Source organism: Pieris brassicae, chromosome 2 (genome assembly GCF_905147105.1).
Source record: "Pieris brassicae chromosome 2, ilPieBrab1.1, whole genome shotgun sequence".
Lineage (NCBI taxonomy): Eukaryota > Metazoa > Arthropoda > Insecta > Lepidoptera > Pieridae > Pieris > Pieris brassicae.
In genome coordinates, this window is record NC_059666.1 from 21,637,719 (window position 1) to 21,709,807 (window position 72,089).

At 33.2% G+C, this 72,089-nt stretch overlaps 1 protein-coding gene across 1 annotated transcript; it reads left to right on the top strand.

The window, feature by feature from the left end:
* The first annotated feature begins 531 nt into the window (after positions 1-531).
* LOC123720225 (transcription factor collier) lies at positions 532-52,349 on the top strand. The gene is made up of 16 exons (XM_045676765.1): positions 532-887; positions 2,050-2,185; positions 7,083-7,239; positions 9,324-9,387; positions 11,281-11,336; positions 17,570-17,643; positions 19,064-19,132; positions 41,581-41,662; positions 44,547-44,691; positions 47,136-47,293; positions 47,948-48,074; positions 48,852-48,943; positions 49,462-49,636; positions 50,474-50,602; positions 51,118-51,360; positions 51,847-52,349. Coding segments are annotated over exons 2-16 (1,701 nt in total). The 5' UTR covers positions 532-887; positions 2,050-2,057; the 3' UTR covers positions 51,849-52,349.
* The last annotated feature ends 19,740 nt before the right edge of the window (positions 52,350-72,089 follow it).

The following is a 72,089-nucleotide window of genomic DNA, read 5'->3' on the forward strand; positions in this document are numbered from 1 at the left end:
TTCATCATCGTCAATGTAACATTTAATAAGTAATACTTACTGGTCCGTCCCAGTTGAGGGCCCGAAGAGACTCTATTTGTCTCATCGCCTCATCCCTTACCTCGGTCTCCGAGGAGAACCTCCACAGCGAGCCGCCATTACTATACACATCCATGTTAAAACCGCACGTGTGCTGGCTGAAAAATTCCAGAAAAAATATTCGAAACTTAAATTTAAAACTTGGGTTTTCTGTTCGATATTTGAATTTAATAACAGCGATGGAATTGTTGGAAAGTGGCGCCACCTGCGCTAGTGCGGTCGTCCCGCTCTTGAGGCGAGGGCGTGTCCCAAGGGCGCCTCCCACAGTCCGCGGGGACGGACGGGGACGCAGCGCAACTCGAGCACTCGGCGGCGCGCTCCCGCGACGCTTGTTAGTGTTCCGCAAATTCACAACGGGATCGCCCGTACAACCGGGACTCTATCCCTCAGCGATAACAACTGCGGTGCATAGAACTTTTAGAATTTATTTTAAATATTACCTTACATTTAAATCTTTGAATTCTTCTATTTTGCTAAACATATTATTTCCTACTGAAATTCCAGTGATTAAATTTGTGTTTTAAAATGCAGCGGACACTGCGATAGATACAATATTTGTGTGCGAATAAAAAAAGTTGTAAAAGTAGAAAATAACAAACCGGCGTTTTCGTGTTAAAGTTCGTTATTTTCCGCGAGTGTTCGTGCGCTCTCGGGCGCCCGGTCGGGTGTCCGGTCGTGATTCGCGATTCGGTCGGACGAGTTAAACGCGGCGGCGGGCGGGTATACTGGCTCGCCGTGGCCGCCGCTGGAACTAGATCCCGTGGGATGGGGACGAAAACTGTACCCTTCAGGCGCGCCGAGGTCCTCCGGTATGTAATTTATCATTTTACGCTTAAAAACTCAAAATTCCAAATATATATTTGGTGCTGAAATCTGTTATGTAGACAAATAATTAATTTAAAGATTTATTTTAAATATTTGAGAATTTTGAGTATTTTTTTTTGGTCAAGAGTTAAGCTACATGTCGAGAAAATTTTATATGTAAAATAATAAGGAATAAAAGCCAAAATGGCGTATTTAATTCTGATCTGTGTAGATTGTTTGACTATGCTATTGTATTACGAGTGCTACGGATAGCTACGATGTGCTACGCACAAACTTTATTTGCGTCACAATAAAAAGTTATTAGACATTATCATGTGACAGGATTTTTCGTAAAAGTATTTTAAAAAATTATTTGGCTCAAAAATTTTATAAAAATTATTTGAAATTGTCAAATTAAATTTTTATTGTCAAATTAAACAAATTAAAAATAGTAATGACCGTAAATTTAATAAGTAATTTCAATACCTATAAGCAATGTTTGAAATAGTAATTTTTTATATATAACACAATCGGCCGCAATTTGTTTTGTTCGCGTGGCTTTCTAGATACTCTTTGATCTTCTTCACAATAAGTTTTATGTCTAAATACGCCTTTAGCTATTAATAATCTTTTCTGTATCTAACTGGTACCCATGGCTTATAATTGAGCACAGAAATAGGAATAAGTTACTATAATTTTTGTTGTAACGTTTAGGAACCTATACTAAAAAATAACTTGTATCGACAAATTGAAATTAGCTATATCTCACGTACTTCCCTACTTCAAACAACACTGTAAAATATATGTAGTACTTATAAATATACTATACATATTTTTGTAATTGTTGACATGGAATTTTCCATTTAAAAAAGGCTAAAGATGAGATTAAAATATTCACAATTGTCATTTATTGATAAAAAATGCACTCGTAAATTTATTGCATTTTTTAAATCTGTCCGAGTTTGCTGAAAAATATAAAAACTTCAATAATGTAATATAATGTGCTTTAACATAAATGTTTTATAATTTCATTAAAAAGTGCAAAAAATAAAATATGTTTATTATGGATTATAAGATACAAGTATCACTTATTCCTCGTCATTAAATTTGTATCGGTAGACAGCCCTTAACCTTTCCTGAAACTAAATATGGATATTCTTTCATCAGGTGGACTTATGTTCGGCCTACATCACCAAGAGGCTGCGGGGGTACATACACAGCCTCGAGGACCGGTTACATCACTCAAAGAGGAGCCGCTTACACGAGCGTGGATGACACCCAGCTCCTTAGTTGACAATACCAAGTAAGTTCCTTGACTTGAATGAAATAGTAATTATAATAACACTGTTGGTTATTAACATACGGTATATGTTCCTAGTTCGATACGTGTTCTAATAGTAGTCTAGAACCAGGGTTTATTACTAACAAAAATTTGTACATTTGACTTTACAAATAGGTAGCATTTACATGCAAGGAATAGATATTTGTGTAAACACTTAATTTATTATAATATCTTTATTAAAATGATGAAAATTATTATGTACTAATGTATAATGTAATGTCTAATGTATCAATACACGATTGTCACAATAATCAAATAAGAAAGGGAATTGTAAAAGGCTCGCTCCACAAATAATGAAGAATCTAATTCATTTGAATTTAGAATGTGAAAACAAGATGTATCCTGAATTTGGGGGATAATAAGCCAATTAGTGGACGAAAAGAGCATCCAAATTCGATAAATTGTATTAACAAAGTGGCTAACAAAATCCGCTGAATGAGATTATGGGTTGGATTCGATAGGGGCTACTGTGTTGTAAATATAGAAAATATTTAAAAGGGAAAAGACGTTTATTAAAAGACCGACCACAACTCTTTTTATCACTCGTAATAAAAACTAAAAGTCGTCAAACAAACATAGTATATTAAAGTTAAACCTCAGTAAATATGACTGAAACTATTTTTTAAATGTTGAATAATTTAAAATATATTAATTCTTAAATAAAATTGCTATTAATGATTCAAAAATTCAGTTAAATGTTTGTAATAAAAATTTTCTTAAACTGCCGTGCATAAATCTAGTTTATTTGTATTCAACAAATGTTGTTGCCTACAGTTATTTGTTTGTGATATTGTTATTCTAATTAATTTCTTATATTTGTTTCGTGTGTACACTCTTTTCATTGGGTATACATTCCTGTCGATTTCGCCACCTTTTAATCGATTAAGTCACCTCTTAATAATAATAATCCTAATCCAAAAGCAATCCTGCTCTAAAACTTTGTTCTCAAAGTCTACATACCAAAACACAATGATTTATTCTCATACAATAACTAGTGCCGTGTCCAATCAGGGGAGCGCAAATTCGTTCCGATAATGAACTAGCGGTAACAAGTGGGCATTCATGAAAAGGGCGTTATAAATCATAACGGGTACCTACAGATAATGAACAGACAATTTTACATTTCAATAGATAATCAAATAAATGAACTGAGAAGTTCGTCAATAAAATTACAGATTTTTATGGTTGAAATTTTCAAGTTTAACATCTGTTTTGTTGGTTTCTGATTGTATTAATTTTTATTATTGGACTGTTGGGTATATTATACGATACCTTAAACGATTAATATATATTTTTTTATTGTTTATAACAAAAAAAAATTAACTTATTATAAATTGGGTGAAATAAATAATTTAATAATAGGCAAGTATTAAAAAATAAAATATATGTAATTATATAATACAGATATAATAAAAACACTGCTCAGTCCGTGAACTATAACATCAAGACAAATGTCTACTCACCTAAGTAGAACAGGCAGAAATAATAATTATGTATAACCAATAAATAATTTAACCATACCCATCCAACAAGTGTTTGCCAATGAAATTAAAAAAATAAACAATTACAGTAAATTGTTGACATAGAGTTACGTATGGCTAGAATAAACATTCAAGAGCTAAAACACGACAGATGTCAGAACCCTTCGCAAACAATGCCTACTAATTCGAGAGTGCATCAATACATCATAAACCAAATGCTTCATTACTTGCGTGTTAAGTATGGGTTTTTTCAATAATTCTGTTATTGCATTACATATTTAATAAAACCTTTTCTATATATTATATTTTATATAAAACAACTACTATTTGAAGGGAACGGATTGAAAGAACGAAGTTTTATGAATTTTTGGGTTTTTCTTCGTTGCGAATAAAATAAAAAATAAATCAGATAAAATAGTTTTCATAGATTATCTTTCAAATAAAACAACTACTATTTACACTCGTGAACGGATTGAAAGAACGAAGTTTTATGAATTTTTGGGTTTTTCTTCGTTGCGAATAAAATAAAAAATAAATCAGATAAAATAGTTTTCATAGATTATCTTTCAAATAAAACAACTACTATTTACACTCGTGAACGGATTGAAAGAACGAAGTTTTATGAATTTTTGGGTTTTTCTTCGTTGCGAATAAAATAAAAAATAAATCAGATAAAATAGTTTTCATAGATTATCTTTTATACTAACTATTTACCATCGGGAACGGATTGAAAGAACGAAGTTTTATGAATTTTTGGGTTTTTCTTCGTTGCGAATAAAATAAAAAATAAATCAGATAAAATAGTTTTCATAGATTATCTTTCAAATAAAACAACTACTTACACTCGTGAATGGTTGGAACAACCGAAACTTAATTTTTTGGGTCCTTCATCGTTGTTGATGTGAATAATGAACTTTTGATAAAACTATCAGCTGTATTGCTTACATGCTTTATAGATAGAATTAATATGCATATAAGACTGAGATGCATATATGAGTACAGCACAGACATCAATAAATAATGGAGTTTGATCTATGAAAATTAATTCTTCTATAATTTTTTTAGTAAAGCTAGTACACAACCAAACAATACTTTCTTATACTAATTTTATCATCATTAATTCAGCTATTAAAACACTTCCATGATTAAATGATTAATCAAATTTTAATCCCGAATATAATGACAAATACGAATAGATAGCCGAGCGGCAGTGATGACAGGCTCATTTATTAAGTTCAAGTCATTAAGACCCACCCTTCAACGATTACATGGTTTTTGTCAAATTACTCTTATATAATGATGCACATTAATCTAATATGCAATTTGGTAATTAAAATATGTATAACTTGCGTGGCATGACACACAGTTAAAATAAAAAATAATCTGTAGCAACACAAGCTTTTTAGGTCGGAGGCAAGCTGGCCTCTCAATTTTTTCCTTTACCGTTCGGCCTAAATGCGCACATAGATAGTCCATTGGTACACAGCCGTGATCGATCTTAGGACCTCAGGTACACACAGTGCTAATACAAAAAAGACATCATAAGCAATTACCTCCAAAAATTTACACGTGTCGTTTTATTTAAAAAAAATATTTCAAAGTTAACAGTTATTTAGCGAAGGATTTCAATTGGCTTATATATTGTATGACCGATTCATTTAATATCTATTAAACATTTTCTTCTATCTTATTTTGTATATGTGAGGCACAGCGTTTACCAGCTGAAATAAAAAAAAATATATCTTAATACAAATATATCTTTTAAACAAACACCAAAAAAAAACTCCGCCAATAGCTGAATCCAAAATTCCCCGTAAAAATGTTGCCATTACCGAAAAACAAAATCGCATCGAAGATTGACAAATCTACCGTGATCTGTAAGCGAAAAAAGCGCTACAACCTAATCGCGAGTGCGCTGCCGAAACTGGTGGCGATAAATAAAACAATGGAGCATCGCGTGCGAGGGTATAAAATGGCAATCGCGAAACCAATTTGTTTACGCAAATTCTGCAGCGGAGAGATGAATGGGCTACCGTAGCGTAATACAGGCCGGGTAATGCCATATTGATAGTGTTGTCACGTATACTGTGCTATATCGATGATAAATTGGTCAATTTTATAACTTCCATCGCCGTTGATCACTTTAATAAAGGTTTAGTATGGGAACAATTCCCTGAATTATTTCTCAGTACACAAACAGTGAACGTTTTGAAATAGCTCTTGCCAGTTCAGCGACTCTTTCGTATACACTAGTATAGAAATTACACCCTCAGTCGATCAAATCTTTTGATAATTTCTTCGAGTTTAATATAAGTAAGCAATAAATACATGTCACAAACTGCTGGCTTATTAATTTAGATAATCATTTTTCATTAGTTAAAAAGGTCTTCCGTGCCTGATTGGGAATTGGAACCACGTTTTTAATGTCGAAAAACACATGCCGAAACACAAGACGAGGTAAAAAAAAATACAAGCCCTTTTTGTAATAGATTCTGACGATAAAATACTTACGTAGATTTTATATGTCGATGGACAAATATAGCCGGCGTTTAAGGGTTGAATTGATAAAAAAAGTGGACGTTGGCAATTTGCAAATAGTCATATCTTTCCGACCGCAGTATCGTAAATCATTTTGAAAGGATTTTTAATCTGTTCTATTGTTTTCGTTTATTTGAATAAGACCGTAAAATGTTTAGTCACCGTGGTTTTAAAGTTATAGATGACGTTCTGTAGTTTATGGCTCTCTTTATTCGAGTAATTTATGGGTATAATCTGGTTAATGTTTCGTCTCTCAAAGTTAAGTAAATTTGTGATTTTATACCATAATCATTTTTTTCCGAGATTATAATTACAATGGAATTAAGCAATGAATCATCGATTTTTAAGACTCTTATTTTCTATTTCGCTTTTACGAAAGCATAAAATCAAAGATTACAATACAATTGAAATATCTTAACAAAAACTTTAATTGTATACAAGCAAAATATATTGTCTATTGCTATGTGAACGATATGTATTCTAATAAAAATGCGTTTTATCTTGGTCTTAATAGTCTATCATACGTTACCTATTTTAACATATCAATGACAGTAACAACTGTCAGTTTGCAACAAGTAAGCTGAATTGTCATTCTGGTTGACACTGACGCAACAAGGAGTATGGCGCCAAGGGTTAGCATTGCCGCCAAATATCTATTGTTTTGCTGCATTCCTGTTTGGATATTAAACTAATATTTACTTAACAGATCATAATAAATATGTAAATATTATGATTAGTGGAGCAACTGTCACATTTTTGTAAAGTATAATTGAATAATTCATTTTAGGGAGAAATAACTCATGTAAATGTACGTAAAATATTCTTATTTCTCCTTTTAGTAGCGTGGGTGTGGGTCGAGCGCACTTCGAGAAGCAGCCGCCGAGCAACCTGCGCAAGAGCAACTTCTTCCATTTCGTGGTCGCGTTGTACGATCGGGCGGGACAACCAATCGAGATTGAGCGCACTGCATTCATAGGGTTTATAGAAAAGGACCAAGTAAGATACTTTTAATGCGATATACTGGATTAAAATAGCTCAATCATCACAATTATTTAGTTTATAACGGTCTATAGATTTTGCTTCCCTATGGCAATATACGTAGTAAGGACGTAAGCAATTTTAATGTGGCATATTTATAATTTTGCTGGAAAATTGCCGCTATAGAATTGTCAAAAACGTCAGTAACTTGAATAGTATAAGCCAGCTCCGACTCGCCCATTAATATAACACCAAGCCCACCAAACCGAAGTATAAGCAAATAAAGCCCTTATTCAGTAAAAGGGAGATTTGACATGCCCCTGTGGCCTTGCTTCTCTGCCACAGATCTGCCTGATGGCATGTCTGATAGGCATGCTATGTAGGGGTTTTTTTATAGGAGCAGCAAACGGGCAGGAGGCTCACCTTATGCTAAGTAATACCGCCACCCATGGACAATCTGAATGCAAGAAAGGTCGCAAGGGCGTTGCCGGACTTTTAAGAATGGGTACGCTCTTTCCTTAAATGACCCTTAGTCGAATTGGTTCGGATATACTTCAGTGGGCAGCTGGTTCCACATAGTGGCAAACTACCTTAAAAACTCAGTTGACGGACGTCAAGGTGATACGGGTGGAATTTCGTATACTACGTCGACGTGCGATGATCTGCTGATACAGCTGCTGTATTAATCCAGACAAGGGGTTCTATGTATCAACTCTTTTAATAAAGAACTAATTATTAAAGAAAGAATTATTATTCTTTAAATATTACGATAAATTAAGTACAATGTATAAATGGTGCGTTTATCAATAAATCCATTTGATAAATATCGTGAATCAGCCGGTTCGTCCATCAATCAGGATCGTACAGGGCTCTCTATTGTGTGCAATTGTATTTACATAATTTGACTGCGTTGGTGGTATTATATTATATTTAAATACTTTAATATAGCGTTGGAGTTGTTTAAAGATTTGACTGGCGAAGGTTTTTCTTATACTTTCAATTGTATTATCTTTAGAATTTAATATTGGGGCTAGTTACATAAATATGATATTTTTTACGGTACGGCCCTAAAGTCGAAAGTTTTTCGTTTGTTGACATATGAGTTAGGTACATGGTTTTATTATATCGATTAATATAACTAGAATATTAAAATATTTTTAAGAACACTAGCGGCAGACAACACACATATTTAATCATGTAAATCAGCATCCACTTAACTTAAACACACAAAAAAATTAATCAAAATGTATCCTGCCGTTTAACAGTTTAACTACGAACACATACACATAATTTATATGGAAAATATACCAACTGTTAATTTGCTGTATAGATAAATAACCTACTGACTGCAGCGCCATCTGCTGCATGGATTTGTGAATCTAATCCATCCAGGGCTCCACCCAAACGCATACAAATAAATTCATTCAAAACGGTCCAAGAAGAGTTCAGTGACACACGTAGTTACAGTAGAATTATATAAAGATATAAATGTATTGGGTCTCTTTTAATGTATGAACAATGAGGTTTATCTTCATACCTAACAAGCGGTATAAAAAATAATTTAAATACAGTCAATTTAAAACAAAAGTAAAAAACGCGGGAAGAAATTGTGGAAATAAAACATAAGTAGGCCACGCGGGTCGTGCATTCACACATCTTGTTTGTTCACCAAGCATTTATTATTTAGTAGCAAACATGCTATCATAGCTTGTTTACTTGGTACTATGCTACCGTTTTCTTTTAATTCCGATATAAAAACTTTTTAAAACTAATTTATAAACAAAGGAGTATGCATATGTTTTTTCATTTACCAAATAATTTCCAATTTGTCGCTGGCCAGCAATAAATAGATGGAATGTATGTCTATGGTTTTGTGAAAGTGTTTCAAAATAATATAGTCTAGAATGTTTTTTTTTATTTATCATTAATTTACTCCGGAAAAGCAAACAGTCTTTTAATGTCACCATAACAAAGTATTCCATATGATGGTATGTAGCTACTAAAAAGTTTGAAAAATAATATTAAAGGCGAAACGATGTTTGCGATCAGCTAGTTTTAAATATTAGTAAACTGTTCACGGATATAAATGTTTATTTTTACAGGAAGCTGAAGGACAAAAAACAAACAACGGGATTCAATATAGGCTTCAATTGCTTTATGCAAATGGTGAGTTGAACTAAAATATTTCCAAACTATTAATTTATATAAAAAATATTATTTAGTTTGAAATCTGGTAGATATCTGGAGTGGACTATCTGTTTCCACCAGTTTTTGTCCAGCGCTTCTCTTATGATAGTGTACAGTTTTATAATAGGACTTAGAAGAGTCGCTTAGTCCTATTAAAAATCTACCATACAGAGTAGACAGTGCATTGGTCTATTCGCACATAACTACTCTAGACAATGCATAGGCGGACAGCAAATATTGGTCGTTTTGATTCGGTCAGAATAATAGAAAATTGGTACCAAATAATAGTATGTTTATGTTCAAATAAATATTCAGATTGGAGAAACACTAACAGTTAATATCTATTTGACGATGTTGTAAGACAAAATAAATCATGTGGTTAAAAAATTAGAAAGAAATGTTGTACATAGTATTGTCTTTTGTTAAAATTGCTTTTACACATTACGAAGACACTTTTTCAACGGATTGAAGCGTTGCGTGGTCACGGTGACCACAAAACACAAAATTATGTAAATTATTGTAAGTTTTTTTTATTAATAATACATAGCTTCAATCCGTTTCAAAAGTGTTTTCTTAAGAAATGTTGTGTTTTTTTTACATATAACTGTATCTACATATAAAATTGAAATATAAGGCGCTTAAAAACAAAATTTTTCACAGATATCTATGTTCATATTATTATTATTTTCCGTACCATCAAAAGTGTATTTAAAAAATAATTACAAATCTTTAATTAAATCAATTAAAATTTGCTATTATTAATGTGTCGAATTCGTGCCTAAATAATTTCCCTATCGCCCTATAAATGCGCGACAATCGCACAAAATTAAATATGGCACGGAAATTACATAGAAATTAACGCTTAGGGTGCTTCTTAATTCTGCTATAATGTAATCCCTGTAAGGAAAAAGGAAAATGTAATTTGAAGGAGTTAACAAATTGTGCAATGTCTTTGGCGTAGGAAGCTCGCTTGCGCTTTATTGCTGCTATGTGTAATACTGTTAAAGCTGAGCTTAGATTATTTTGAACATTAAATAATTTATTTTCCGCTTCCACACTTATTTTTATTATTTAATTATTCATGTCTTTATGTCACTAAACACACACCGTGGAAAATTACGATCTAATCTAAGTTAAGACTAATCCTAATTAAGGATATTTAACATGAGAAAGTGTCCACTACTTACAATCTCTAATAAATTGAAGGCACTCTGTTCTTGTGTTTATTTTTTTTACCTACCACTATTTAGCACTTAAGACTAGGGTCCACTAACACTTATTCACTGGTTCAAATGGTTTCGTCGTTTTCAGTCTCCACACCTATTTATAAAGAGTTTCATAACATTTGATTGCTCTATCTGAATATTACGAAAATGTGTGTAATTTTCTTTTTTTACATTAACTTCACGTTCAAGCCTAATTCTAATAAGTATTTTAAAACTAACCTAATTTACTAAAAAGGATATTTAACATAAGACAGTTTCAAATAACACACCTTACAGTCTCTATTAATAACTACTAGAAGAGGGAAGACACTGTTCTTGCGTAGTAATTTATTATGAATTGCTACTAAGTTCAAATGTTTTTACATAAAAACTAGTGATTAAAATAGTATGTTTTTTTTAAGACTGTATGGTGTATATCACTTGACCTTTTGACAAGTAGAAAAATATTGAAAAAAAAAAGCGTCTGAAAATATTCTCAATATATATTTTGTTTTGTATTATAATACATACCTAAATTAAATATATGGGTATATATCCTATGTTTTAAAGGGTGTGTACCAAGTCTAACGTTAGGGAGTACAGATGAGTTGTGAAAACATTTCTGCCTCAAATGATGATTTATGTAACTTTAGTGCGTTTGTTTCAGGCATCAGACAGGAGCAGGATATATTCGTTCGGCTTATAGACTCCGTTACCAAACAGGTGAGTTTTGTTTATAGATATTATATTGAATTAGTTTTATTTAATAAGTTTTATGTTCATATTTTAATAATCATATTGAATTCATACGAACAAAATCTAACATAAAACCTTTTTGTTAAAAAGCTCGGTCTTACTAAATAGTTTGTTCTTGAGTTTCTTATGAGCGAAGTAATAATTACTTACACTAAAATTATGATCAATACACATAAATGTATTGGCCAAATTCAAAGTTCAAACATTTAGGGACACAGACAAGCAAGCCGGAGTCGAGACTAATCACTATGACGTTTAAACTATTTGGCATACTTGTAATGCTACACTTAGTTGCTGTCAGGTCTTACTCTTCATCTCTTATACTCTTAGATATAAGGAATAGCTTAGCAAAATAAAAAAAACGTTCTTATTACTAATAAAACACGTCAACCGGTAGCTACGTCGTAGCAATCGTAGCGTTAACAATCCCTTGAACACAGATCAGCTTACAAAAAAGATTAATGTATGCACAATACTAATAAGTAATAACATAAAGTAATAGGAAATATGCACAAGTCGACTCTGTAAGGGTACCACAGACACGTGACGGGCACGTGGCACCCGCGCGCCCAATTCTCATCGCCCACAGATTAGGTACAATCTGCACGCCCACCCAACCTCTGGTCAACTTAAATTGACATAAATTCACCCTAAGGTTATGGGAATCATATTTTCCTGTTCCTGTTAGTATTTTAAAATCTTCTACCAGCTAGGCATAAGGGCTTGGATATGCCACTATCGACCATGAAATCGAGGACTTTTTTCCCTGATTGCGCAATTGACAGTTCCTCGTAAGATGGAGCAAAACATTGTGAGAAAATCAACATGCTTTAGACACAAATATAGATGGCGTATTATGCACAGTTTATCAGATACTTGCCTATAAAGTGTTTACGAAATAGATACTAAGAAATTAGAGGTAAAGCAAATTCAATAAAAATTATTTTATTCATATAGGTCACTTATAAACGTATTAACGTTAATATTGATCAAAAGGAAGGTTTGAGCGCCATTGTTTATGCGTTTAAATGCCTAAATTTATACGGAATACTGACAAATTAAATAAATACAACAACAAAAAATACGATTAACAAACACTGTACATTAAATCTAATAGCCAAGTAGGTGATAAGCCTCCTGTGCCTGACACGCGCTGTCGTTTTTTGGTCTAACGCAAGTCGGATTCCACACGATGTTTTTCTTCACTATTCGAGCGAATGTTAAATGCGCATATAGAATAAAACTCCATTGGTGTACAGCCGGGCACCGAACTTACGACCTCAGGGATTCTACAACACTGCTCAAATTATATAAATTTCGTTTACGAATTGTTAAATAAACAATAGAAGTGAGATAGTAGAAGATTGCAACGAATAGGAACAAACGCGAAACAATTCCGTAATTCTTAGTTAACAACGTTCGGCCTAAGTTAATTATGTTCATGGCATAAATCTTTCGTAATTGGCCTCTTGTTACACAACACTAAGAGGCTGGGACGTGTTGAAATTATATATGTGAAGTACACAAAGTTTCATGATGGTTTGCTAAGCTAAAATTGTTATTTATGTAATAAACTCGTGTGTGATAATTGCCAAACCTTTCGAGACCCTCGCTTTTGTTTCGCGACATGTCGAATTATTCTGTATAGAAGTGTAATATGTTTATATGTATACGTTTGTACATATGTAACAATACTACTAATACATACATAACATATGATTTAACGTTTAAGAGACGAGAGTGACACGCAAAGCAGTCATTGAACTAAAACGTTGACAAAGATGGCGTTCGGATAATAGCGAATTGCGGTTGATTTAATTGTATTAAAATGTTAGGCTGAGGGTACACGAGCAATCAGCTAATGTGGTAACCGTGCATGCGAACCCTGCACGCAACTATCCACCGAAAAAATAGTCGTCTAGACGCTAGATGTAGCCAAGAATTAATTACTAAAGGGTTGTCTTTTCACGTCGATGATTCATTTGCAGTTTCATTTTATATTACATTCGAACAATGAGGAGATTATTTATATTCTCACACTAAATCACTATCATATCAATATCTAAAATCAGACCCTCTGTTTGAACATAGTCTTAAGAACGTAAAATGAGATTCGGCCAAATCCCATAGAACTTGGACGGTTTGAATAGAGCCCGCGCGCGTAGCACGTGGCCAACTGATTGTGTTTATTTTACATCGTTCAAACAACATATTAATTTGGTTCTTTTTGTTGGCGAAATGACTTTCGGAAGCCATTGTGATAATAGTCGATTACTGCATTACAAACTTGCATATTTTTCCCATGCAATTGCGATATTAAATTATATTATATTAATTATAAATTAAGATATGTGGAATAATTAAAATATATTATATATAATGATTGCTGTGTGTCATCAGCAGTATTGCCTAGTGCGTATGACCCTCATCCCTGAGGTCGTATATTCGAATCACATCTTTCATTTTTTTTTCTGTGTGCAATTAGCACTTTCTCATACGGTGAAGTATCGTGAGGAGTCTGGCGTGTCTCAAACAGACAAATCGATGACATGATCAGAAGGCTGATTACCTATTTGTCTGTAAAATGACTGAAGAGGCTGAAAAATCTAAGGCCATCTACTTGCCTCAGTACCTCAGTTTTTATTAATATAGATATATTAGTTGTGTTATATTTTATTTATTTACAAAATATTTCCAGCGCTCGACACACAGATAAGGGTACGTAATAAAAACACAAAAACTTTTAAATTATAAAAAACCTAAAGGAAAATAGATTTCAAAGTGACAGTGGAGCAACTATATCCAGCTTATTTATCAGGATGCTCAGTGTGGATAACGATGGCTTTTGGTCAAGACATGTTCTTCTGAAAGGGATTATAAGTTACGTTGGTCAGCAACGCATAAATAAATGGCGATAAAAATTGTATCATGTTAGAATAACATAATTAGTTTTACCTACATCAAGTATAAAACAAAAGCAGAAACAAATTCAAAGTCTAGAAGTGTTGTCGCTCATGTAAATCACGTTGTTTGCAGCGCACTGCGTCTTGTCGGTGTCTTTTCTAAAGGAATTTTTATTTCCCCTTTGTTCACTTCATGCTTGCGAGTGTAAGTTTCAGTGTGATAAAAATTAATCTTTTGTTACTGATGACATTTTTTATGCGTTTTACAAAGAGTATCAGAGTTTATTAAATGTCATGGTAATTCGATTGAGTTTTAGAGCTATTTTTAAAATCTTATAAAAATAACTAGCTGCCCCCGGGAACTTTCGGAACGTTTCTCCTTAATGTAGTTTTCGTTAGCCTTAATACCGTGACATGAAAGAATAATTTCACTGTATTATCGACACTATAATTTGAATTTTATTTGCACTTCGGTCTAGGTAACACGTGGTTATAGCTAATACCAAAAATTAAAAAAAGTAGAAATAATTTAATTTCACGGTATTTCGTTTAATACAAAATAAATTTAATTTATACTTTAGCCTCAATAACACGTGGTAATCATGATATTGAATTGTAGCTTATATGACACGTTTGTCGGTTTACCATAGCAGTGACAACTATTGATGTACTTACTCAATCCAGTCGAAAAGAATCGACATCTGTTAGAATCTTTTGGAGTTAACAGATAATTGTGACTGTCAATTAATTATAGACAAATAATTTGCAATAAAATAAAATTGCGACTATAATTAAAGATACGCTAAGCTAGCCTATCTCTTGAGTTGGACCAGAGCTGCTCACGGTGTGCCAATTTAATTTAAAATCGGTTAAGTAGTTTAGGAGTCCATCGCGGACAAACATCGTGACTGGAGATGTATATATATATTAAGATTTAGTACCGCTACAAACCTGTCCGTTTCTCTAATCATCTTTATTTCATATACAAGTAGGTGATCATTTTGGCTTCCTCACTATGTTCTCCTTTACCGTATGGCGAGGGTTAGATAGACAGAAAATCCATGGAGCATAGCAGCGGATCGAAGCTACAAATTCAGGGATGAACATCTCACGCTAAAGCCACTAGCCCAACACTGCCTCTATTGCTGCTTTGAAAATTTTAAACAAATTTAAAAATTCTATACGAAAATGTTTCTTTCATAGTTTTTTTATCGCTTTAAATAGTATTACAATCTTGTTTTGAAGTTGGGCCCTCCTTGGTCCTTGTATTTTATTCGTAAACTAGCTAGAGTAGGTATAGTCGTTTCCAGATATCCTTTCGGGATGTTAAATGCATATAGCTGTTTGTAATTCAACATGTAATACCACAATTATCCTTAATACCTCAACGAGTAGGTTGTAATAGAAATATATTTTTTTAAATCCCCACTAATTCCCCAGAGATTGAATCCCATGCGGCGCTGACGGCCAATACCTCTCGCCCGATCTCCGCGGGGACTCTTCCAGTTCAGGGAATAAACGAAAAATGTCCACTTATGCTCCTACACAAAACTCACCAGTTAATAGAGCATTGTCATACTTAACACGAACCTATGTTTAAACACAGTTTCTGTTCGTGTTCATGAAAATACGTAAGAATATAACTAAAATTATTCAGATCTAAGTAGTTTACAGTTCTATATTGTATCCAAGGTGTTCGTGATTTGTTGAGACTGTAGTATACAGTATAAACAATAAAAGAAAACAATCTAAAAGCAATATTGCGCCATCAAAATTTAAATCTCACAAAACACACGCTCTTTGTTACAGAAATACGACACACTTATTGAGTATAACAATGACCTTTTCCATACACTTATTGATATCACCTGCTGCCCGATTATACCCTACAGCTATTTAGCTGCCCAAATACTTTCATATGACCCTTAAATACCTCACAAAACTCCCTATCTCCACAAATCCGGCTAAATCCTTCGTACAAAAGATGATAATGCTCCACTCTTTCATATTCAATTAAATATTTTGTTGGGGAAAAATCTATCCTGCTGGCTTAAGGGTCTTAGGAAGCTAATTTTATATTTTGATTACATATCCTATGTTATTATGGTTATTTTTTTTATAAGATTTAACTACGATATTTGTTCTTAAGAATTAATTTATTCTGAATTTCTTTATTATGTCCCTGAAGGCTGCATGTTAAGGCTTTCATCATTCATATCATTTGACATTTATAGTCAGATTTTATTCATTAAACAACACATATGTAACGCTATATCTAGGTAGAATGTATGCTACAAGCTATCTTTTCTTAAATATATGAAAATTATGCTTAACCTAAACTTAGCAAAAAATATTACACTACCAATTTTAACCAAAAAATTAGTAGTTTAACCGCGGATAGGCGCAATGTCCCACGATATAAATTGAATAAGCTTATCAACGAGATTAAATTTCAACTAAACATATATCTAACTACAAAAAATTTAAACAAAAAACAAGACAAATTAAAAAGGCATACAGTTAGGTACTAGTTTGCACAAAATTTAACTGGTATCAAAAACAATGCATTGCATTGAACATTTGGCAAAGGATCGAATGATCGGGATTAGTTCCCTAGCCCCGGGACCACCATAATTAGATATTAATAGATAAACGAAACACGTGTGGGGCAACTCGTATAGGGTCGATTTGAAATAGTGAATCCATTTTATCGTAACTTTAATAACTTAGATAAATTGTGTATTGTAAGTTATTGAACAAAATTTCCGAAGAAAGAATATATTTTGAGGTACGTTTGATATATAATAATTTGAATGTATATGAATAAGTTTATTTAGCAGTTAGTCACTAATCTTCTCTTCTTTTGGTGAATCACCATTACTGACAGTCGCTAGAAGCGCGTCGTGTACTACCAGAAGCAGCAACTCTTTGTTGTGAATGTTTTTTTTCCTTCTGGCCGTTTTTACTTTTAGACACTACCCATTATAATTAATTGGAGGTAGGTCGTGGTGTAACATATGACCATTGAGTATAGCTACATTTATATAAATAAAATAATTAAAATATTTATTAAACAAAACGCTGTATCGAGCTGGTTCACGATATGCAAATGACCTTCGGCTTAGATAATGAAATGTGATTATGTATTAAAGGGTGCATAAATTAGCAAAAAGTAATAACTTGATGAAGACGAAAAATTATCTTATCTACAAGCCGATTTTTAATTAAATTATGTCTAATCTTGTCCCAGTCTAAACGATGCGTCATATTTGGGTTTTAATGATTTTGTTATTGCAGCCGATCGTCTATGAGGGACAGGACAAGAATCCAGAAATGTGCAGGGTCTTGCTGACACACGAAGTCATGTGCAGGTAATAATAATAATTTATTTACAATAATTTATATGGTGGTACATTCTAAACATCGCATATTCCACACATTATTCCGCAAATTTGTCTTACATAATTAAAAGATAGATTTTTTAATATAAATTATCATATTCAGTCAAATAATAATAAATCTAGTAGAAAAATCTTTGAATATTTTTGGTGAAGTATTATAAACCTTGATTTTTGTGTTTTATATACAATTCCAGATTAATTGGCATAACCAATTTAATTATATAGTCGACGTGGTAGACGTCTACTTAGGCAGTTGTCCATTCCGTATAAAAGAACGTATCCAACAAAGTCGCTACCCATCCCGTTTAGATCTACTACGTATAAGGTCTTGACGTGGTTCAATGTCTACGGGAATGTAGTCGCGGAGGCAGAGTAACGTCTAATAGCGATACAGACAATATAATACGTGTTTTTTTTCGTGCAAACCCAAGGTTGCATGGAACTTGCATGGGGATCGGCATCGCTGTTGCTAACAGTAGTACGGAACTACCAAAATAAGGCGCGTTACGTAAATATTGATTCTCGGGAACATTCATCAATCATATGAAAAACATTTTTATTCCCAGCAGTGTCTTTTGTAAACATTTGCAAATCATTCTTCTAAGAATTTTTAAACACATCGAAATGTGTAATTTAAATATCAATTGATATCTGTTGTGGTTACAGTGCCCCAACCCTATGAGTTATGGCAGTCACATTTGTCGCCATTCAAGAAAGAATTGTTTTGTCGTAAATAGCAAACCGGACCTCCTATTTAACTTGCGTTAAGCCAGTGAGGTTGATATCAAATTTTTTGCTTTAAGAGTTTTGATTGAGATTAATTTAAAACTTTAAACTGTTTCTTTTCTTGAACGTAACAGTTTACGTAACACTAAATGCAATATAGAACATTTGAATTGCACACACAAAGCCAGAACACGGTTGTATTAAACAGTTTGTTTGGGGTGGTTTTTCCTTTACGCGTCTCGCCGCACTGTCGATGTGGTTGTGCGTAAATACACAAGTGTTGTATGTGTGATCAATTAAAATTTTATTCCACCTTAGACGCAATGTTTTTGTCTCGTGTTGCACGATATGTGCATCCCTGTCACTCGTCTTCGGGGAGGAGTCTCAGGGGAGCCTGTCCTTTCAATGTCTTTGCCCTTTGCGTCAAGGAGCCGTAGGGCGCAAGTGTTTTCTTAATGTGGATATGGCTTCCTACTAAATCTTAATAAATAGTACTTTTGTGATTTAGTTAAAAGAATTTACATGTTTAGTAACTAGCCTGCTATAATTCTTCAAAATATATTTTCTACATGTACTTTACTCTACACGAATATTTAGATTTAGTAGGGTAGGTCATCATGGATTTTTCCTCAGCTACCTAAATAAATTATACGTATTTTTGCAGTCGTTGCTGTGATAAGAAGAGTTGCGGAAATAGAAATGAAACGCCGTCAGATCCTGTTATAATTGACCGGTAAGTTACCTATTTAATTTACGTTACAATGATATAAAAGTTACAAAATCAGACTTTAATCACACTTTGAAATCAATTTTCCTCTCATCATCATCGTCGGTCTCTTTATTTGGTCCACTTCTGGACGTAGGCCTGCTCCATTTGCCTACAGTACGATCTGGCCTTTCTGTGTCCACTGGGAGCCAAACTGCTTGACGATGTCGTCAGTCCACCAAATCGGACAATTTTCTTTTAGTTTTTATACTTTCGTTTGCAGAGCGTTTGCTAGCTGTTATAAAAAATCAGGAACAAAGGAACACTAGCTATTTCTTTAAAATCTCAAGTTGTCGTTTATTTAATTTTTTTTATGTATTAATGTAATTAATTGTCTTACGTTTTCTGTTTCGTATATTTTGTTTATCAATGTAATCTGTTTTGGCTTGTATTGTCTAAGTGTTTTCTTTTATAATATACTAGCTGCCCCCGCGAACTTCGTTTCTCCTTAATGTGGTTTTAGTTAGCCTTAATACTGTGACACGAAAGAATAATTTCACTGTATTATCGTCACTATAATTTGAATTTGATTTACACTTCGGTCTAAGTAACACGTGGTTGGCTATGCTAACACCAAAAATTTAAAAAAGTAGAAATATTTGAAATTCACGGTATGTCGTTTACTACAAAATAAATTAAATTTATACTTTAGCCTCAATAACACGTGGTAATCATGATATTCAATTGTAGCTTATATGACACGTTTGTCGGTTTACCATAGCAGTGACAACTATTGCTTACATACTCAATCCAGTCGAAAAGTATCGACATCTGTTAGAATCTTTTGGAGTTAACAGATAATTGTTACTGTCAATTAATTATAGACAAATAATTTGCAATGAAATAAAATTGCGACTATAATTAAAGATCTAAGCTATCCTATCTCTTAAGTTGGACCAGACTGCTCACGGTGTGCCAATTTAATTTAAAATTGGTTAAGTACTTTAGGAGTCCATCGCGGATAAACATCGTGACAGGAGATTTATATATATTAAGATTGTAGCTATAAAATTCCTTATAAATAAGCATATTTGCTATACACCAGCTCGTTATAAATAACAGCATATCTGCCACTGGCGAAGGGACTTACGGATAAGGGTCGTTAATTATTCAGTTCTTAACTTTGTACTGTTATTATTACGTCTGCGAAGTCTGTCTCGAACAAATTAACTCATTCACATCTATTTATGGTGATTTATCACTTTGTATGACAGATTTTAAAAACTTTCTATTGCTATTGCATACGGACCTTTGTTATCCGTTAACTTTTCACGAATGTCAGGAGTTTTAATCGGACTTGTTTAATTTTAGAAAATAACAAGCACTTCGTTGCTTTTTTATCTAGCCATCTATTAGAAGGAGTTGCGTAACTAAAATTGTGTATTGACATCAAATAAAAAGGTAAAATTTTCCAAAGGGGCTAAAAATCATGATTGTTTCGGCTAATCATCAACCCACGAAACTCGTACAAAAGTCACACAGAATAGCCACCATGCTGAGTTATTCATAAAGTTTCGTAAAGAACGCAAGCCAATCAGGCTGTCAAATACCAACATAACAAAAGAAATAGAAAACTTCATAGGTGAGGGTAGGACTAACGCGGTTCTAATTTATTTGCTTTTTCGTCAATTGAATGGAGATAGGAGTTTTCTAATAGTTTGATAGCCAATTAGCAGATTTAAATAAGGGGCTTATATCTAAATAAAAATAAGTGAAAACTAAACAAAAAAGCCTTTATTTATTTCGAAAGAGATGCATCTATACAATGAAAGGGGTTAAAAATAAGACATAAATTAAACATTGGATCCACAATAAGTTTTACTAATAAAAAATGTAATGAGCAAAACAAAATAAAACAAAACACGACAGCACAAAAACAAAATTCATAAATCCGGACAGCGACAAAATACCTATAGCTATAATAAAGAAGAAATATACAAGGATTTCGACATTAGCAGTTGACCTTCGATGTCTTAACATAGCAGTTATCTCATGTCATCAGTGTACAGCGCTTTTTAAAGTAGGTAGTTTCCATTTCGTGGAACGTGGAAAACCGGCCTTCGAGAAAAAAGCTTACTGAAAGATCAGCAACGCATTCGTTAGTCACCAGTGTTGCAGGCGTGTATCATTTTATTCAAAAATGAACAAATTGAAAATAGTATTATCCGACTGTCATGGTATTTTCGTACCAATACAACTTAGTGTCCTTCTAGGGTATCACTCCCTTAAAGATTGGCAACGAACCTGCTAGCCTCGTTGCAGGGCGGTGGTTATACTTCATTCAGAAGTGATTTAGTGACCATTAAACTTGAAGTATTTCGAGAACTTCAATATTTCATATTTAAGTAATACACGTGAGCTGTAGGCAAACATCAATTGTTGTCCAGTTGACCAGTTTGTTACTCTTAAAGCTTCATACACAAAATAATAAAACAGAACAAACAAGCGTTATTCTCGATACATTAATTCATCAGTCACCCCGCCCACGCTACAGTCGCTTAGTAATTCGATAATTGAAATTGTGCAATTGCGTGCAAAACTCCGCGCCGAATTCATTACACTCCTTGCAATGGTATTTTTTATATTTTTATCCAGCGTCGCCCGTAATGATAGCGTTGATGGTTTAATTATTTTATGTATGCTATAATGGTTTATTTAGCAAATGGATGTTGAATTACAGAAGTAGGTTACGTAATGTTTTCATGTTAATTACCTGTAAGTGTTTTTAGTGCCAGTTACGTATAAAACCATTTTTCTATCAACTTATCTGTCTCACACCGGTATGGGATTTACTAGACTAGACTAGCTATTTAAAAATGCACTTTTGAAACAAAATATTGCAAGTTAAAGATAAAAAAAAATTGATTGAGATTGGGTTGGACAACCCTTATCACTTAGGTGTTTGAAATATAGATAGGAGCTGATTCTCATAATACAAAATTTCATAAGAATCGATCGAGCCGTTTCGGAGGAGTATATAATAAAATAAATAATTATCATACAGTCAATACGTTAAGGTTGGTTTCTTTTTCATAAAAAATAATACTACAAGGTAGACAAAACAATACACTTAATATTTATCTAAAAAAAGTGCTGTTTACCTCCTATCAGGTACCTACTTCATCTTGTAATTACTAAGTCTTTAGACCAATAAGTAATTTAATCAATCAGGTTATTTACTAAAAAGGATATTTAACATAATAAAGCGTCCAATAACACTTACAAATTCTATTAAGGAGAGAACACTATTTTCTTGTGTACTATTTTTATAAGTACTAATTACTAAGTAAAAACTAATATTGGACTTTTTCCTCTGTTTTCTTGACTATATTTTTTCAAATTTTTAGGATTGATAGATTTTAACTTATACTATAGAAAATGTTTATATTATGTGTACTTATATAAGGAATTAAATATTTTAAATCAAACATGGTTGTGTACACCAGCCACACATAATAAATAATTCCATAAAACAAATAAAGTTCGCGGAAATTATTGCATGTATGTACCGATAACACGAATAACTGACGTAACTGTGGAAGCAGGCAACAATCCAGAACCCTACGAATCAGCAGCAATTTGTTAAGTGGATTTTTGCCCGAGACACGATCGCGGCTCGTCGCGCTCCTGTACACAATTTCATTATCTCTGCTCGCCTGCCCGTTGCCGACTCTACTATTAACTTATTCAATATACATTTTGTAATAACTAAAACCTACGTGTTTTTAATTATTGGGCTTAAACAGTTCTTTCGCCGCTTTAGGGTGACTTTTGAAGCTATTTTTTGTAAGATTTGGTTATGAATGCTTAATTCTAGACCAGACGCCCCGTTGCGTTAAGTGTCTAATAAGCCATTACAAAAAAATCGACCAGTATAACTAGCCATACACGGATTGATAAATCATTCAAATATCGTGAATGCGTTCTAATTGAAATATTTATTTTTAAAAACACAAACTTTAAAATACTTATTAGTAACCGGTGGTATAAAAACCTAATAAAACATAAAACTTTAAATCAATTTCCAATTCAATGTTCCCTACGCAATCACTTAAGAATTTTATGAAGTGGAATGATTAAGATGTTTTGTACTTGAATTTAAAACGATGACCGAGGGTGGGTTGATGATCGTATTAAACTATTCTATAAACATATTGTGACTTGCTTTTAGTAGATTAATAGCAGTTTAGGGAAGCATAATTGATTACATGGAATCAATGTAAGTATTAAAAGTAGGGTAGCACACTATTCAACTGTTTTTAGTTGTTTTTCTAAGAACCTTTAAAGCGTTCACACACTTTCTTTGTATAAAATATTTACTCGAGATGTTTCTTTATTTATTTATTATTTCAATTTTACCAGAATCATACATAATACTTTGTCTATTATCTATGTTACACACTCTTTATCTTACGTATGGCAACAAATATAAATGTTCGAAAAAATTACCAGATTTTTTTTAACAAAAAAATATTACCAACAATACAGCGGATTAGGTACATGATAGGCACTTAACAACGCCTAAAGTACTGTTAAAAACGTTATAGTCAAAATTACACGTGGTATTGTAACTGATTAATTGACCCGAGGTCGGAAAATCCCGCAAATCAATACAGATGGCTGTCTGATTTATAACACTTAAATACATCTAATATAAAAAAAAAGTTATAACTCCGCATATGGCATACATCTTCATTACAATGGAATCTTTACACCCTATTTCGGGTGTGACAAAATCGATTCCCAATTTGACGTAACCCTCGGATTCTTTATTTGATAGCATATTTTGTATGAAATCGATTTATATTAAGATAATGTATAGTTTAAAAAACACTTTACGAACAATCTATAAATTCGCACACATTCGTAACCACAAAGAGTACCTATTTGTGGGCTGAATTTCTAATTTTACATTAGGGAAATGTTTCTCTATAAAGACGAGAATCTCTCGACTGCAGTTTTCCGGTAATTTTCGGTCTTGTGAACATTGGTGGGAGCGAATCGCTGCTATTATATTATCTCATTAGACACGCCGAGCCGCGGTGCGCCTCTTTTCTTTTCGCCAAATAAGTTCGTTTCTGAACGCTTGATTTCCTTTATTACGTTATGTGATTTGTTTTAACTTTAGAATCTTGTATTTACTGTTCCAGTTTTAGTTTATGTGTGTTTATTTTTTAATAATGTCTTTTGGAACATAGTGGCTTCATTAACTAGACAATGTCTCATAAAAATAGTTTGCAAACAAACGTTCATTCGAGCGCTACCCCCGAATGGTAGGTTTGAAAGTTCTGCTGTGAGAGTTTCTATAACTTCATAAGTCTTTATTTATAGCCTTATAAAACCGCGTCGTGAAAATACACTCAAGTTTAATCCTTTAATTTAAGTATCTAGCATTCTGTTAATTCTTAAGCCATTATTGAGTAAAACAATAGAAATAACTTAATAAATAAGAGAATAGAAAAAAGTAATATATTATATTAGAACATACAAAAATATTACACAAAGAACTGTGATTCAACAAAAGAAATCGTCACACTTAGCCTTATATATACAAAAAAGGAAACTGGTCCCAAAAGTGTACCCTGGGGGAGGCCGCGTTTCGCTACGGCCCGATACAAGCACGACGACCGGTGATTAGGCTTCTTATCCTTAAGATAGCGACAAAACTGTGCAAGACTTAACAACTAGGACCGTTTTCTTATTCCCTCTAACCAAGCATTTTCTTGTCGACTTATCTAATGTTCAGCTTAAATTCTCTATGTAATGTTGGCCTTTGCTACGTTTTTTTTTAATGAACAAAAAGATTTACATCTAATTGGTAGTAAAAAATAAATCGAGGAAGCCGAGTAATGAGATGTCGTATTTCTGATTTATAGTATTATAGACGCACTGGTACCCTCTGATTTCTACTCGATAAGTCTGGGTGACGATCGTAAATTGAAATATGATGTCACCGTAATGAGCTCGAGTAATCGCAACGACCCTTCAACTCGCAAGGCATTGCAAAATGTCACGTAATAAAAAAAAATATTATCATTTACAAGACCTTTCTTTATGTAGATAGATATTTTATCAAAGTTATATGAATCAAACAAATAAAAGCCATCGAATTTAACTTAAACATTTTATTCTTAACCATGTGCAAGTCTTCTATCTCAATTTCGACCTCATTTTGGATTCCAATACGTGATTCGTCGGTTCGGAAATTATTCGGTGAAAATTCACCATCTCGTTAGAATGTGCGATCCGGTCGAGCGAGGCGAGCCAACCGCTTGATAAATTGTCTGGAATAATAATGATGAATTGCAACTACTACGATCCTGATGTTAGTTCTAATCTATGAGCGGTTTTATTACATTATTTTAAAAATAGAACGTTGTTTTTTCACAGACAAGACAAGAGTAAAAAATAGCAAACATATGTCAAAAGCTATTAATAAAACGTCCTCAAAGGAACTAATGATAAAATAATAAATTCAACAGTTTTTACGCTAGTTACTTTTGGATATATACATGCAATGCACGTAAAAATATATAAAATGTGTGTGTATGATACGACAAAAAACTAAGACGATATAGATACCGTCATAATTTGTTCGATTAATTAGTGGCTAGCTTTTTCCAATTTTATTACAACAAAATTAACGTTATTAAAAAGACAACTCCGTGTTCATTTAATTAGTGGGAAGGTTTTATCGGTCCCTTTCTCTTCGGAGCTTAAAAAGAATTTCAGACTGTCATTTGTCGAAGCGAAATTTTTTCACGTAAATACTTTTAAGAGCACACCTATTCCAATGTAGTGAAATTAAGTAAAGTTAATTGTCGCTTTATGATGGCATTGCGTGAGGTAGGGTCAGATAGCAAACAAATTGTTGTGAACTTAGTCTTGGAATAGAGAATTATGGACATGGTATTTGTTTTATGAGCAAACACGTTTATATCGTAAACGTACATTATATGTTCATGTATTAACGTGTACAAACGCTAATAATCCTTCAAAGTATAATAACTATACAATGTGATATTGCAGGCATTTCAAAGTAACTTGGTTGTTTCCTTTTGTAATTGAATTATATTCAAAATATATAATCTTTATGAAAAACTTACTAATTAAGTTATATATTTTTTATTCATTCCGTGAAATAATAAAAAAAAGGATAATTCTCTTTAGAGACTTGGTTATAGCTTTATGCCGTTACTACTTGAGAAGGAGGTCCTAGAATCCGTCTGGAAAGGGCAGCCTTCAGCAGAGTAGTGTAATATTGACAATTCCCCCCCCCCCCCCCCCCCCCAACACTTCAACTCTTCGAACTTCTTCTTCAGTGCGTCTTACCAGTAAAAGAGAGGCCTTTAATCGATAATTCGGTCAACAGGAACGAAAACCAAAACGAAAAAGAAAAATACCGTCTCTAAGCGTTTATGGTTTGAAAATCAAAAGTTCACTTAAGTCTAATTAAATAAGAGTGACTTATTCAATTAGTTATCATGATTTGAATGTAATCGTGACCTTTCATTTGATTAATGGCCTCTTCAATTTTCAATTTTGTTTTATAATTGCGGTACAATAATGGAACATATCTGTTTTTAATATCCATTAAGGAATATCATTTGATAAATTTTTGATTGAATTGGCTATTAAACGAAATTCTAATTTGTATTTCTCATGAAATAGTCCTGAAATCCTCTTATTGGGGATGCGTACCTCTGCACCAGGACCACTTGATGACAGACAAAATGCTTTTTATAAATACCTAAAAGAAGTACCTATTGGCCTAGTGGCTTAAGCTAACCCTGGGCGTGCCTTCGAATTACGACTGTGTACTAATGGTTTTTTCTTTGTAAATAATGTAATACGCAATACCACCTGTAGTGGTTTACCACCGCGTGTTTAGAAATCTGCTGCTGCCCACCGAAGTATGTCTGAATCTATTCTACTAAGGCCGGCAACGCACTGCCGATCGTACTGACATCTTGAGTGTCCACGGGCGACGGTATCACTTGACATCAGGTGAGCCTCTTGCCAGTTTGCCCCCGGCAAAAGGAAAAAAGTGCTTGCGTACAAAGTACACATGTCAGAAGTGAAACTTGCTTGTAAATTAATTATTATAAGCTAAAAGCCCCAGTGGATTATCATGCACCAGTATATGTACCACTCCATGTATTTGTATATCTATATACACACTGTATACGTGATAATGATAATACAAAATAATAAAAAAATCTGCGTTTACTGCACAAGACGTTATGCGAGAGAATTGCCATCTAAAGAAACATAGTTACATATTAGAATATATGTAACTAATAAACGAATATATCAACCAATAGCGTGTATTTTTTCTCGATCTCACTTTCTCACTCTCTATCCCTCGGTGTCAATCGCTCTCTCCCTTTTCTTCGACAAAAAAGCTGCACATCTTCTTGACGTTTCATCCGTAAAAAAATTACCCTTATGCGCCTAAAGAAGTTTCACTTCAACACACACACTAATAACTATTAACTTAACATATGTGTTTTAATATAAACTTAGCTCTATATTGTTTAGAATTAATCATAAGTCAAGTATAAAAGGGGTATGTATACCAGCCGTTAGCTTCCTTTAGTGGCAGACACAAGACGTCAGCACGTTTAAGCGCCAATTAATTATTAAGGAACCCTGAGCTCCTTGCTTTGACTCTTTGACGGCTGTACAACAATGTGGCCCCTGATTGCCTGCTTTGTAAATTGCATTATCGTGGTTTGCTTGTCTTTGTTTACCGATAGTGTTATCTGGCTTGAGGCAATTGTTATGCATATGAAAGTTGTTTTAAATCATTTTAAAGCTAGCTAAAATTGCTGTGTGAATTGTTTAAGGCTTTTAATAAATAGTTTTCTATCATCAAGTCACAGCTTATTAAAAATCAACATGTTAACTTATTGCGTGTTTTTATTCGATTCGATTCCTAGAGTGAAAACTGATTTAGAATTTCACGCGTACGTCATACGAAGTTTAGTATAGGTTTTTGCAAGTGCCGTAAAGAATTATATAAATGTATAAACTTAGGTTTTAAAAAAAGTTGGCAGTGTTGGCCTAGTGGAGTTAGCGTTTATTCCTCAGCCCTGAGGTTTGGTTCGATCTCCGACTGTGCATCAATGGACTCTTGATGTGCGCATTTTATTTTTTTAGTTCGACTTATTTACATTCGCTCGAACGGTGAAGGAAAACATCATGATGAAGCCATTTGCTCAAACCCAAGTCGATCACCTACTTGCCTTTTAGATTGACAAGCGATCATGAAACAGTTATAGAAATCTGAGGCCTAAAAGGTTTGAAGCGCCACTGAATTATTTTATTTTTTAAAGACTACAATAAATATATATGGAGAAATGATATTGAATGGCCTTTTGGACGGGTATATTCTACGAAAATAGAGAGGTTTTAAACTGTATTTCGGCAAACATATCGCAGGGGTCGGATTTGATAGAAGCGCCTTTTTCAATTGTAACTAGTAAATCCAATTTTCGTCATGTATCACTCGCGTAAGGGTGAAATGATAATGGACAGGATGGTATGACAGTTTTAAGACTGACACAAAAAAAAACAACAGAAATGTGTCAAAATATAAGACATATTTACTGACAGTAAGACTACTGAGCGTGATTTCAAAACATTGAACTTTTAATTGATAAGAAGTTCAGAATAAAACATGTACGATGATAATCAATTTATTTAAAAATTAAAATATTTGTTATTGATATAGTCAGTATAAAATGTTGTTAGGTTAGCTAATTACGTAATAACTTAAGACAGAAGGTCCGCTGAATAAACTGAATAAATTGACTGACTTAGTATTGCATGGATCTCACAACTTTTTATGTTACGCGTTGCGAGCCTTAGTTATTGATGGGATCATAATAACATCTCTAAGTTGACATTTAAATCTTAAGTTTTTCCTCTAATTTCATGCTATTTATTTTGATAAGCAAAAACATCGTGTGCTTTTCCATTTTATTAGCACCTTTCTAATAGAGATAGCCATGTTGTGGGTTATGATTTCATTGTTACGAGTAGCCCTATAATAATGATATTTTATTTCTTAATCGAGCGAGTACTACCTCTGTATACCAATACCAAAGATATACAGTATCTTAAGATATTTTAGAATACGTTCTCTGGGTACATGTGCACTTAGCTCCCTACAAAAAGAAATTCAGTTATAGTATCAATGGGGTTCGCTTAAATTGCATTGAGCTACCCATTAACGCCTTGTCAGATCGGATTTCGATTTATGCGTCTGATAAATGGAATATTTCAATGCACTTATCAGTCGATAATGATAAGATTATTTGAATAAACATTGAATAAAATCGTTACCTTGTTTACCGTATATTGAGATTGAAGTTAAAGTAATTTTATTTATTCATATACATATAACTTTATTTGTAATCATAATAATCAAATATACAATATTTACAATTTTCTTAACGTAAATAGTAAGCCTAAAAATGAATAAGTGGAAAATTAAAACAAATTGAAAAAGTTTTGTTTTGTGGCAGTGTACCTTTAACGCTGGCTGCATTTCCTTGCTGTATTGCGATACTTATTCCTTGAGCTAGGAAAGCACCAGCTCTGGGGTCACCGGCACTGTCTACCAGGCGCCAACTCGAATCTTTAATTAGCGCCTGTGTTTTTGAACCCGGCCCAACTGTCTCCAATGCAAAGGGAACAAAATAAAAGTTGCAGGAAAGACTCATTCATTATTTTCCGCTTACTAAACGGAATCTGAGTTTGATTTGTATTAGTTAACAATATTGTATAAATATAAATATTTTTGGAAGGACTAGATATTATATAAATAAAGTACACTAATTAAAAAAATCTTAAATATATATACAGCATTGGTTGTTTGCAATACCAAGGGTTGCGTGCAGAACCAGTCGCAAAGTCGTTGTGCTTTTACTGAATGCTGTCTCTGACGAATGTCTCTGATAAATAAAATATAAAAAAAATTATATTTTCGCAGAGTGAATTCACAGTAGCGATATTGTGTGTTGTATGTTTTTAAAACTATATATTTTATTTTTCGCCATTATAGTATTGGAAAAGTCTGTAAGGATAATGAATGTATTCCTGTAATTAAAACATAGCAATAATAGAAAATTAGTATTTCAGTTAATCGCTATTAGCTTATAGCATATATATAAGCATTGTAGGTAAACTGAACTTAATTTTATTATCCCCACAAATATCTATTAAGCACACAGTTTTCCTATTCCAAGAAGTTAATGAAAGAATTAGCTTTCATTACATCGAATACGATTCGTTTAACGGTTTCCAGAAACGAATCAGGACCTCCGCTATCTTTATACGAGGAGACGTGAGTGTCGATTATCTGTGATTAGAGTTATAAAAGTAAAATACTTTATATATTTTATAACACAATATGTTTGTCAGACAGACACACATCAAATTTGTTACTAACAAAACAGACAAAATAATTATAATCAGAAAAGAAAAATAACAAAATTATGGAAAGAAAAAAGGAATAAGTTACATTTTTACTGTGTAATGTGTGTGTTGTAACTGGCCCTAACCCAGCATTATGCTGTGGAGCACACGTATTCAACAGCGCTAGTTATTCTGTCAGACAACAGTTTGTGCCTCAGACCCAACAAAGATGTCAATCTTCTAACACTACTGTACCTTATATGAAAGTTCTAGAATGTACCCTTCACTTCTAAGCGTACAAAATGAGAATACCGACTCATGAAGGGGAATGGACGTTCAATTTTAATGCATTAATTAAGCCCTCCTGGCTGATCCCCGAAATCGTCTAGAAACTCGCTCCGCTTAAATTAGACCAGGTTTCATTGTCTTTTTAATTCGTCTTCCAAATTCAAATAAGACTACCCTTTACCGGCCATAAAAGGATACCAGGTTTCATCCCGTCACTTCTAACGCTAATTCTCCGTTCAAACTGCGATACTGATTGGACGATATATTTAACAATCCTACTGCGAAAATGTATATTCTACGAAGTTTTTTCCGCGGCACGTCTACTTATTTCAAACTGTTGCAAGTTCCGCGTGAAGCGTGCGTTACTAATACTAATCACAATAACAACAAGGTCGCATTTAGCTTGCCAGTCGGTGGCGTTTTGTTGTATTTTTTTACATTTGCAAGAATATTACGGGTGCCCATGGAGGGTCTTAACGGGAGGTCGTTTGCTGTGCTGCCAGCCTTTCTAAGATTAATGACGTTGCCCCAAGACGCTTTGTAGACGCGAATTGACAAAAACCTTATAATTAAAGATATTCTATATCGTGGACTATAAATATAATAATCGTTAATGGATATCCTGTATTCTTACGTGTAACGAAAAATAGTAACTGTACAATTTATTAGAATAGTGTTGGCCTCAGCGTGCGACGTTCACGAGGTCGTAGCTTCGATCCTCGGCTGTGCACCAATGGACTTTTTCTATGTCTCTCGAACGAAAAGGAAACCGGATAGCCTTAGACTCGAAAATTCGACGGCGAGTGCCTATTAGATTGACAAGTACAGTGTGTTTAATATTTTTATAAAATTTATTTTTGATATTACAAATTACTAAGAGCATTCTACCAAATTTTTTGGCTCTTAAGTATTATATACTGTAAAATACGATGTATACTAATACTTCCTTTCTTTTCATCGTTTTTATCGCGGTCGTTATATTTTGATATCGCCGTGTTGTAGGATAGCTGATATAACGTTTATTATTTTGGTTGAGCTTAAAATTTGATATTCCAGAATTATAATTTTTGCTTTTGTTCAGACTGTTAAGCACTTGAATATTTATGCCGAGTATAAATGACTAGAAAAGTATTTCGACGTTTATGTATAGTCTTGACATTCTTTTGAAACTTAGAGTTTCATATCGCTTATCAGCCCCTCGGCCCGCCTTTATTGCTGCGGAATTTTTATCAATACAAAATTGAAACAATAATTACGCATGGCCTACTATCTACTGCCTACTACCTAAGTCTTCTGGGGTGGTGAGGAACCCAAGTTTTCTCCAAGAACTCAGTTCCTTTGTACCTAGGGGATATGTGGCGAAGGCCAAGGTTGTTTGCGATACCAAGGGCCATAAGCAGTCTGGTGCAAGGACGTTGCGCTTACATAATACTGTCTCCAACATATCGACATCTTTATATGTTAGCAGTGAGTTCACAGTAGCTTATTGGGTATTTAATATTATGTATTTGATTATATGTTTTTGTCACTATCGTGTTAGCTTAGTAAGGATAATGTATGTACTTTTGAGAATAAATAAGTTTAGTTGAATCAAAACCATTTAGAAATAAGTATTTTAATAAGTAATATAAATGTAATTATCTCTCTCTCTTTGGTAGCTTATGTCTGAGCGTCGTGGTTATGCGATATCGCGGCCCATAGACACTCACATTGCCAGGGGGCTTGCAAGTACGTTGTCGGCCTTTTAAGAATTGCTACGTTTTTTTTCTTGAAGGACTTTCTGTGGGCAACTGGTTCCACATAGCAGTGGTGCGCAGCAACAGTCTTAAAAAACGCTCAATTGTGGAACGACGGACGTCGATATGGGTGCAATAATTACAGTTTTGAGCACGAAGAGTCTTTCACTTTGTTCATGTGTGAACGGCTACGTGATCGTTTGCCTTCTGTGATACCAACCACGATCAGTTTCTCCAAGTACAGACGCAGATTAAATGTATGACCTTCAAAAGTTCTAAGCTTCCCTTCCGGCAGTCACCGGCATGTCAACTTATTAATTTGACAAATGACAGCATATCAAAGGCATCAATCAATCCAAATAATCAGATTTATAAATAGCACTGTTACAGACATAATCAATAGATGATATGAAAACATGTACGCGAATTTCCCAATAATAAATTATGGACCTTGTCCGCTTACCCCGGGTTAACCGGCTTTTATAAACTACCTGGGTAATTTATAACTATTACCCGGAAAACGATCAAGTGATATCACTTTATAGCATATTCAACGTGTAAATATGAGAGGGTGGCATAGGTACTTATGCTGATGTGTTCAACGTATGTATGTATTGCCTTGGAGCTCAGAATATTGTTGTTGGACATTCATTTTGTCTAGGTATGAAACCTTACCAAATTTACGAAGAGCTTTGAGATTTATCGCATATAACATTATAGTAAACACATTTCTGCGTTAACTAATATTTTTTTGATGTAAGTAAAACGTAGTATTATGTATATGAGCGTATCTGAATGCGTAAATAAGAAAATCATAGGTTCCACTCACAATGTAATGTTCAAGATTTATGTGTCTTTTTACTCTTTAATGTATCTTTAATATTTTATTCCTGTTTAGTTTTTGTTTTAATAATTGTGTATTACATGTATTTTGCACTACTTGCCTATCTTATTTAATACATTTCTTTTTTCTATACTCACAGTGGTTGCCTGGAAGAGATCGCTCGTAAGCGATAAGGCCGCCAGTTGCCCTCCTTTTGATTTAATTATGTTAATTTTTATTTTGTAGTGTAACGAAGTGTAACGAAGTGTAAATAAATAAATAAATAATGTACGTTCTGTATGGAACCAGTTTCATCATCAGACATCGAGCCAGAATACGAAATTTCACCCGTATCACCTCGACGTCCGTTGTTCCATAACTGATCGTTGTTAAGTCAGTTTTTGCCGCACCACCACTATATGGATACAGCTGCCTATTGAAGTATTTCCGTACCAATTGAACGAGAGAACGTATCGATTCTTAAAATGGTACCTACGGATTACCAAGCCCTCTGGCATTGTGAGTCTCCATATAGGTATCACTTAGTATAAGATGCTTCCTGCGTGTTTGTTCCTCTTCTATAAAAAGCGATTAGTAACCGGGTTCAGTCATTCGACACACTGTACAGAAAACAAAGGATGACTTTGATCTATGTGAACTATTGATTGTAGTCCTTTCCCTCTTCCATTTTGGATCTCGCTTAGAGCAGTCGTGTATAACCCAACCCGTGTTTAATTAAATTGAAAAAGTTTCGAAATTCTTATAATTAAAATTACAGCAAGTACTACTGACAATGCGTCATAGGAGTAGCCACCATTATTTTAAGTCTTAGCTTGCATAATCTTACATACCACAAATGTAAAACAACTTTAAACCATTGGCTCGGTACACTCAACAACAAAACAGAGGCATTGGTAAATCCTCCAATATATTTTTTTCCTTAATACATCTTTTCATGCAACACGCGCACACATTTGTTTCGCCTTTCACAAACACATTACATAGTCATCATAATATATTTTTTAACCAATTGTGTTGGTTGATGAAACTTTGTAAATTTAAAGAAGAGCGAAGCTTCCCTGTCACAGGTCTCTGACTTACTAGGGAGGCCTCAATCTGAATTCTATTGTACATATAGCTAAACAAATAAAGAATTTTGACATACTCATCAGAGAGTGTTTGAAAAAAATGCAAAATAATTTTAAAAAATAAGTAAAGTATGTTAAACTAAACCGAAAAATTAATGTTCAAAAATGTAATGTAACAAGTATTCTAGGTTAGGTCGTTAGAACAACTATAATCCTTTTTTATTCAAATATTTCTTGTAAATGAGCAGTGTTGGCCCGGCTTCAGTGCGACTCTCATCTCTGAGGTCGTAGGTTCTATCCCCGGCTGTACACCAATGTTTGTTTCATTATATGTGCGCATTGAACATTCGCTCGAACGAAAACATCGTGAGGAAACCGGCTTGCTTTATACCCAAAAAGTTGACGGCGTGTGTGCGTGTGACAGAAGGCTGATCACCTACTTGCCTATCAGATTAACAAATGATCATGAAACAGATACAGAAATCTGAGACCCAGACCACAAAAGGCTGTAGCGCCATTAAATCATTGATTTCTTGTAAATTAAGGATTTGATTAATTTTGAATTTATTGAAGGGCCAATAATTTTCACATTCCCAGCCCGGAGTCTGCCTTTGCATTATGCATTATCAGTTTAATCATTTTAACTGATACGTTTGAATTGTCCTTTTTTATATCAAACAACCACAAAGGACGGAAAACAATTTCAAACGATATCTCGAGTCGGAAATTAGTACGTATTAATGCTTATCTCATTGTCGACAAAAATAAACTATCTTACTACAACGTACTTAATGTAATCGTGCTCAATATCCTTTGTTCACTTTCAGACTCATTAAAAAGGCGATGCAATTTAATGAGTTGATAGTGTGCGTTAACCCTCGCTATGTTCGCAAATGTCGAGCGCGCAGGCGCGCAAAATAGTGTTCTATTACGTGGCTAGTAAAAACCGTATTAGCTTGTACTTGTCGTTTATGTAGGGGTCGAAGATTAGTGGCCCACGCCTACTATAGCGCTGAGCGGCTGATGGTGCCCTAGAGTGTAGTTACAATTAGAGCGTTGCCCACAATGAAGTGATGGGTAATGTTGCCCTTGTCTTTATATGTTGATTGTACCCGAAAGAACTTAATTTGTACACGACTGTACAGGATTTGAATTTTCAATTTAATCCACTGTTCCTGTCCAATCCTCTAGGAAGACTTTAAAATGATTTTTATAACTAAACAAATATGTTACACTGAATTAAATCAAATCTTGCAGTACGAATTATGCCAGTCGAGCTTATTTCATAGCTTGGATATTTAATGTTTAATAACATTTATTAACACTGAGTCGAATATTTTTCCTCGCTCAAGGTACGCTGCCGCAGGGATCAAACTTTTTAGATTTGTTTTTATTAATTTATATTTTTACGTCGCGTCGGTTAAGAAAATTGTAAAATAAATATTTGGTCGTTATGTTCGAGTTTAAATAAAATATTTCGACTAGTATTGTTTAAGATGTTTTCTATGCGTGTATAACAAGCATAGTATCTACTTATATACTTATATTCATCATAAACTCGAATCAACAGCAATAGATTTATAGAAACTTTTTTTTATAGATAGTCGCGTTAATAAAAAGTCAATAAATCCGTCATTTATTAACACAACTTTTACACATTAAAAATAAAACACTTTTTTAACGCAATGAAGCTATGTATTATTACAAACTTATAAATATCTTACATAATTTTAATTTTTTCCGACGTTTCGCGTGCTTTACAGTGTGCGTTGTCATGGTGACTGAATACAAAAGGTGTTGAATGTCAAAAAGTATCACAGCTGTAGATAAAGTTATATTATCTCTATTTATGGATACAGATAATATAAGTTTCTCTTTCTCTTCAATCCGTTAAAAAGTGTTTTATATAAATCCGTCATGGCATTGACGATACATGTTCAATAGTATGAATATCCGTAAGTATACTAGCATAAGCAGATAGGCGCAGGCAGTATTCAGCGCGTTTGTCAATAGAAACTACTCGGCACCGAGCGCGTTTTCAGTCAGGCGAACGACTTAGTATAGGAAATGTTTTGCGATAAACATATATTTTTTCCAAATTATTGCGTAAACGTAATAAGACATTGCTGTGGAAGTTTTTTTAATATATAGGGCACTCTCAATATTATAGTTGAAGACTCATTTTCTTTGTATGTTTAAATAAATAATTCCATTACAAATACATTCATTCTTTGTAATACATAACAAAATAATAAAATAGATATGTATGTTTATTTATTTATTGACAACAATATAAACACTATTCTTACAGTACTAAGCCAATGTTGAAAAAAAATATGTATAATTCATAAAAACTTAATTTAAGCCACAAAATAGATGAATATTTATAAACAGAGATAAGAGATAAATTATTAAGAGAAACATAATAAAAATTGAGTAGACAAGCGAATATATTCTTGCTTTATCTGAAAATCGTACTTTTACTGCTTACGACTATGAAAGGAAAGGTTTTATCGCGTTGCCATGGCAACGGGATGCTGCGTCGTCTGCGATACCCCTCCATCGGAAAAAACTACTACATTGCTTTATTGGAATATATTATGGATGTTATAAAAATGGCATTTTTATGTACCTATAAAAATATATAGCAAGAGTGATTTGATTTTAAAATTAACTTTATTTTAGATCGTTGCTAAAGTAATCTAGTAACTGGTGTAAGCCCTCCGAATTGAATGGCATTCTCTTTGTAAATCTGCTATTATCACTTGCACAGTCAATAAAACAACTTCGGGAAACTGACATGACCTTCGTAAACCCCTAAAACTTGCGTCAATCACAGATGGCTCACTTACATGCCCTAAGAAAAATTCAGCATAACTCCAAGCCAAGGCCAAAATTTGTTATAGCGCCGGAGGTTGTATAAAGACTTTAATTTGTTATTCGACTTATATAGCCATACCTACTGGTACATTTAGATTTATAAACTTATCTATTTCATACTAATAATGTTCTCTCTACACGATTTATAAGTTTAAGTTAAACTTAAGAGATTTAAAAGTAAAATTACGTTGTTCATGTTATGTAAGCTAGACATTTCGAGGGTAGAATTAATAATAAATGTAATATTTTATAACGAATATCTTCTACTATGATAGCAGTTTTAAGCTGTCTAGTAGTTTTTTTTATAAATATTATTTACTTAAAAGGTCGAGGGGCAGTTAACCCTTGAATTTGGTACGTACTAAAATATTTATGCGGACTGTAGGCACATGCGGAAAAACAAAGTCAAAAACTGGTCCCGTTATGGGCCCGTCGCAAGTTTACAAAGAATAACAGCACAGACTGGACGCATTTTTACATTTAAATATAGCAAAGTTTAAAATTTTGATTTTTAGACAAATATATTAAAAATAATTTAAAGCTTTTTGTAATATTTAAAGAAATATCCTTCCAATCGACCGTTTTCTCGTGTAAACCATTCGAAACATTAAATTTAAGAGTGCAATAAATGGGCGTTAACAAAGCTATATTTAAATGGTTAGTAGGGAAGTATAAACAATATTATCGTACTGATTTTCTGTAAGTCTGAGAAAACAGTCACACAACAGAACTAAATTAAACGACAATATTCATAAATTAATAGTCACAATTAGTACTTTATAGCTACTAAAACGTTTGACAGTTATGTTTTGAAACCAGCTACAAGCTTGTTCAACCTTCCGCGTACTTAATCTTTGGCGTCCGCATGGCGTGTCGGTATTGAGTGGTGGCGGGGCGTGGGGAGTCAATGCCTGCCCTGGGGACCGCCTCCCGAGGGAGTACAGGGGGACGAAAGGTTAAAAGGGAAAAGTTGGTGGAGACCGCTTGTTGTCGCTCGCGATCTTCCTGAACGTTCGATTGTTCAATTCGATTCCACTCGTGGTAATTTCGATATACACTTGTCAACTACGAATGATAATACTGGATATTGCTCGCTTCGTTTAATGAAAGCTTCGAAAGTTTGCAATAAATTACGCCGTAGAATAATTACTGATAAGACAATTATTTATTTATAATTATATACAACTTAACAGTTGATAGTGTTAGATAGAGATAAATAAATAAACAAAAAGATTCTACGTATAATATAAGTGTTGTATAGAGATTCAAATTATCTAAAACGTTTCATATAGGGCCTGAATTTTGGGTTTTAAATAAATTAATATAAATTCTGTGTCGCGATAGTCGGACCTGAACCTGAAAGTATAAAGAATGTTAGTGCAATAAATTATTCTGCTATAGTTTTAGTTATTTAAAAGAGAACATTTTATGCAAATAAACATAGTATCTTGGGTGTGGAGTGTGAGGAGGGTGGCTTCAAGTGTTCCACCCTGCGCCACCCCCACACCGCGACTTAATGCCGTAGTAGATTTTTTACATAGTCAAGATACCAACTGAAACTATGAGCAATCTATGTTTATTGTTTTGATAAGTATATAAAACTATGCTATTAAACCTGTTATAAATGTCGTCTAGTAATAAAAGATGTCTGTGTTTTTTCTGATGCTGCAGGAATTGAAAAGCCACTTTCTGTTATGTGATTAATAAGGCTTAGTAGAAAATAAATAAGAATTTATTTTCAACAATTATGATTTTATCAACGCAAACAGTAATTAAAGACGATCCAGTGGAGATATATAATCATTAAATGCACTATGTTATATACATTAAATATGTATAACATATATCCTAATTTTTTTTTTCTTTCTACTTTGGTAAATTTATTGTTTGGGTAAGTTTATTATAAATTAATAAACTTACCCAAACAATAAATTAAGAATCACTTCAATTCCTTTCTTTTTTTAGTGTTTTCTTTAAGTTGCCTGGAAGGAATCGCTTGGTAGCAATATGCACGTTGAACCATTTATGTTAGTGAATAACAAATCCCCATAACAATACATGTAAAAAAGTATTTATGAAAATCTTTTTAAGGTCAATCAAAATGGCCTACTTGTGCAGGTTATTCAAAGCTCAGTTTTCCTATGATAGGTATCTAAAGATAAACCTTCAAGAACGGGGCTGTATTACACACAGTAAGGGATGAAAGGGGAGGGTTAGTTTTTACGACGAAAGCACTCTTTTCTTTCGTACTTGCTACGGGGAAAATATTTTCACATAGAACGCGGCCATTTTTGTAAGGTTTGTGTGTGTTTGATTTTTATTTCAACATTTTTACACTTAAACATGTGAGTATCAAATTGAATAAATTTAATTAACATTGCAATAAAAGTACTAAATATATGAAAAAAACGATTTAGGTATGTAACAATGGAATAAATAAATGTTTGACGTTGATTTTCATGTTTCCTTAATAAATTGATATTTAACTGGAAACTATATAATCGTGAACAATAATACGCTGCTATAGGGTGTTACACTTAATTCTTGATTTAAAATCAATTAAATTTTTTTTAATACTAGTACATGTGGTAAAGTTAAAGAACAAAAAAAAATACTGTTTAATATTAATTTAATTCTATAAAATATCTTGAATATATCATATTATAATACATAGACGTTGTTATGTAGATGGTTAAAAACCATCTAATTGTAAATATAAGCTATTCGGACTCCCTTATAAATTCTGACTTCTTAATTTGACTGTTAATTTTTACTCTTATTATTACATTAGTTTTCTTTCTTTACGACTGAGGTGTAAACTAACTGTTGTGATCCACAGCATAATCTCGAGCCAGGGTCAGTTACAACCGCAATACATACACATCAGACACTTAAAATGTACCCAATTCCTTTTTTTCTTTTCATAAGTTTGTATTATTTTTTGTGAGTTTCTGTGTGTGTGTTTCGATATAAATGTTAGATAGAAACGCGCTCGGTTGATAGCTTAGAATAATAAAAAATATTGAAATACGATCCTAACTAAAGTTAATGGGTGTTTTAAATTAAAAGCTCTCAATAAAAGTTTCTTTCTAATTCAGTAGCAGATGTAAGGCGGTAAGGTAGTCGTAAATTACGTGGAGCTTCATATAAATTAGCGCCTGTCGGGTCTCTGTTAGTATTGTGAAATGCGAACATTTCAACAACTTGGCCGATAAACCGGTATAGTTTCATTCTTAGTATTGCGATTTAATAATTGTAATAAATATGGAAAAACTACGTAGTGTATAGTTTTGGGTGCAAATGGCAATACTATGTTAATCTGTAATATTGATTGAACCCAACATGGGGCGTGATTGTACGCACCATACGTTCTCTATTGTTTCATATTAATAGGCTTTACTATACGTCTTGGTAATTACACAATTTTTTTCATTTTATTAGCATCGGCTCTCGGGATGACAAACCGCATTCACTGTCAAGGCAATATATCTGTCCTCAGTTTCTTAAAATATCTCCATTCATAGACACAGTGTCGGTTGACAGGCGTAAACTCCTAACTCGCAATATTGTGACATAAGGTGTTTAACATAAATAATGCGGGAACAGATGTGCGATGCCGCGGGCTCTACAAATACGTTCGGTAACGCCAGATTTTGGATTATACAGAGCTGTTACCTCCTCCACCGTCTCACATTAAGGCCTCGTTGTTAATCAGTTTTTGTCAAGTTGTAACAGCTCTTGGAATATCTCATTGTCTGTTGGCACAACAATATTCGCGTGGCTGTAGCCGCGGGCCATGTAAAATATTTCTACTGAAGCATTCATCGTGATCGCCTATCGTACGCTCAATACGCATCGGCCACCCTCTTCGACCCTATCTCCACTGTATAAAGCTCAGTTTTCCTTGAACAATAAATTGCACAAATCAGCTTTATGTAATACGATATGCCACTCTAGAAAATAATGACCTTCAAAGATTTTGCTTGGTTTGGAAAAAAGTGTGAACGTCACAAAAAGTGAGAAGGGCGGAAGGTAGTAATTTTGATCGTAAGAAACAAATTACAGCTAATAGTTTGGTTTAAAAAAAGCAACAAAAACAGAGTGAAGTGGAAACGGCTTGTTACATTAATTTTATTACTAGGTTCTGGTATTAAGAAACGCTCCTGTTTGTTTCAGATTTTTTCTAAAGTTCTTCTTGAAATGCAATCAGAACTGCTTAAAGAATGCTGGCAATCCTCGGGATATGAGAAGATTTCAGGTAAAATGCTCCATTTTAATATAACGTTTAAGTCTACCCCAGAATGTTCTATCGGGCTGAGATATTTCGTCTTCTATAACCCTAAATTTATTAAGCTCTGCTTTAACCCGAAGCTCGGTTTCGCTCATGACCTCCGAGTTAAGTAAAAAGCAAGCGTTCATCATAGCCATGAATGGTCTATAAAATAATTGTCGAAACGCGTTTTTTTCAAACAATCTTTCCGCTGTCAACATTCATTGCTTAGAACCTACGGTTGGAACAAAGAATTTTCTGTATTTACTAGAGAAAAGGAAAAATTACTGTGTTTCACAAGTCTCTATTTATCGCTTATAGGAAATGGTACAAGTCAAATACTTTTTTTATCTAACGGCTAAACAAAGTTAAGTTTATATTTTTCCTTGTAAAATATAAATGTCTAAATCACTGAAACAAAGTAGCCTAGTGGCTTCAGCGTGCGACTCTCATCCCTGAGGTCGTAGGTTCGACGCCAGCTGTGTGCTTTCTATCTATGTGTGAAGGATAACATCGCGTGGAAACCGGCTGGCCTTGTACTAAAACCGTCGAAGGCGTGTGTCAGACTGATCACCTACTTGCTAATTATATTGACAATGATCGTGAAACAGATTCAAAAAGGCCCAGACCTATAAAGGTTGTATAAGTGAATTGTTTTTTTTTAATCACTGTAGGGAATTGATTATTTTCGTTTGTATTTACTAAGTGTATGTACAGAAATGGAAATTTCCAATTATATAACGTTGAAAATAATCTTTATTTATTTTTATTCTATAAGGGTCACAAGAAAAACGTAATATGTATAAGTAATAATAATAATTGAACAGGTTTATATAAATAAATAAGTCCGCATTTAAAATTTAAAATGAACACGATTATTGTATTATATATATTAACATACATGTGTTATGAATTATAATCTATTAGACTAACTTAAAAGTATATTTGTAAGACTTTCTTAAAATAAATAAAAGCTTGCGGCATACAGTAACAGTATCACCCTCAAGTAAAGGGTTGCGTTCATGAGTCTTGAATATTTGAAGCGCCTCCAATTTAGCCGAGGGATGAAATTAAATTTATTTATTCGAGTTTATCTATTTACTTATATTGTACTGATTTGTTCTAGTTAAGATTTGTTTGAATTTGATAAAATTAATTCTCAATTCTGAGAACTTCTAAGTGGATGAGCTTATGTTTAATTTCATCAATACTTATCAATCAATCATAATTATAAAGAGGAAATATATGTATTTTTATATACCTCACTACTGGACCGAATTAAATTGTTTTCCTATTACGATGATTTTATACATAAAGTAGGCTCTATTTCCAAAGTATTAACTATATATATGTTCAGCCAGATTATGTTTTAATGTGCGGTTATTTTTTTAAACCTGTCACGTTACTTGTTTTAAAATTTTCAGAACTATTCAAATTTTCGTTGGAACCTCTAATTTTCATTGTGATAAAATTACAACTTAAAATTTTTGTAAATAAACTAATTCAATTCTATTCAAGACCGTGCTAATTTCGTGAATCAAAATAGAGATATAATAATATTAACAAATAATGCTACAAAGAACTTATTTATGTAATAATTACACTATTAACTTTCTTGTTTAAAAATTTAACAGCCATATAAAGTAATTAACGTCACCCCTAACGCTGCGGTAAATGTGCATTCAGTCTACTTATGAGTACAAATTTGCTTCCACAGTTCCCAAGACATATTTGTCTTACGTGTCCTCTGCGAACTTTAAACAAATATAGAACTTAATACAACTAATATTAAGCGTACATTTCGATACGTCAACGTAGCTATGTCTATATTTGGACTTTCCGTGTGTCATTGAATTATTCAGTGGTCGTTCCCCACGTTTCAAGGGTAAGAATCTTTAGTGGTATAGCTATTAATAGGAATGTCAAATAGTCTAAAGGAAATTGTTGCCTAGTTTTAAATTATTTATCGAAAAAGAATAACTCGCAAACACTTATAATATGTAGTAAACATTTGGTTAGCGACGAAGTTCATGATCACACAAATATAGTTACAAAAATAACCTTACACACACATACACAACGGAAAGGGAGAGTCCCTAGGGAGGTGGGGCCAATGTCTCGACTTGAGGAAATGGTCGAACGATTGCGTAGGTATGCAAGGAAGTGCAATTTGCACTCTTATTTGGCCTTCCGATTGCCGGGTGGTCCCTGAGATGGTTTAGACTTACCTGATTTGAATATGATTATATTGGTACAAGATGAAATTATAAATAATATGATTTAGTATTGTCTTTTGTTAACATAGCTTTTATACATTAAGAAAAACACTTTTTGAACGTCACCGTGACCACGCACGCTGAAAAGTATTTATGTAAATAATTATAAGTTTTTAATAATAATACATAGCTTCGATCCGTTCAAAAAGTGTTTTTCTTAATATGATTTAATTTCAATCAAAGGCAAGTTTGAGTTGAGGTTTTCTATTGAATTAATTTAACATGTTCTACGTAAATATATCTAGGATATTTATTCAGGAATCGTACAAAAGAGTAATATTTGTAATTGTTTACAAAGGTTTACCTTCAGTCTTCATACTTGAAAAATATTTTAATAAATAATTAAAAGTATTTTCCCAAGAATCCTAATAAATCATGTATAATTTAGAAACTGAAAATTTCAAATAGTAACATGCCTCAATAAAATCATCTCGTATATCTATTAATTAGGAACAGGAAATCTTCCGTACAATAATGTTGCTATAACGTGTTAAGCAATTCTTTAGATCGAAAACATTAAATATTTATTAACGGTTGAAGTAACCAATAATGATGTACTATTGAGGCACAGTTATGTAAAGCCAATTCTTTTACAGGTGGTGATATCAACACAGGTGATGGTAGACGGCCCGCTATTAGCAATATCAGATAATATGTTTGTTCATAATAACAGCAAACACGGCCGTCGAGCGAAACGGCTAGACCCTACAGAAGGTACAGAAGCAGCAATCGAGCCTACTTGTACGTTCTCTTTTGTTTTTATTATTTCTATTGGTTTTTTTTATCGATTTTCCTCATATTTATTTTCATTTATCCGAAGCATTTCGTACTAAAAATACCTATTTATTTATACGTTTAAGTATAAGCGTCTTTATACTAACCATTATAAAATAAATATTAATTAATTGCAAATTTGTTACGTGATTAAACGGTACTTTAAATGAGCATATGTTAAATGAACCTGGACTTTGTATGAATCGAACTGCGTCTGCTACAAAATTCTACTAAAAAAAGAGTTTAAGATAGACCAAATGTCTTTAGTATTGTCTTTTATTAACATAACTTTTACACATTTATTGAAAACACTTTTTAATGGATTAAAGCTCAACTTATAATACTAATTACTATAAAGTGACCACGCACGCTGTAAAGCACGCGAAACGTCGGGAAAAAAAATAATGTAACACAATTATAAGTTTATAATAATACATAGCTTCAATCCGTTGAAAATGTTTTTTCTCCAAATGATCTTACTAACAGGGTCCCACAAATAATATTTTTTTTTAATATTATTTAAACTCGTTTTTAAGAAAAATATCCAAATAAAATTGTGTTAACTCTGTGTTAAAATTGAAGAGAGTTTTAGATAAAACACTTATTTAGTTTTATAATATATATTAAACAGGGCGTAATTAATAACAATACACTCGAAGTGAGTAAAGTGAACAATAAAACGGGTAAGATAATGTGTAAAGTCGTAATACAGCTTTGAGAATGTCGTTTGTATGCGGAGAATCAGTGTAGACATTTCGCAAGCAACTTTGACCGAGGGTGGTTGGGTGGCGTCGGAGGCATGAAGAGAAAAGGGATAATTTCCTCATGAATTGTTCCACGCGAAAAATTCGAATTATCGCTCTTTGGTATCGGAAAAATCATTTGATGTGAGAAATTCAGCTCTCGATATGGATTTGGCACGAATATTAGTATTTTCTCAATTATATAGACCTATTTTAAAGACAATTGGTTGAAGAATTTAGCAGAAACAATTCTGCCTCTGTTTTGTTAATTTTAAAAGCAAGTTAGTACGTCCTTCTGTATCTACAATACAAAAATGAACATGATTCAGGGTACATTCCACGCGTTACTGTTGATATATATAAAATGCACAACGAGCCGTAATTCTTTATATTGAAAACTCATTTATCAGACTAAATTTTTTGTTTTGATAATTCATTGCAAATGTCTCCGTCCCGTAGCAATTACGATTCTTATTTTGGAAACCAAACCAGGGGCAAGTCTCGGAGTCGACGCTCGGATATATTTCAAAAATATAATGAAGTTAATTTAATACTCAAAGCCAGCTTATTGAATATTAAAAATTAAAATTTCTTCCAGAAAAATCTTTACCTACTCAAATTAATAAGGAACCGCCGCCGGTGTAATCTCCTTTCGTCCCCTTAAATTCACTTTCTCTTGCCTTTATTACCGCGTCGTTTTGTTTGTAAGATTTCAGGACGAGGCCCCTTGTCTTACAGTGCGTGTCCCCCTCACTACAAACTTTGATAAGGTCTTAACCACCTTTTAACGTTATCAACTCTACATCGTTTTATTAAAATTCATTTTCACAAAACATAGTTCATTCTTCAGCAATAGTATCTTAGTTTCGATTGTGTTTCTTCAGAAAGAACAGAACTAGCGTTTATTCAACTCGTGATCAATAATCGTGATAATATAATACGGCTTATAACGTATCGTAATTGTATCAAGTTATAGTATCGAAAAATATAAATGAAATGTGAATCTACATGGCACAATCCACCGTGGTAGCAAAAACACAAACAATCCGGAACTAAGCTTGCTGTAAAACGCGCGACAATTATAATTTTGAATTAAAAAACTATCTATAATTAAGATTTGAGATAAAAATTGTCTTAAGAGCGCGCATAAGGCTAGCAAAATTGATGATTTTCACCCGCGCGCCTCTCGCCCGAACTAGTGACTAGTGTAACAAACATACGCTTGGAGTTCGCGTGAGATGAGACCGACTGTATAGTGTTTCGCAGAACGCAAATGAAGTAAGCGCCAAATGTTTTTTATTTAAATAATTCGTTAAATATATTTCATTAAATCGCTAGTAAAACCTCTCGACCTAACTAATGTGCTGTACAATTACTTTTTGGCTCCACAATACTCGTCATGATTGATTAAAAACGAATTTAGGCAAATGTTTGAGGTGACTTTGTTTTTTTTTATGAAGGAATTTCTATTGTATTGAGTTTTTAATTAAAGTCAAGCCATTATATAAATTTATTGTTTTTAATTCAAGAATCACATACTTAAAATAAAATTAATAAGATTTTGATTAGTGCTTACTCTTAAGTATTAGATCTTAGCTTGTAAAATAATTTGACCTGTAAAGATATTTAGCAAGCAAACGAATTTATTAAAAAATAATCTCTTCCTAGCGGGCTTATATCCACCGTTGCCAGTAGCAACGCCATGCATCAAAGCAATATCTCCAAGTGAAGGCTGGACATCGGGAGGTTCGACCGTTATCATAGTGGGCGACAATTTCTTCGATGGCCTTCAAGTAGTTTTTGGCACTATGCTGGTGTGGAGTGAGGTAATATATGATGAGGTTTATTCCAAAGACCGGTTTAATTAAGTTTATATTAAATTGACAATAATTTATGAAATTAGTAAAATGTATTTTTTTAAAATTCATATTGTAAACGTTTGCAACCACTTGTATGTATTATTATCTTTGGCATTTTTTTTAGTACAATTTTTATTTTGCTGTATATAATTTATGTTAGCTGTCGGATTTACTATTACGAAAAAAATGAATAAAAAAAATATTTGGAAAACTTATTGTGTCCTTTATTGTGGCTCATTATCGCTTACTTTGAATTTTCCTTTGTTTTCCTTTTTTATTTTTAACCCTGAGTTATTATAAAATATGTTGTTATTAAATACTGAACTATACCCAAAACCTCTATCTACAATACCGACATAAAACAGGGCAGGGTTCGTATTGCCTACAAGAAATCTTCAATGAAGCGTAGATAAAATACAATTACCGCATTATAACTTAAAACTTATAATTTATTCAATAGTAAAATGCATTAGTAACGAAAGAACTTTTATATGTGTCATACAAAATGATATGTTTTTGACACGAGTAGCTTATTATATACGAACGAAGTGCACGTCAAGCGTTCTAATCTTAGTCTTCTGGGCTATTTATATATTGTTATAAAATGAATATTTTTTACAGCTGATAACATCACATGCGATACGAGTACAGACACCGCCGAGACATATCCCAGGTGTTGTAGAAGTAACGCTGTCCTATAAGAGTAAACAGTTCTGTAAAGGTGCACCTGGAAGATTCGTTTATGTTTGTGAGTATATATTTTGTCATTCCATTGACTTCGAATACAAATATTTACGATAACTATAATCAGTCACTGTTGATTTTAATTATGATTTAATTCTTATCCGTATTTTACAAAACTTAGTTGTAATATGCTAAAATTAACTTTGTCAAGTTTAGTTGCAACAATTTTAATAAGTACATGTTTTGCAACAGATTTTTTCTCAATAAGGCTTTAGATCAATAGCTCTCTCGTAAAAACCCATACGTAATGAAGTAATCTTTACCACTTATTCTCGACTTCGATTGACCCTTAGACACTGTTTTCGAAAATCTTTTGCAAATTACCCTTATGTATAATATTGTTTGTATATAAAATAAAATGAAAACAAAACAGTGGCGCAAGCTTTTTAGATCTGTGCCTGAGATTTCTGTATCAGATTCACGATCAGGTAATAGGCAAGTAGGTGATCAGAATCCTGTGCCTGATACTTGGAGATGAGAGTCGCACGCTGAAGCCACTAGGCTAACATATATAGGCCATATTTAATAGAAAAATAAACACTAGACCGATGAAATGTTAAATTATACCTAAGTAACATAGGCTATAGATTACTTAATATATTTTTTATATACTGTATATTAATACAGTATATAAAAATATATATTTAGCCGTGCGAAACAGGCCGCTTTAATATGAATGTCCAAAATGTAGATCCCCAATTCATTGTTAATGTGATTCATCAATTAGGATTTCATTCGTTAGTGGAGCGGCTAATGATTGATTTTGTTTTCTTTCGCATAGCAGCACTCAACGAGCCCACGATAGATTACGGATTTCAGAGGCTTCAGAAACTTATACCGAGACATCCCGGCGATCCGGAGAAACTGCCAAAGGTTCGTGTTGAAATCAAATACATAATTAATACTTTTGTTATAATTTCAATTTAAGGACTATGTTTTACGATATTAAGTATGTTTATTATAATGTAATTATGTAAAATAAATTTATGATAATAATTTATTTGGCGTTAACATGTTATGGCGGTGCGATCTGAAGTTCGCATATTCTGCCACAAAAGGGTGCAAAAATAGATTTTTAATAGATGTTGCAATTACATTTAAGTAAATATTAGTTATAACATTTCACGTAAATAACCATTAATCGATTTTTTTTTAACTCTAGTAGGAAGATCTTTGAATGCTTTTGGTAAATTATTGTTATATATATAACCAATATACGATACGATTATAAAAATATCATAAAAATAATAAAATGTTATACAGTCACATTTGTGATCTTAATTGTGTTTTTATTTATCTTCTGTTTATTGCTTACTGTTATATATATATATGTTTATAAATGACAGGTAATTTAATCATAAATAAATATTTTATGAAGTGAAATTTTACAGGAAATAATTCTAAAACGGGCAGCGGACTTAGCAGAGGCACTGTATTCGATGCCTCGAAATAACCAATTGGGACTGGGTGCGCCAAGGTCTCCTCCTGCCAGTATGCCTTTCAACTCTTATACTGGACAATTAGCTGTCAGTGTTCAGGATACCGCTGCTTCCCAGTGGACAGACGGTAAGTTAATACTGACATTTGTTTCAGGGTATAACAATGGCTGTCACAATAGTTTAGGACATAACATTACCGAAGTTCATAGGATGTGATTTCGAATATTGCACCCAACATTTGATTTCTTAGTTTAGAATAGTTGTTTCTAAATAATGATATAAAAATGAATTTATTTTATAGATTGGAGGACAAGAATTAAATTTCTGATCCCAGATGTAACCCATTACTTTAACCATATATATTGAGTGCAATATTTAATAAATCACTAAGATATTTGTTACACACTAATACATACTTCTAATGAACATTATTAACATAACTGGCCGTTTCAAGTGTTTTACCAATAGTATTTTAGTTTAAAAAATATATGTGTCTTAGTAACATATTGTTACTTTTTAAGAGGTTTTAGTATATAATAATAATAATCTTTATTTTCTAACAATAACTTCATACATAGAGTATAAAAAAAGCAACAGTTATTTGTTATTATAAATAATTTTCTTCTATTGAAGGAAATGCTTATTTGCTTGTACCTCTTCGGGGCTATGTAGCTTAATATGTTAAAAATTTCAGCTATAATAGTAGAATTTACTTTATAATACGTAGAATCAATTCTCATTAACCAAATATAAAGGGTCGAATAAAACAAAAGAACTGGACTCCGATGGCATTTGTTTTTAAACATTTTAAGCAAGCAAGCAGGTGAGCAATCTGAGCACCAGAAACTTGTATGCTTTTAATTTTTTAGTTCCGGCGCAGCTCACACTTAACCCAGCACAAGTTACAAGTATTTCTCCGAATCTCTAACGAGAATGTTGTTGATGTTTAGGCTTTTTATTCTAGAGGAGTATGCGCGTAGTGGCGGCGGCTCCGTGTCCCCTCGATACTGCTCGGCCGCATCAACTCCGCATGCCTCTTACCCCCATCCACAACATTACCCGGCGCCGACCTCCATCTTCAACACAACTTCACGTGAGTTTTTATTTTATTACCAAACAAAATGATTTTTTTTTGCTTGTTTCTTATATTTACACTACTACACTGCAATTATCTTTAGATAATATCCGTATATTTTTCCGATTTTATTGATTTATTTATTTATTTATATTCAATTTTTGGTTTCAAAGTTCAAAAATAATGTAGATGTCATATTTAGAGTAGAACATTTGAGTTAAAAGATTCGAACATTTTATTACAATTTAATTTTGTACACGATTAGCGTCAAATATTTTTTTTAATCATAAAGTGTTCGTTACCTATAAATGTTGGACCAACCTACTACTACAAATAAAGCCTATAGAAATGTTATGAAAAAATTGTAAACCGCTTTAATCCTTGTATCGCTCTCGAAGGCAACTATGTTGAATAAATATTAAATTATGATAAAAAAAATTCAGTTGAATTACGAACTTTTCAGTTCACCTAATACTCTTCACACAAAACACCTTACGCTTCGCTTTTTCGTTAACCTATATCTGTTCCGTCAGTGTCTCTGGGGCCATATCATCCGGCGAATATGAATGGACACTTAACTGACCAGTATAACACGTACCCAAAAGATAGCGATTACATTGAAAGAAACGTGGAGTCTAAAGATGACTGTCCCGCAAACACTCATACAAAATGCGATGCTATGAAAGGGCAAACGAAAGAGAAGAGAAGCGCATTCGCGGTCGTAAGACAAAGTCCGCCGCATTTTCAACAAAATTGGCAACATCTCACCGTGCAGTGTTAGTAGATCCGCTTTTTTATTTGCATTTTGCTTTTTGTGAAATTTCTTTTGCACGTTACAGTACCGTGTAGTTTAAATCACAAATAAGTAATGAATTTTTCCTTTAAAGTTTGTTCTAGTTGTAGTAAAAAGTTGTCTATTGCTCCTCAATATTTGAGCGGGGATGTTTCTGTTTGAATGGCTTATAACGAGGAATTTAAAACGTGTCTTTTCTATTCGAATACAGTGTTATAAACTTTTCTTGTCTATGATAATTTCAACCACATAACAATGGTTGTTTAAGGGTGTATGTGTGATGCTTATACTAATAAAGGCATTTCTGCCTCAGGAACCTTAAAATCTTAAACTTATAATCTTAGGTTCGATTCCTCGCTTGACAATAATTGTTACGTATAGATAGCACCACCTTTATCCATGAAACATAATTGTTTTGATGACGATGATTTTACGGGACCACAAAAATAAATAGTTGTATTGTCCCCAGGAATGGGAGGTCTTGTATCATCACCGTTCAGCGTGAATCCTTTCTCTCTACCAACGTGCAGCGCCCAACAATATGCGCAGACGGCTCCACTTGCATCTAAGTAATACTAAAATTAACTATAAACCTTAAATAGCTATATCATGTTTTGTTTATACAGCTTGAAACTAGCGATTCTAAGTAATATTTTAATAATATTGCTTTAGTCGGGTTTAAAATGATACAAAAGCTATTTCAGCCTTGTTATTTAGTATTTTAATTTATCCAAAGTTATTTTTAACATTATTGTAGTATACGTTTTAATATTAAGTTTTATAAATAAACTTTATTTAGTGCTAATTAAGATGTACACAAACTAATAATTTAATATAAAAACAAGTGTTAGGTTACATACGTAAACCATAAAATTATCTGAATTAAAAATATCTAACTCTGCCTATCTCTTGTACAACTCTGCAATTGTACAGTAAAATATATTTTTAATATGAATTTGATGGCTTACAAAACAAAACACAAGTCAAAAGAAAAAGTCTTTTTTAGGCTTTAGGTATTACACTCTTATTGAACGATGTTCAGTTGTTTTAATAAATTTCAGCGAATTTATAATTTTATAATTTATACATCAGAATTAGCACTATTTTCTTATATAGAAAATGGTAATCTTATTTATTCGTAGTATTGCTCAATATGACTATATCATGTACATATTGTAAATAAATACATCAGCTCACTAATAATACTCAATTTGATTTTCGTTAATTTCCTTCAATTTCTTTTGTAAAATCTGTGATAAATTTATTGTAAGTACTTTGTATATTTTATTTAAATCACGCTAATCTAATAAGTGTACATACATGAATATAAATCATATCTTGAAACAAAACATATCCTAGTGAAATCGTTTCTATGGGGATGTATTACAACGAAAAAGAAAATAAATTATTCCCTTAGAAGCTACGAAATGTATACGAAATGAAATGACTCCGTTTACCGAACTTCCGAATCGAACGAAATCAATTTGTGGAAACGAAATATAGTAATAAGACTTGTACATTGTAATCGTTCAAAGTGACATTAAAATACATATTATACTAATATTTGTTTCATTTTAGATCCTAGATTTTCTTCCCAATTTTTTTAGAACTGAGGTAAAAGGGCAGTTTGCTCACAATGATACCACTACGATACTCACAATTCAGGTGCCTTTTAAGCCCTGGTATGCTTCAAGGACCTGTGTTGGGATTTTAACTTTCAAGAGCGATACCGACAGAAATCCTAAAAGTGACATTTTAACATTGTGAGAACAACATCAAACTTGCATACTAAAACAATTTTTTTTTATGTAATAGGAGGGAAACGGGCAAGTGGCTCACCTGATGTTAAGCGTGCCGCCGCCCATGGATACTCACATTGCCAAAAGGCTCACAAGTGCGTTGCCGGCCTTTCAAGATTCAGTACGCTCTTTTATAGAAGGATCGAAGGACCAATTCGATTTAGGGAGTCGAATTGGTTCAGAAATACTTCAGTGGGCAACTGGTTCCACATAGTAGTGGTGCGTGGCAAAAACTGCCTTAGAAACCGCTCAATTGTGGAACGACGGACGTCGAGGTGATACAGATGGTATTGAATGATTTTGCTGTCGCTTTTAGAAGTATCAGAGTGCTCTGTCGGGACCAGAAGTCTTATTAATTCCATAAGCACTCATAATACAATACAACCTAATCTAAAATCTTCGTTTAACTGGTCATAATAAACACACTGGATGCGTCCATCCATCATTTTTAACATGAACAAAAACATCTCAAATAGTTTAAAGCATTGTGATTTCACACATGCTACCGTTGGCACCCCACTTGTAATATTATACTAACAATTTTTGTCCTCGAAGGGTAATAATTTCTATTGTTATTCTTGACTAGATAATGCATGGGTTTATCGCTGCTCCTAATTGTGTCAGTGAAGAATGGGGATTGTATTACTTCGGAATTAACATTAAAATAGACTTTATTGTCGTTTCTAAACTAATTATGATTTTTCCTATTGAATAGTTCGCTGTATGGTCACGTTTTATGTGAGTTCCTTGAGCTGACTAATAAATGTCATTGTAAAAGATATTTTAGATAGTTAATCTCAAATTCTTAATTGAAAAGCGTTTGAATAAAGCTCCTGGGTAAGATTTCCAGCGAAAGCATATTGGGTGCTAATGATATCCCAAGGAAATTAATTAGTAATATATTTTTATTTTTGCTAGCTAGCCCTAAAGGGTAGCATAGCATCAGCGTTGGTATTCTAAACAAACACTATCGGAGAGGTCTTCTAGCGTAACCAACAGAGAATCCGATCCAAATAATGAATTTTGGTTACACGTAATTCAAACATCTGCGCTATGGATCTGATGAATCTTGCAAACAAAAACAACAGTATTGCTGTCGCTATTAGAAGTAATGGAGTACGGACAGTGATGTCGGTACCAGAAGTCATATTGGTTCGATACGCAATCCAAACATCGGTCACAAGGTTTACAAACTAGAAGCGTCCATCGATCCAGCTTTAAATAAAAAATAATTCTTGGGATAAGTTTTTTTGTTTTATTTATTTTTTCTTGATAATTAATTAAAAAGTTTTATTAATCGATTAAACTTAGATTTTTCGAATTTAAATAATCGTGCCTTGAAATCGAGTTAGAAGATTAACGAAAAGATACAAATTGTGTAACTCAATTACGACACAATAATCCAAATGTTTAGTGGCGGCAGTTTGTCGACGCGTGCTGTGCACGTGCCTGCGCACGCGGCGATCAAGCCTCTTCGTTGAGTGACATAATTTGAAATTCGAGCTTTGAAAAATATTTAGTGATATCTGATATGTTTCGAAATATTTATAATAGTAGTGATTGTTTGCTTTAAACATAGAAAATGTAATGAATGAGGAAAATATTGTTTTTTGTGCTATAAATATTTTCTATATTTTTATTATTAAGTTTAATATATACACATAAGTTAATTCCACTGTACACAAGCGAAAAGTTAAGTTAACATTTATTCATGAGTGTGTGTGTGTTTTTATATAACATGGGGCAAACTGGCAGAAGGCTCACCTGATATTGAGTGACACCGCCATGGACACTCTCAATGCCAGAGGGCTCTTGTGTGCGTTGCCGGCCTTTTAAAAATTCGTATGCTCTTGAACGACCTTAACTCGAATTAATTCGAAATTACTTCAGTGGGTAACTGGTGCCACAAAGAATGTGTTATCTGTTTATAATTTTATAATAGTCATGATGAATTGATATGCGGAAAATTATTCCATAATTTAATAAAATTATAACAAATTATAATAAAAATATTACATTACATGGTATGTCGTAAAATTTTAATACGTACTACAAAACTATCAAATAAGCTAAGTGAACAAATTGTCCTGATGCATCCTGTCAATCTGTCGCGTGTCGGTCGCAGGTCACGTGACCGTCGCATTACTAAATTAGCGCTCGGTGTGCACACACCCTTAATCGCATTTCGGTACACCGAGTCAGGTTGCAATTTGTATATCCAAAGGAACTTGTTACAACAAACAAAATACAATTATGCTTAACATTTAAATCACAGAGGATCTTTGGTATATCCCCAAATGACTTAACTTCTAAGCCTTTAGCAGAACTTTTGAACAGTTTTCTCAAATTTCACAAAAAAAAAAAACTATTCCGATTTAAACTGAAACCAACGAAAAATATAGTAAACGCAGAAACAAAATAAAACCCCATCACGACACGACAAATTGATGTCATCCATCCCTCTCTAGCTAACAGTCGCAACATATCACTCCGCGCACGTCCTCGGCATTTTTCCTTTATATATTATTAATACATAAGTACAGCGATGCACCGTTTCCGCCCGTCAGTCGCGTGTAAGCCTGTCCTTTTCTATATTGTAGGGTCTAGTTTTCCCAAGCGGCGGGATCTCGAGGGTAAAACTCCCTTGGGTCGGTATTGACTCTAGGAAGGAAAGTTATCAGTACACCTATTGTCGGCCTCCCCACCCACCCCAGTGGACTTTCTTACGCGTTTTACGTTTTGTTTTATTGCGAGTAATTTCCACCGCTCTTATTAGGTTAGTTGGTGTTTTGATAGCGACACTTGTTGATTACGGCGTAGCGTTTAATTGGAAATAAAAGTTCAATAAGTCGTCGCTTTTATTGAATTTTATTTAGCCGTTAAACTGTTGTTCCTTGTGTATATTGCCAGTTCATCTCATGCGTTCTACGTCCTTGATTTCAGTAAATGTAAAATTAGAAGCCTTTAGCTTATATGTATTTCTGTATTGACTCTCATAAGTGTACATTGTGTTACCTAAATGAATAAATGATTTTGACTTTTATACTGTACACATATATACGATCAGCTGAGCGAGCGATATTTTGCTTTCAGATGAGAGCCAGAATTGAGATACGAGGAATCGCACACTCCACTAACAGTTTCTCCCACTACAAACTAGACCTCAGTCTGTTTACTTGTTTCCTATGTGTTTATAAGTTCGGTCCGCGTTTTGTACATTTACACATTATCACATTTATTTTTATAACCATGGGTCGCAAGAAGACGATGTCTATTGAATTCAAGCCTGACGTAATTGTCTTTTTAAAAAACGCTTAACAACAACAACTGAGGTGGTTTTGGGTGCTGGAATGACAATTCAATTGTAGGGGAAAATTTCTTAGAAATACGAGCAAACAATTTGACATGTAAACTCGTGTCGAGGTATCACTGTACATTACACATACTACATTGGTTGTCGACGATTATGAAAGGAAAGCTCGTCTATATATATGTGGCTTATTTTATATGTAAATCGTATAGAAAATATAGAAGTAAGAATTCTTCTTTATATATACATTTACTTTTAGTACCTTCGAACAGTGATGTGTACATTGTATTCACATGGATTGTACTTCACTACCAGCTGGACAGCAACGATTTTTTTATTTTATGTGAAAATTTAAATACCTGTTGGTACAGTTTACAAAAGGATTGTGGGCAACCCATGTTAAGTTCTAAATATTGACGACGTGTCACAGAAGGATACTATTTCATGTAAAGATTTTTTTTAAACAGAAACGTAGAAGTAACCATGGGCTTTAGAGACACATACTAGTTGCAACATATATATTAAAACCACTGCCATCATCGTCCAATTCCTAAAATGCTACAGGCTCAAGTGGTTGGGACATGAGCACCGAATGACGGACGACTGAACTCAGTCGAGTTGTCAAGGACATTGTCAAAAACAGATAGCGATGTCGAAATATACTTGCAGAGGCTAAGGCTCACAAGGGGTTGTACAGCCATTGATGACGATGATTTATGTAAATAAATACACGAACTAAAATCGGATACTAAACTGCAACGACGTACAGTAGTTTTGTTTCTTAATGCATTCAAATTTGGAACAGACACAGCAAAGTGTATCCAAGTAATGTACAGTTGTTAAGTTATAAAGCGATATCGCGTCGAGCCGTGTCAACGAGCGGCGTTAAGCGAAATTGAGTGAGTGTCGAGTTAAAGTATTAAAAGTTTTCAGCTTTAGATCTTTGTCGAATGCCGACTCCACCACAAAGGTGCTAGTGATGTGCTTTTGTTTTATCGATGCGTGTACGCCGTAGATTCTTTTGGTTATTATTTCATATCGTGAATCCCTACGTATATATATGGTGTAAAAATAACTTATTCAAATGAAATTAAACTTTTGTCTAAATATCTACACGAGAATTAATCCAACTTTATTTTTGTTACATTCGCAGTAGACTATTGGTTCAAATATTCAGATGCTTATTAACCCAGACACCCCAGAGCTGGTGCTTCCCTCGCTCAACGAATAAGTGTCGCAATACAGTGAGGAAATTCTGCCAGCATTAAACGCACTCTACCACAAGGACATAACTTTTAAATGTAATTTAGTGTTTTATTTATTTTTGTACGATATTTTTCTAGAACAGGGGAACAAACGTTAATTGTGCAAAAATCAACATGGACACCTACTTGTTTACTACGTTGTACTAAAGTCTTGTTTACCTGTTCTTAGGAATAAAAATTCAAATTCCTAGAAGTGTCATTTAATAAAGAACAAATATATTGAGGTATCTATCGATAAATCACTTCACTATGTAAGTTAATAATGAAATAGAATTAGCGAGGAAAACAGTTCAACTTTAGCAGAGATTTCGCCTGTGTCGTTATTGTTTAGTACAAACACCTGATAATGTGTGAACTGGCTATAATTTAACATATATTTTTTTTTCAACAATATAAGCTACCGTGACATATTATTCAAATGCGCAATGTATATTTATATGCAATTCAAAACAGAACATACAATTAGAAATATCAACACAATATTAAATAGTATTTTTTTGCATGTTTCTATACTAAGACATCATGGAACATTACGATCTAGCCTAACTTAAGACTAATAAGTAATTTTAGTCTAACCTAATTTACTAAAAAGAATTTTAAACATAGGAAAGTGTCCAATAACACTACTTATAGTCTTTATTAAAGGGAAGAAACTCTGTTCTTGTGTACTATTTTTTCACTCACTGTTTAGCACTTAATACGAATATTTGAAAGTAATAATAACTGTGTTGTATAATATTTATACAACAAGACTAATTACTATATTCAGTTCATTCAACGGACATTTAAATAGATAATTACAACATATGTATCTAAATATACTATCCCTGTGGCTTTGAAGTAAGTAGCTTTGGACTCCATGGCCTTCTAAGCCAAAAAAGTGCAGGTCGCCTCGCCGCACTCAACGATATTATACGCCGCTGACTTGCCTCCGTCACTGTTCATATTAACAGATTATAGCTATATTTATCTTATTTTTGTATATTGCTATTATTGAGTAATTGTAAAATTAATCTTAAATTAACTGTTCAAGCAAAGAGAATTATAGTTATTAATTACAATAATAATATATTTTCAACACACAAATATACAGTATCTATAATATTCTTAACCTACATAGTACTTTATGTTATTATAATAATAATTAAAGATTGATATATATAAAAGACTGATACTTGCGGCATTATTAATGCTGGCAGCATTTTATGCTATACCTATTGGTTAGGCGAGAAATGTACCAGCTCTGAGGCCATCGGAACTGACTACTGGGCGTTAACTTAAATCTTAAATTAGCCTGTACATTTGAACCCCATAGGAAATTATATTTTTATACAAATAAATGTTAAAATTTGTATAATTATTATCGACATGTGTTTATCTGAATGTACTATTCTTATTGAAAGTTACAGAATACGGAAACAAATAAAAAAAATATTTAAGGAATTGGTAATACGTAATAAGCAATGGAACTCAAAAAAATTAAGAGAACCTATATTCCCATAACCCCATTTCTACTTCAGACTGATCCTACATCCATAGAACAAGTGGCGCTACACTCTTTTATCTGGACTTCGTGATCATCGCATCGTTTTAAATCTCATACAGACAGAAAGTTCATTGGTGCAAAGTAGTCACACTCTGAAATATCTAAGCTACTTTAAGTGAACACTACTTTGACTACCTATTCCTTTTTTTTTAAATACCAGTTATAAAAAGCCTATGAAAATAATTCTATTTTGTCTACCCCTGAGAGTGGTTTAGCATGTACAGTATAACTTATGGAAACAGCAAACTATTTGAATATGCATTAATAAAACTGCATTTGAATGTCGGAAAATTTTCCTAACTGATTCCTCGATGGGATGCCAACTAGACAAAAGTTTTTGAGAGCAACATTACAGTTGGGAAAAATTTACAATTTGTGAATTCTGCATGTAGAATTGTTAGGTATTTTTATCTAAAACAAAATGCGTATGCGTTTTCATATTTATACCTTATTTATGCCAGAAACACGTTTTTCCTATACAATTCCAGATAGGAAAAACGCCTTTTGTGTGCCAATCAAGGTTAATAATAATTTACCAAAAATATTCCAGATTTTTTAGTAAGACTAGTAAAATTACTAGAAAAATCGTACTACTTTTGGAAAAAAATATTATACTGTTAATAATTTATAATTGATTTCAAATTAATATATAATTTTTATTAATTTGAAAACCATATTTTATTAATGTTACCTTAACCTTTTAGGACAAATTAGCACGCTATTCCGATTCTAAAACCAACATTTTTGTACCATATTCTTGGAAATAAATATTAATTATTATTATAACGAAACGGGCAGGTGGCTCACCTGATATTAGGTGATACCAATACCCATGGACCGTGCCAGAGGACTTTTAAGAATTGGAACGTCCTATCCTTCTAGGACCCTAAGTCGAATTGGTTTGGGAAAAACGCTGTATACTCAACGTACGGACAAAACGTATATTAACGTCCAGAGACAATAAAGCAACAAATGATGGACGAAACTGTTTGAATGTGATTATATTATGAATGAATACCAACGTATATTGTACCAGGCTGTTGACTAATAAGAATCAAACGAAACGCCTTCTTTTCGTCTTACGCTTTATTTACATTTAAACACGATCTATCGTACCAGATCTAAACAAAACTTTACCTGTAATACATAGTATTAAGTCAATTTTACAATTTTATAGACATTAAAAAGGTGAAATATTAAAAATCATTATGCCCTTGTCAAGAGCAGGTATTATTATAACATACACAATTACAGCAATAGTTATGCTTATAATGTATTGGGCGCCTTAAAGCCTTTTTTTCCGTAGGGAGACGCATTACGCATATCCTTCGCGGCACGACTGCCTCGTGTTGGAGGGTGATGTGGTACTCGCTGATGTGCATGCTCACTAAAACCCCACGGCACCACCAGCCACTGCGCAAAGACAATATCGTAACTAATGAGGATTATCGGTTTATTATTGTTGGTTCAAAACATTTCCTCAAAGCCTTAGCCAACATTGGTATATTTGGCGTTAACATATCGAAGGACGTTCAGTTCTACGGTCATTAAGTAGTAGTAGTAGCTGTACTTCCCACAGCTATATTAACCTCGAAAATAAAATTATTCAAATTGAGTCCACGGCCATCAACTCTGCTCCTCAATACCAGCTCCTTCCTTTTGATTGCATCCAACTCATGCGGCTCATGTCATCGACCAACTTGATTTCTCTTTCCGAGCTTGATCCTATACTCTACGTAAAGATTTGGACTCTGATAGCATCACGGGGAGTGCTCTGAAAAATTGAACCGACTGATATCTGCAGCATTATGAAGAACTGAAATTCCACCAGATTTCTAAGACGTCTTGCGTTCCACTTTTAGGGAACATTCTGCCTGCCATCATCTCACTGTGAAACCAGCTGCTAGATAAGTATTTCTGATCGGGAATTCTAGAAAAGAGCGCACCAATCCCTCAACGGACGGTAACACGCCAGTCCACCAAGTGTCGATGGCGATTAGGACTTTGTAGAAAGTGCCTGCTCGTTAATAATATTTTTCAATTTTAGTAACATTATAGATTAGAATAAGCAGCTAAGCAAATACGCATTAATTTGGCGAAACCGAGATACATCCGTTAGCGGTTTTCGCGCAATCCCTTATCAAGATCGCATCGAGTTTTATTGCTCTAATCGCGCAGACCACTAATATGGCCCCGGTGGCCGATTTCCTATCCTGACCGATTATGGGATTCTGGATAATTACCTATTACCATAATGTTACTTACGATGCAATTCTGTACAATAAATTTACGTTTTTTCCTAAACGCAACATATGGAGATTGATTTGTGTTCCGATTTCTTAGTAATGTATTTACAATCCGATTTCTCAATTGAGAATTTGATTTTCATCACTCCTTGATATACGTTTTGTGTATTTTTTTCTTAATACATTTAATTAATGGGAATATGTTTATAAAAAGTAACGCTTTATATGTACCTAACGAATACAAAGCCTGAGAGGTCAAGCGTTCGATTCCCAGTGACAGCACTTTGAAGGATTTTGTATTTTGAAAAATGTGTTCATTTTGACCTTATATATAAAAATAACATATTCATACCAAGATATATCATAAAAATGATATGCCACTACTGTATGGAACTGCCCACTGAAGTATTTCCCAACCATTTCGACTTATGGTCCTTTAAGAAAAGAGCGTACCAATTCTTAAAAATCCGGCATCGCATTGGCGAGCCTTCTGGCAATTTGAGTATACGTGGGCGGCGGTATCACTTAACATGAGATCGGCCTCCTGCGCATTTGACTCCTATAACAGGAAAAAATTTCATTCGAAATGAAATTCTTCTAAAATTGCGTTTAATTTCCCTCAAAAATTTTATAAACAATAAATTTATTTCATACCATAAAAAAACTTCCAAAGTGAAACCATAATAAAATCATCAGTATCGGGTCAGTGTAACAAGGAAGTCTGTTATACGAAAACCAAATAAAACCCTCTCAAAGTACATCAAAAGACCACCTAATCGATTAGTAACTAATATATAAATAGTTCAACTTATATATAAATAGACAACTCTCATAATAAGCTCCAAGCATAGCTACGTTCTAATCCTCTCTTATAAAATTGGTAAGCTTCTTATGAAGATCGATTTTATGCGGCATTATTTTAAAGAAGTCCTTTGTATCAAATCGAGATTTTATTCTATCCAGAAATTGTACTTTCACAGACTACATATGAGTAGTTAACTTAGTGGTATACGTTCGATTTTTAAATCGTTTACACACGATTAGTTTTTTTTTCTACGTATGCTCGTATAGTGAAGTGAAATCGTGAGGAAACAGGAATATTTTAGCCCTCAAAATGGACGAAATGCATCAGGCAAATATACATAATATATAATAAAAGTTACTATTAACTATAATTTTTATGTTTATCCTACGATAAAAACACAAGGAACAAGTGGCGGTTTGATACCAGGAACGAACCCTGGGAACGGAGATACAAAAACAGGCTACAAAGATGCAAGCATCATGGACAACAGTTCTTAATTTAAAATTGTTACAATACATATTTTTTAATTGTTATAAATTATACAGAGCAAGTGATGATTTTAATTTAACAATTTTTTGACGTCCAAAGAAATATAGGTTTATGTATTAAAATTCTGAGCCGTTTTAAATGTACTAGATAGTTTAAATGAGGACTGGGCGAGACTGTCCTGATAATGGATTTGATGCTAAGTAATGTTTTTTTTACTATTAATTAAGAAAAATAAATTAGAAATAAAAAATGGTCATAAATGTGCGTATCTTTATGACCTTATTTTTCGAAAAATTATCTACTATATGAAACTTTACAGAAATTAGTTTAATAAAGTTAAATTAGATAAAGTTTAACATATGCCTTTTATTATAATAGACAAGAATACAAATATTACAATTATTTCATTTTACCTTATTACTACTAAGATTATAACAGAATTTCATTATTTGTAATATATTTATTACTATCATTGTTATCGTTATTATATATTTTTGTTATCTATGGCTTCGAATCTTCGAATCAACCGTGGTAGGGACAAGAAAGAGATGGCACGTAACGGAAAAATGTGACGCGTAACTCAAAAATATGACGGTATTTTGTTTTCTAACGACGATAAAGAAGTTTCACTTCAATAATAGTTTGTCTATAATTTGTATTAGAACCTATGCAAGTTTAGATTAGGAATCAGCGAGAATACACGCTTAATACTAGCAAAATACCATCGCTTAATAGCAGCAATTTATCTAGCGATTTGTCGCCAGAAAATTAGTTACAAGTTACAAGTTACGCTCAAAGTTCAAATAAAATAAAACTTTGCAATTACTTACACCTGACTGACGACGCCATCTTGTAAAGCTCTTCACTCGTCGTAGTTCACAAGGTCACCAGAAGATGGCGTTGTTTAGTCTCTTGAGACTTCGACACGAACCATTTTCACCGCGCTCCGTCCTGAAACGCTACAAATGACTTGAGAAAGAGAAAGGCGAATTCTCGAACCTCCGTTTTAAGTATTACCCTGGGATACGCTCCACACATTGCAGTGTTTCTTTTTGTTGGCGAGGTGGGCGTGTTCTAAACAGCCAATGGGAGTATTCTACTCGTCATTGTCCACGCCCATGAAGTTTTCAGTGCCTACAGGGAGTTGAATGAAAAAAAATGTTGGCAATAGGTAATTTCGAATGTCGTTCGAAGGTGACGTAATTCCCGCTTTATGTGGGACGTTTGTTAATAAAGTCATTCCTCGAGTGTTGTGACGCTGATTGAATACGGAATTGGTGATTGGTATCGTACACGCAATGAAACTGAATTAATAGACTCGGCATTGAATCTTACCCACTCTTGGTCGAAGCTTTAATAACCATTATTTTTAAATTATTAACTTTTTTACTAGCCTGTTTGATTAAAGCGGATTCTGAATATTTAAGCGTAACTACACATAGCAGGAAACCTCTTTTCTTCTCATAAAACTGCATTAAATCAACGATGGTTACCTAGGTCAACAAAGCGAAAGTACACTACAAATTTACATATAAATCTTCTGTTATTTTACGCACCAGTTGACCATCTCACTGTCACGAAAAATCTATTAAAGACAAGATTAAACCGAGTGCTCGTTGTGTGTACAGCACACACGGCGAGGCTTATAAAACTACACAATTTTTGTTGTAATATTCAGTCACCATTTTACGACCTTAAACCGTTTGATTATGCGGGTTTAATTATGGTATTTCTAACATTACAATATTTTGTAAAAGAAAATTTTCGTTTTATACATAACAGTATTTTTTATTTGATATAGATGAGGATACTAAATATCAGTGTAATCACAAGATCAGCCAGGGTGTTCTTTGTGGGTACTGTTGACTTTTCATACATAACATAATAGTATTTTTTATTTTACGCTGCCGTTTTTGTCCTGTGGGGACTGAATCTTAACTAAAATCAGTAAGCATAATAAATATGTTACATTTCACGCACCCACGTGTAATTAAAATAATTTCTCTTCAACTGTTGATTGCGAATGCTTCTAAGCGATAAGTGTACTATAAACCGCTGCAATCCACAATATATTAGTTTGAGAATATATAATAGATTCTTAAGGCAGTTTTTGCCGCGCACCACCATTATGTGGAACCAGCCGCACACTAAAGTATTTGCGAACAAATTCTACGAGGCCCTTCAAGAAAACGTACCAATTCTTAAAAGGCCGGCAACGCACTTCCGAGCATTCTTGCAATGTGAGTGTCCATATGCAACTTTACAGGAATTGGTTAAATAAAATTAAATAAGATAAAGTTTAACAAAATGTTTTTATTATCATAGACATGAATACAAATAATACAATTATTTCATTTTACCTTATTATTACTAAGATTATTACAGAATTTCATTATATATTTTTGTTATTAATGGCTTCGAATCAACCGTGACAAGAAAAAGATGGCACGTAACGGAAAAATGTGACGGTAATTTTTTTTCTAACGCCGATAAAGCAGTTTCACTGCAATAATTATTTGTTTTATGTAAAAACAAAATTTGGTGTTTTCAACTCTTTAATTAATTTCAGCATTCACTCTTCTAAAGCGCATATAACAAACAAAAGATTACTATATAACGCTGACAGAACCGCATCCGCAGACTATTATTTCTATTGTATTACAAAAAATCAAACTGCTCTACAATCGCCTAACCCTAACAGTATTAACGTCTTTATTTCACCGTACATTAAACGTCAATGAACACAAAGGCGTAATTTATTGCTTGTCACATCTTCACACTTGTTATTGTAGTGGTCGCATTGTCGATAATTGTTTTAACACATGCCAGCAAAGGGGTGAATTGAAAATACGATTATAATGTATTGCTATAATTATAGAATTGGAGTATAAATCACTAGGCAATTCAATTTTATTTTGTACTAGCTAAAACTTAAACTCAAAATAACTTTATTCATATAGGTAACCAAGGAGACCTATGAACGTCAACAGAAAAGAGGTTAAATTGATTCTAAATTTACATCAACCAGTTCTCAAGTCAAGGGCGTAGAGTGTTTTTATGTTCACTGAACGAAACACTTAATAATATACAATATCAAAGATTAAACATTTTTTTATATAGAACATACAGGCAGGAGGCTCACCTGATGTTAAGTGATATAGACGTCCATGGACACTCTTAATGCTAGAGAGCTTACCAGTCTTTTCGGTATTGGTATGCACTTTTCTTGACGGACCCTAAGTCGAATTGGTTCGGAAATACTTCAGTGGGCTGCAGGTTCCACATAGTGATGGTGTGCGGCTGAAGCTGCCTTTAATAAAATTGTGTAGTGGTAATTTGGACTCTCTTTAGACACTCGAGCAAGCCTTGTGACCATAGTACTGATTTTCAGTGAGGCTATTGTCGCTATTGAGGATATATATCTATATAAGGAACGTATATATATTGACACTTTGACAACAAGCTAAACGCATTGAATAAATACGACACGGAATTTTCTAGAACGAAAATTTCTTAGGTTTTTCTGTGAATATTTATGTATATTAACGTCAAATAAAATATAGGGGTTGATAGTAGTGGGGAGAAAATTAAAGCTTGCATGTATTTTCAGAAAAAAAAATTATCCAATAAATAATTTGTTTTTTTGGGATGGACATCCCTTATCACTTAGAGGTTTGGAAGATAGATAGTAGCCGATTCTCAGACTTACTGAATATGCTATAAAAATTCATAAGAATCGGTCAAGCCGTTTCGAAGGAGTATGGGAACGAACATTGTGTTACGAGAATTTTACATATTACATTTTCATGACCTCAGGAATAAAAAAAAATTTCTCGGCGCACAAGCAAGCCGTGCAATTCGCTTCCAGTGTAGGTGTTTTCTGGGAGACACGACATTCAAACTTAAAAAAAGAGCATACTCCTAAAGGTGGCTACCATGCCAGGTATACCAACTAACAGTCCAAGAACTGCGGCAGCCGCCTTATATGGCAGTTCCTTGGGTGTATTTGCACCTTATAAAACAATAAGCCAACTAATTGCATCTAGAATGTTGGTAATGCTATCCATAATTTTCGAATTTTAAAATAAAGAAAAACGAATATTGAAACGTTTGCATATGCCCTCCATAAAACTAAAACACCTCCCTATTTTAAAGTTAGACGGTGTTGAGTTACCTTAAAAGTGCTAAGCCGTGTTGAGACCTGCTATTTCCCCGAACGAGGCACTTATCCATCAATATCTTTGCATACGGTGTTGATAGTTTGTGGCAAGGAAACTCTGGTAGACAAAAGGCAATCGGTTTTAATTAAAGCAATGATTTGTTCATATAAAAATTAATCTTATTAATGTAACCAAAAAGTATTTTATTCCAAATTTCTTACTAGTGGCCGAGCTCGACTGAATGCATTCCGGAGTTATTTTCGTTAAAAATATAATGATTTGCGGTATATTAGTAATATATAGAACTAATTACAATTATAATTTATATTTTGCTCAATTAAGAACATAATTCGTCGTGCTAAGCGAAGCCTGTTGGTAAGTTAAGTTGAATAGTTAATCTCATGTTTGATAAGCATATGTCAAATAAACCCAAGAAGGTACGGTACACAAATCGCTTTGTGTATAATTCAAAGTCTCTCAAAGACTTTTAGTACAAAATACTGTAATTTCTTTTAACAATAGTCGTCACGAAAGCATTTTGTTACAGAGACTTTTGTAATATAAAAAATAGCTTGCGATCATTACCATAAAAACAAAATCGGCGTTAGTAACGCCTGCCCAAAAATATAAAAGATAAGACACCTTGCCGTTAATATAGGATCTCTTTTTAAAAAATCTGTTTATTAAAAGTCTCTCTCTAATAAGACCAAAAGGACACAGGAACCAAACTTTGAAAATTTGTTTTAATTCTATATTTATCAATTTGTAATTATTATTATTCTACTGTATTTTTTACGTTGGAAATAAATATGACTTATAGTTATAAATAGTGATTTACTAAATTTTATATACAAAATAACTTTATTTTATTTTACAGAAGGCTCATTGGTGTTAAATAATAGTGAGATACTCACACTGCCAGAAGGCTCGCCAGTGCGCTGCCGGCATTTTAAAACTTGATTCGCTATTTTAGCTTGATTTGAAGGAGCAGTGTTGGCCTAGTGGCTTCAGCGTGCGACTCTCACCCCTGAGGTCGTAAGTTCGATCCCTGGCTGTGCACCACTTGACTGTCTTTCTATGTGCGCATTTAACATTAGCTCGAACGGTGAAGGAAAACATCGTGAGGAAACCGGATTGCCTCATACCCAAAAAGTCGACGGCGTGCGTCAGGCACAGAAGGCTGATCACCTACTTGCCTATTCAATTAACAATGATCATGAAACAGATACAGAAATTTGAGGCCCAGACCTAAAAAGGTTGTAGCGCCATTGATTTATTTTCTTGAAGAACCCTAAGTGGAATTGGTTCGAAAATACTTCAGTGGGCAGCTGGTTTTACATAGTTGTGGTGCGTCTGTGGCCATGACTGTAGCTCAGGCCAGGGACTGCCACACCCACAGTATCCCAAGATTATTATATAAATATAGCCTTAAATTGTTAGACCTTAATAGAGTCGTCCTAAGAACTAAAATAAAAAAAAAACTTTGCATTATTTTAGAAGTATATTTACACAAATACGTGGAATAAATATATGTAAATGTGAATCTTGTTAACACCAACCCCTGTATTTCTTAAATCTTATTATTCTCCTAAATAAACCCGTCGCAATGTAAAATCTTGTTTATAAGTGAATGAATAAGGGGAAAGGTGGTGAAAATCATTAATATCCACCATCTGTAACGAGCCTCGACAGGTGAAGCCGTACGAGCGTGGATAAATTGAAATTCTTTTTAACACGCTCAACTTGTTACGTGTAAAATCTTTTGCCATTTTGTAGCGCTTTTCAGGAACGCCAAAATTCACTCGGAACTCGCCTGTGTTGCGTAGTAGCAAATAAACTGGTTATTTAATTATAGCCACACCAACAATACATATACATAAAAAAAGAAAACAAAAAAGTATCGATATTGCGATATATTGCCATAGACCAAACTTTTTTAATCAAATATGATTGCCTATTTCAAAAAATAAGGCACGCCAAAATTAGAAACATAACCAAGGTAAGGTGTGCATTAAAACATGCTTAGTCAATAAATTGGAAGTGGGTCGGACATGTGGCGCGTCTACGTGACAAGAGATGGACGAAAACGGTGACCACAGGAAGAAAGAGAGGTAGACCTGTGGCTAGCTGGGAAGATGACATCATAAAATCAGCTTGTTCCAACTGGATTCAAGTAGCCAAATCTAGAGAGGACTGACTATCTTTGGAGGAGGCCTTCACCTACAGAGGAATTCTTACAGAATTAAGAATAATAGTTTAATAGTAAGGTTAAGGAAAAACTAACACAAGTAAATTTAGGATACAAACTAAATTACTAACAAAACTAATAATTGTATGTAAGTAAACTAACTTAATCTAACTGTTTATTTTATAAGCTGTAAGAATTAAGGCTTTTTTATTTTATTAATTATCTATTTATCAATTTGTATTATTAATAAGTAGATTACAAATATTCTTAATAATGTATCTTTAAAATTATTTCAATAAAATATACATGTAGAACTAAGGTGTTGTCTCAGTAATAGTTAAAAATTACAAAATAGACATCAAATTTCATCCAAGACGAGAATGCATGGTATGCCATATGTTATAAAAAAATACCTACCTACGCCTTCGGGAAAAAGGATTGAAGATACAAATGAATAAATAGAAAATAATGACGTGATGTTTTATTTTTAATAAAAATTGTATTGTGTTTTTACTTATTTTCTTTTATGGATTAAGACATTTTATAAGTAAACGACAGAATAACGCAATGTTGGCTTTGCTTAAGAGCGAAGCGTCATCAAACGGTGCAAAACAAATTTTGTGGTTGCTCTTGGAACTTCTTCCTAATTTCTCTTGTTACAGCGTGGTAGCATACACTATTAAAATCAACGGTGTTGTTTTGTAATCCTACTATCCATCACATGGAAATTACGTAGATATATTTGGCCAAGTGGCTAAAGTGACACTAAAGTAAAAATAAAAAAAAATTCTAATCTGCAATAAATTTCAGCGTCAATTTTTTTTTCTCTCTTTCTATTGGAGCCACTTTTTAACCAACAACATAACCCAACGTCAACTAAGCCTTATAAAAACTTTGATTGTTTAAGTCTAAACGATGTGATTGGAAAACATTACGCAATTATAAATTGGAATCGGATTAATGTATCATGATGTCAAACACCATTGTAGCAGATGTATTGCGTTACAAGTTCATTTTATAGAAATTGTGAGTGGTTGGCGAGACTAATATAGATATGCCATATCAGAGACTATTATTATTTCGACAATGATCATGAAACGATCACTGTCAATTGTCTTGGTCGGTAAGAGCGACGCTGTCTGATATTACTATTGCCAGTAAATACAAATAAGTCATTATAAGGTGGATAATTTATAGCCATATAGCGAACTTAATAATTTATGAAAATGTCTTAATAAAACAATGTATACTCGTATGTAGAAAATATAGGTTTAGGATTAGGATAGGTTTTATTACCTGTACTATTAAAATAATATATTTTAAGATACCTACCAATCAGTACCGTTCGATTAGTAAACTTTCCCATTGTAGTAATCCAAGGAATAAAAATAAGAGATTAGACGTTAGTTGATAGTTGTATTAAATATTGATTTACAATTACAATTTATTTATTCATTTGGGAAACAAACAGATACATCTCTAAAAGTAGAAGTCAGAAAAGAAATATAAACATAAGAATTAAAGCATTGGATATATCCACAAAAAGTTTCACTGATTAAAAAAAAGGATAAAAAGCAAAACAAAACGTGACATGACAGAGAACAAAATATTTAAGTAGACAATACAAAGTTTATAGATCGGTAGAACGACAGATATACTAGTAGCCAAAATAAGAAGAAAGATACAAGGTTTAGTACTCGAATAGTTGTTTTAACCTATTCTTAAATGAAGCAGTAGAGGAGTGCGAAAAAAGATCGATATTAGTAGTAGAATCAAAAGTAGAACACATCCTGTGAAGAGGCTCACGGAATCCAATGTTGGTTCTGGGAGTTGGAAGGTTAGGTAGAGATCTGGCAGGAATATTGAATCTTATGAGTTCGAGAAGAAGTTAATATAAGTTTTAAAATATTAGTATGTGTGTGTAGTTTTAGTACTGGCAGCATTTCCTAGAACTGATTATTTTAAAGCCCAACGTATAATTAACGCAATACAGCGAGGAAATGCTACCAGCAACAGAGGGACAATGATTTTTAAATTTGTTTTAATTTTCTATATATTCATTTTTAATTATTACTATGTTTATTAACTATATTGTAAATACTGTATATTTGTGTATAGAAAAATTCTGTATTCTAGCATCGTATCCACTCAATTCCAACGTCACCCTAAATTGAAGGGCGCATACGCACAGCCAAATTGTGTAAAGTACGAAATAATTTCACGGATCACATGCTCCTGCCGGATAATGACCCGAGAATCCTCGGGCGAGTTGGACCCGGACAAAATAAACATTGCCTCTAATAAGGGAAAATCCAAGGAATGGGCAAAAGAAATTGCCTTTTAATAATTTAACTTGAATCGAAAGTTGCCGATTGGTTTCCTTTAAAATATCGTCCGAAGCCTTTGTTTATAAAATTTAGTTTAGTGATTGTATCTTGTATCTGTCGTATCTATAGACAGTTTATAGCTGTAATACAGAAACAGTAGGTGATCACTGATTAATCTACTGTAGGCATAATTAATAAAATTCAAACTTTAATTAATTGAATATTTGAAGTTAAAAAATTTTTGGCAATATTGAGTTTTTATGTAATAGGAGGCCCACGGGCAGGAGGATCACCTGATGTTAAGTGATACCACCCATGGACATCTTTTTAATATACATTGTTACCCTAACTGTAATATTTACTTCCAAGTTTTGTGACCGAAATTTTTTGTTGTAAATTAGGAATCGATTCCTGATGATAAGGAATACAAATAATCTAATTAAAATCAAATAATACAAACACAGAAATATTTTTATCTTTGATTTAAAACGAATATAAACAAAAATAAATAAATATGAAATCAAACAATTGGTCCCTTAGTATACTGGACGTATTGTGTTGACAAAACCACTGAACA

Bases quoted from the DNA above. Each gene is read 5' to 3' on its own strand.
- LOC123720225 (XM_045676765.1), top strand. From the start codon at position 2,058: ATGTTCGGCCTACATCACCAAGAGGCTGCGGGGGTACATACACAGCCT. The intron at 17,644-19,063 runs GTAATAATAATA...GTATTTTTGCAG, and splicing joins ACACACGAAGTCATGTGCAG to TCGTTGCTGTGATAAGAAGA. The intron at 44,692-47,135 runs GTACGTTCTCTT...ATCTCTTCCTAG, and splicing joins AGCAGCAATCGAGCCTACTT to CGGGCTTATATCCACCGTTG.